This window comes from Arachis ipaensis, chromosome B6, assembly GCF_059453495.1.
Source record: "Arachis ipaensis isolate K30076 ecotype BB chromosome B6, ASM5945349v1, whole genome shotgun sequence".
Classification (NCBI taxonomy): Eukaryota; Viridiplantae; Streptophyta; class Magnoliopsida; order Fabales; family Fabaceae; genus Arachis; species Arachis ipaensis.
The window spans coordinates 135567861-135639949 of record NC_142441.1 but is presented as its reverse complement, the minus strand read 5'-3'; the positions used below and the strand labels follow the sequence as shown (position 1 = coordinate 135639949).

The 72089-nt window shown below is 34.8% G+C and overlaps 4 protein-coding genes across 4 annotated transcripts; 1 reads left to right on the top strand and 3 right to left on the bottom strand.

Annotated features, from left to right (window-relative positions):
• Positions 1-21533: 21533 nt before the first annotated feature.
• LOC148562847 (uncharacterized) lies at positions 21534-22246 on the bottom strand. The gene is made up of 2 exons (XM_088491024.1): positions 22239-22246; positions 21534-22149 (listed from the first exon to the last, which is right to left on the bottom strand). Exons 1-2 carry the CDS (start codon positions 22244-22246, stop codon positions 21534-21536), a joined length of 624 nt encoding a protein of 207 aa, XP_088347150.1.
• Positions 22247-24073: 1827 nt separating this feature from the next.
• Positions 24074-45563, bottom strand: EMB2411 (DNA replication helicase). Its single transcript, XM_088492047.1, has 34 exons — positions 44861-45563; positions 44290-44457; positions 43993-44217; positions 43744-43812; positions 42945-43154; positions 42789-42848; positions 42648-42709; positions 41257-41389; positions 40442-40552; positions 40201-40297; positions 39955-40037; positions 39192-39257; positions 38662-38817; positions 38477-38532; positions 38320-38377; positions 38128-38238; positions 37985-38041; positions 37384-37518; positions 37024-37260; positions 35692-35766; positions 35376-35491; positions 35205-35277; positions 34900-35004; positions 34627-34794; positions 34036-34105; positions 33804-33955; positions 28702-28779; positions 28528-28620; positions 28294-28431; positions 27768-27807; positions 27615-27688; positions 27307-27444; positions 27051-27170; positions 24074-24470 (listed from the first exon to the last, which is right to left on the bottom strand). The coding sequence occupies exons 1-34, from the start codon at positions 45317-45319 to the stop codon at positions 24312-24314; spliced, it is 4152 nt and encodes a 1383-aa protein (XP_088348173.1). The 5' UTR covers positions 45320-45563; the 3' UTR covers positions 24074-24311.
• A 14891-nt stretch (positions 45564-60454) lies between these two features.
• LOC107605022 (P-loop containing nucleoside triphosphate hydrolases superfamily protein) lies at positions 60455-65997 on the top strand. Its single transcript, XM_016306756.3, has 13 exons — positions 60455-60914; positions 61006-61144; positions 61230-61613; positions 61978-62216; positions 62539-62666; positions 62769-62887; positions 62970-63062; positions 63341-63442; positions 63781-63883; positions 64940-65023; positions 65111-65206; positions 65375-65502; positions 65593-65997. The coding sequence occupies exons 1-13, from the start codon at positions 60580-60582 to the stop codon at positions 65692-65694; spliced, it is 2052 nt and encodes a 683-aa protein (XP_016162242.1). The 5' UTR covers positions 60455-60579; the 3' UTR covers positions 65695-65997.
• Positions 65998-66326: 329 nt separating this feature from the next.
• Positions 66327-67865, bottom strand: LOC107605023 (cytochrome P450 94B3-like). The gene has a single exon (XM_016306757.3). The coding sequence runs from the start codon at positions 67833-67835 to the stop codon at positions 66393-66395; it is 1443 nt and encodes a 480-aa protein (XP_016162243.1). The 5' UTR covers positions 67836-67865; the 3' UTR covers positions 66327-66392.
• Positions 67866-72089: the final 4224 nt, after the last annotated feature.

Here is a 72089-nt window from a genome sequence, read left to right as displayed (position 1 = left end):
GCTATTGCTTTGGCGGCCTCTGCAAAGTTGGCTGAGGATACGGCGTTGAAGCATAAGGAGAGCTATGTCACCACTTATAGGGAGATGATGGGTCTCAGGGAGAGCTTGGAGTTTGTCCGAGCTGATTATGCCGAACTCCAAGGTCATCTTGTAGGTAGTGTCAATGCTGCTTATGAGAATTTGAAGGAGCAGGTTCGAGTTCTTGTGCCCGAGCTTGACCTTACTCTCTTCATCTTGGACAACATTGTGAAGGATGGTAAAATTGTCCCTGATGACCCTGATGATGATGACAATGTCGAGCCTCCTCCTGTGCCTGCTGCCAAAGTCTCTGTTGCGTCGACTTCTCCAACTTCTGCAGCTGAGGTCGGTCATCCCGAGTCAGATCCTGATGTTCAGGTCCTGAACCGGGACGATGGGACAGTAGATGCGGTGCCTCTTCAGCCTCGTCCTCCTTCACCCCGTGATGCTGCCACTGAGAAATCTTTGGTCCTCTATGATTATTTTGGTGTTTTGTGTATAGCCCGACTTGTGGGCTTTGAACTCTTTTTATTTTGTAGTTTTGTGGTTCTGACTTCCGAATACTTTTTAGTTGCTTTTTTTAGCAACTTTAATTTGAAAAATACAAGGTTAAGCCTTTTGAGGTCGACTTCAGGTGGCCTCTTAGGTCTTGTTTATTATAGCAACTTTGCTCCTGCTTATTGGTTGCTTTGCTTAATATTTTCTCAGGCATCTTCAGGGTGTTAGAATCTTGTTTTCCGGCCTCTTTCGATTGCCTTCGTATTTTCATAATTGTAGTTTGATTCTTTTGAGCTCGTAGATTTCTGAGTCCAACTTGTGTGCCTTTTGTCGGCCGACTTCTTTATCTCGGCCTAAAGCTATTTCTAGTAATCCATATTATTTGGACCTTTGTTAGGCCTTTTCTATGGATTACTTTCTTAGCTTGTGTGATTTCGTTGGGACGACTTCACCATATCGGTTCCTTCTAAGTTATTTTTACGAATTCAATTATTTGGACCTTTGTTAGGTCTCTTCTTATGGATTGCTTTTTATAACTTTGTCTTGCGGGAGGCCGACTTCATCATGTCGGTCCCTTCTAAGTTATTTCTAGTCATCCATTTTGGGATCTTTTGTCAGATCCTTTTTATGGATTGCTTTTTATAACTTTATTGTTGTGGTCGACTGGTCCGACTTCTTCATATCGGTCCGTCTTTTTAAGTTATTTTTTAGCAATCCATTTTATTTAAGACCTCGTTGGGTCCTTTTCTATGGGTTACTTTCGATAACTTCTTGCATTTAATCTATTTTTGTCGCTTTTCATCTTTGCCGATTTTGTAGAGACTGGGTTCGATCCTCGGTTAGTGGACCTTTGATGAATTCAATTTTCATCTTTGTTGGTCTTTGTCGTGATCGGGCAGCGAATTTGATTTTCACTTTTGCCAATCTGTAGCTTTATAATCGGGCGATGAAATTTTGCGTTTCAGATTAATGCATCTTGATAAAGGATTTGTAGAAAATCTGAAAAAAATTTATTCAAGATAGAAAATATGCAAATATATACATGTGGGAGTTTTACCCCCTCTAAGTTAGGTATTTCATAGATCTTGGTTTGGTGCCTCATTAAAAAAACTTTTTAAGGAAAAAGAGTGCACCTCATTCTAAGATCTTTGTTACCTCGTAACTGTAGTACTTCCTTAAGTTGCAGGCATGTCATGACCTTAGGAGCTCTCGCCATTCGAGTTCGGATAGCTTGTAGTAGCCTTTTCCGAGTACTTCTATGACTCAGTAGGGTCCCTTCTAGTTTGCTGCCAGCTTTCCTTCTCCAAGTCGAGTTGTTCTGATGTCATTTCGGATTAGGACGAGGTCGTTCTCGGCAAAACCTCGCGGCACTACCTTTTGATTGTATCTTGAAGCCATTCGACATTTTAATGCCTCTTCCCTGATCCGAGCTCTTTCTTGGATTTTTGGAAGTAGGTCGAGTTCTTTCCTTTGAAGTTGGGAGTTGGCCTCTTCACTGTAGTGGATCACTCTGGGCGATCCGTCTTCGACCTCCACTGGGAGCATTGCCTCCATTCCATAAGCTAATCGGAAAGGTGATTCCCTTGTGGTGGAGTGTGGAGTTGTCCGATATGCCCATAGGACTTATGGGAGCTCTTCAGCCCAGGCTCCCTTTGCATCCTGTAATCTTCGTTTTAACTAATATGACTTTGTTAGCAGCTTCTGCTTGTCCGTTGGCCTGGGGTGTTCTATGGATGTGAATTGGTGTTTTATGTTCAGATCAACCACCAATTTTCTGAAGTCTGCATCTGTAAATTGAGTGCCATTGTCTGTGGTGATGGAGTATGGAACCCCAAACCTTGTGACAATGTTTCTATATAGGAATTTTCGACTTTTTTGAGTAGTGGCATTAGCTAGGGGTTCTGCCTCAATCCATTTTGTGAAATAGTCTACCCCCACGATGAGGAATTTGACTTGTCCAGATCCTTGAGGGAAAAGACCGAGAAGGTCGAGTCCCCATTTTGTGAATGGCCAAGGTGAGGTTACGCTGATAAGCTCCTCTGGTGGGGTGATGTGAAAGTTTGCATGTTTCTGACATGGTGGACATGTCTTTACAAATTCTGTTGCTTCTTTTTGTAGAGTCGGCCAATAGAATCCGGCCCGGAGTACTTTTTGGTAAGAGCCTGTGCTCCGAGATGGTTGCCACAGATGCCACAGTGTACTTCTTCTAAAATTTCCTTTGTGTTGGAAGTTGGCACACATTTTAACAGTGGTGTTGAAATCCCTCTCTTGTATAGAGTATTATTTATGATGGTGTAGTATTGCGCCTCCCGTTTTAACCTTTTCGCCTCCTTCTTATCCATAGGAAGTGTTTCTGTTTTGAGGTAGTTAATTATGGGAGTCATCCATCCTTGATCCAGACCTGTTATGGCTAGAACCTTTTCTTCTTCCGAGATTGACGGGTTCTGCAACATTTCCTGGATGAGGCTTCTATTGTTGCCCCCTGGTTTGGTGCTGGCCAGTTTTGAGAGTGCATCAACTCGAGCATTCTGTTTCCGAGGTATGTGGCGGACCTCGTATTCCCCAGGTTATCCGAGTTGTTTCCTGGTTTTGTCCGAGTACTTTTTCATGGTGAGATCCTTGGCTTGGTAGTTCCTTGTTATTTGTGAGGTGACTACTTGTGAGTCGCTGAAGATGATAAGCTTTTGAGTTCCCACCTCTTTAGCCAGCTTTAAACCAGCTAGTAGTGCCTTATATTCGGCCTGGTTGTTTGAAGCAGGGAACCCGAGTTTGAGGGAAAGTTCGATTTGGGTTCCCTGATCGCTTTCTATTATCACGCCTGCGCCACTTTCGATTTTGTTTGAGGAACCATCTACGTAGAGATTTCATTTTGTAGGGATTTCTGGGGTGTCCGTAAACTTTGCAATGAAGTCGGCCAGATACTATGATTTGATGGCTGTCCGAGCTTCATACTGAAGGTCGAATTTGGACAACTCGACTACCCATTGCAAGATTCTTCCTGCTAAGTCTGTTTTCTATAAAATACCTTTTATGGGCTGGTTGGTCCGAACCCTGATGATGTGGGCTTGGAAATATGGGCGAAGTCGTCGAGATGTTAGTATGAGAGTATAGGCGAATTTTTCTATTTTTTTATAGTTCCGTTCGGACCCTTGTAGTGCTTTGCTGATGAAGTATATAGGTTGTTGTCCACTGTCGTCTTCTCGGACCAGTGCTGAGGCTACTGCCCGATTTCCTACTGCGAGGTACAATATAAGTGGTTCTCCTTCTTGTGGCCGAGTTAGAATAGGTGGTTGTCCCAGGAATCTTTTGAAATCTTGGAAGGCCTGCTCGCACTCCATCATCCATTCAAACCTCTTTCCCTTCCTTAGAGTGGCATAGAAGGGGAGAGATCTTATCGCCGATCCAGCTAAAAATCTAGACAAGGCTGCCAATCTTCTATTGAGTTGTTGTACCTCTATGACACAAGTCGGGCTTTTCATGTTGAGTATGGCTCGGCATTTATCCGGATCTGCCTCAATTTCTCTTTGTGTGAGCATAAAACCCAAGAATTTGCCAGCTTCTACTGCGAAGGTGCATTTTGCAGGATTAAGTCGTATGCCATACCTTCTTATAGTGTTGAACACTTGAGTGAGGTCGGATAGTAACGACTCTTCAGTTTGTGTCTTTATTAACATGTCGTCCACGTAGACTTCTATGACTTTTCCAATGTGGTCTGTGAAGACCTTATTCATTAATCTTTGATAAGTAACTCCTGCGTTTTTGAGTCCGAATGGCATGACGATGTAGCAGTAGTTTGCTTTCGGGGTTAAAAATGAGGTTTTTTCTTGATCAGGAGGGTACATTGGGATTTGATTGTATCCCAAATAGGCGTCCATAAACGAGAGGTATTTGTATCCGGAGGAGGCATCCACCAGAGCGTCGATACTTAGGAGTGGATAAGGATCTTTTGGGCAGACTTTGTTGAGATCAGTGTAGTTGGTGCACATCCGCCACTTCCCATTTGATTTTTTCACCAAGACGATGTTAGCTAGCCATAGTGCGTATTTGACTTCTCTGATGAATCCTGCCTTTAGTAGAGCTTGTACTTGCTCTTCCACAGCTTGGGATCGTTCAGGTCCGAGCTTTCTACGTTTCTGCTGTACTGGTCGAGATCCTGGGTAAACTGCTAATTTGTGGCACATTAACTTAGGGTCTATACCCGGCATGTCTGCGGCCTTCCATGCAAAGAGGTCGACATTGTCCTTTAAGAACTGTATGAGGGACTCCTTTATGTCTCCTTTTAGGATTGTGCCAATATTAGTTGTTTTTTCTGAAGTATCTTCGATTTGGACTTTTTCTGTCTCGCCTTCAGGCTGTGGACGAAGTTCTTCCCGCCCTCGAACTCTCCCGAGTTCAGTGTTGTGGATCTCTGCTCCTTTGTCCCTTAGGTTTAGACTTTTGTTGTAACAGCGGCGCGCTGTCTTCTGGTCTTCTCTTATTGTAGCAATTCCTTCTGTGGTTGGGAACTTCATGCACAGATGTGGAGTCGAGACTACTGCGCCGAGTTGATTCAGCGTTGTCCGACCTATCAGGGCATTGTAGGCTGTACTTACGTCGATCACTATGTAGTCTATGTTGATTGTCTTTGACCGATTTCCTTTTCCAAAGGTGGTGTGCAGGGAGATGTATCCAAGTGGTTGAATTGGAGTGTCTTCCAGCCCGAATAGGTTGTTTGGATAAGCTCTGAGCTCTTTTTCTTCTAGGCCGAGTTTGTCGAAGGCGGTTTTGAACAGTATGTCAGCTGAGCTTCCCTGGTCCACCAACGTGCGGTGGAGATTAGTGTTGGCTAATATGATAGTGATGACCATGGGATCGTCATGTCCTGAGATGACGCCAGCTGCGTCCTCTTTGGTGAAGGTGATAGTGGGGAGTTCGGGTGCTCCTTCTCCTCCTTCGACATGATATACCTCCCTCAGATGTCTTTTGCGAGATGATTTGGAGATTTCTCCTCCCGCAAATCCTCCATGTATCATGTGGACATGTCGCTCTGGGGTACGAGGTGGTCGTTCAGGTCATCCGACCTCTTCGTCCCTTTTTCTTTTTCTTAGCTCATCTGATTTGTTGGCTAAGTACCGATTTAGTCTTCCTTCTCTTACCAATTTTTCTATGATATTCTTTAAATCGAAGCACTCGTTGGTGGGTTGTCTATAGATTCGATGGTATTCACAGTATTATGTCTGATTTCCTCCTCCTTTCTTACTTTTGAGTGGGCGAGGTGGGGGGATCTTTTCAGTGTGGCATACTTCTCGATAGACGTCCACAAGAGACAGCCGAAGAGGGGTATAATTGTGGTATTTTTCGATCTTCTCTCCGTGCTGATCTTCTTTTTTCTTGGTCTCTTTATCTTTATAGGAGAATCCAGATTTTGAGGTCTCTCCTAATCGGGAGTTTTCCTCCATGTTGATGTACTTTTCTGCTTGTTCTTGTACTTTATTTAGACATGTGGGATGTTTTTTCGATATGAAGTGACTAAAGGATCCTTCTCGTAAGCCATTGATGAGGCCCATAATGGCCGCTTCTGTTGGTAGATTTTGTATGTCCAAACATGCCTTGTTGAATCTTTCCATGTAATTGCGAAGGCTTTCCCGATCTCCTTGTTTGATTCCTAGTAGACTTGGGGCATATTTAGTTTTATCCTTCTGGATAGAGAATTTGGCTAGAAATTTTTTGGCCAAGTCATCAAAGCTTGATATGGACCTGGGGGGCAGGTTGTCGAACCACTTAATTTCCGTTTTTGTCAGAGTAGTTGGGAAGGCTTTGCACCGAGTTGAGTCTGAGGCGTCGGTGAGATACATTCTATTTCGGAAGTTGCTAAGATGATGGCCGGGGTCTGTCGTGCCATCGTATAGAGTCATGTCGAGAGGTTTGAAGTCTTTTGGGATTTTGGCCTTCATGATCTCTTTGATGAACGAGTCTTGGTCTTTGCGGGAGCTATCTTCGTGGCTGGGTCTGGCAGTTTTAGTTTTAAGATCGACTTCGATCTTTCGGAGCTTGTCCTCCAACTCGTGGCGTCGCCTAGCTTCCCTTCGTAGGTCTCTTTTGGCTTCCCGTTGATACACAACCTCTTTTTTGAGTTGTTTCATGCGATCCTGAAGTGCCTCCATGGCTCTCGTGTTCAGTGAATTCTTGTCTTTGTTAGGTTGAGAAGTGTCGTCTATTGTGACCTCTGCATTCTTATGTGGCATTCTGTTCTCCAAATCAGAGTTGTGGTCATTGTCAAGGTTGTCCATCATGATGTTGGGATAACTTCCAGGTTCCCCGGCAACGGCGCCAATGTTCCGAGGGTTACCTGAAACTGTAGGTCGATCTCGGACGAGATCTTCAGTACTGGTCAGAGCTGACGCGTCCGGCTGGTGAGCGGTGACCGGAGTTGTCGTGTCCGACTTGTTGGACTAGCTATGCTGCTGATCATCTGTCACCGGAGGGTGGGGGTACCTGCAAGGGACTCCGATGCTTAAGTTAGAAAGGGTATTAAGCAGGTTTTTTAGTAGAATCAGAGTATGAGTTATACCTGGGTGCTCCAGTGTATTTATAATGGTTGTAGAGTGATCTTTCGGAGGATAAGATAGTTATCTTATCTTATCTTATCTTATCTTTGAGTGAAGTCATCTTATCTTTAAGGGAACCGCCCTTATCTCTATAGGCTGGGACTACCTTTGGATTTGGGTCGTGTTCCTCTGTTTGGGCCCTTTTTGGGCTTTCTTGGCGATTTGGCCGAGCTCTTTAAGAAGAGGTCGGATAGCCCTGACCTGAAGAGGTCGGTTGACTTTGTCGTTTAAACATCCCGGGTCGGACAGTTCGACCCAGGGTATGAACAGTTTCCGTATGCACAAATCATCAGTATTAAGTTGGCCAGACCTAATACCATGAGAGATGCAACGGTCGACTAACAGCATTAATAAATAAACAATCATGCATTTGAAACTCAAACTCTTGTCATTAGGACAAGTCATACTACATGACAGACACTCAGAGGTTGCAGTAAAGCATAGTCAGTCCATTCTCAAGGCTCTAACGGGAATGAACTGCTTTGATACTATAATGTAACACCCTAACTTTTAGTAGCTCATGATCGTACCAAAAGTAAGGCATTACTAACCTAATTCCTTTTATTATCTATTTGCTATTGAGCCTTTATGCGTAAATCTATCAATGGTTTTACTAAAACTATAACTTTTCCAACAAGTACAAACAACACATATTCACATACTTAATATTAATAATATGTTGTAGTGTTACATACAAAAACAATTACACAACCTACCCCTCTGAATAAAACTCTAACTAACAAGGCGAGGAGAAAATAAATTCTAACAACTTAACTCGTAAACATATTCCTCTGTGCTCCCGCAGGTTCGCAATAAGCCTTCGCACATGTAGCTGAAAGGGGTGGAGATAGAGGGTAAGAACTGGGGAGTTCTTAGTAGGGTCAAGGTTAGGAGTTATGTTCATTTTATATATACTTGATCAACAATAACAATCAACAAGGTATCATCTAATTCAATAATTAAAGAACACAGAATTCAAACAGTCATTTAGCACACCCACAATCACAGAAAATACACTCACAAACAAATATGCGCAAATAAGTATGATGCATGTCTATCCCTAGTGCAGGTAATGAGCTCATCTGTCGGTTTCGACCCGCTCCCGATGTAACTTAGCAACCTTTGTCTGAGTTTGGTTTCCAGTGTCATAACCTCTGTTTAGCAACCTCTGTCTTACAGATACGACTCTCTTGAGTCGATGTATGCAATCATAACCTCTGTAAGCAACATCTGTCTTATAGGTGAGGCTTTCTCTAGCCAATGTATGTAGTGATAACTTCTATAAGCAACCTCTGTCTTACAGGTACGACCATCCCCTTGATTGGCCAATGTATCTCTGGAAAGCAAATCTCGGTGGACTCACCATCATATCTCTGCTCGTTTCAGCAGGTAAACAATCATTTTTCTTTTCGTTTTTTCTTTCTTTTCTTTTCTATTCTCTGCTCTCTTGTAGCAGAGGTTCTTTAGATTCTTTTAATCTTTTGCTCTCTGCTCTCCTGTGGCAAAGATCCCTTTAACTAATATATTCTTTTCTTTTCTTATCTTTTCTTTTTTTTTCTCATCATTCTTTTAATTCCTTACTTTTCACATCAAAAACTATCTTCACACTATTCCCTCATCTTTTCCTAAATATTTTATGAAGAGAGGATCATGAGATCCTTAACTTAGATTTGTCTTTCTAAAACTTTTAGAAAAATTTGTCTATTTTATTTTTCATAATACATACAATAATATTCTTATAAAATAATATCTTAATAAATAATAATTTTTAATAATAATTTACTCTAATATAAATGAGTAATTTTAAATAAATATTTAAAATAATATTTATAATACTCTTAAAACTTATTTTATAAAACCTTATTTTCAAATTTTATTAATTACTTTCTAAACCACGAATTCTTTAATATTTTATTTTTGACTTCAATATTTTATAAAATTATATTTAAACCTTCAGTTTGTTTCATATTTTTATAAATCACCCTAAACTTTTATAAAATACCCGTTTTACTCTTGAACTTTATTTATTACCCAAAATACCCAAAAAACTTATATAATTATAATATTAAACTCAATATTTTCATAACAAACAAACAAACAAATAACAACAAAGCCTTGTCCCACTAAGTGGGGTCGACTACATGAATCAAACCACGCTATTGTGCTCTGTCATGTATCATGTCTACAGAGAGACCGTTTACATGTAAATCTCGTTTGACCACTTCATGAATGGTCTTCTTAGGTTTTCCTCAATCTTTTCATAAAAATACAAGTATATTTCCTCAAAAATAATTCTTCTTGGCTGATTCTTCTTTTCACCAAGAACCGAAACCCTCCTTATTTTCACAGCTTTTAATTTAATTCTTCGGCCATTAAACCTCATCCATTTTATTCAAAAACTAACACAATGACAGTCCCAAATCAGCCTTATTATCACAGTTTGGGCAACACAAACATGACCAAATCACAAGCTTAATCATATATATCAACAAAATTCAATATAAAGTCAATCAAACTCCATCAATAATCAATCACAACAACCATTCACTCATCCAACACAAATTTAATTGGTGAGAATTTACCGAAATCTTATTTCCGTATGAAATCAAAATACTCGAGGCTACTGAGAAGCTCTTTGACCGAGTTGCCGAAGAAGAAAATGTCAGAAATTGTCTATGCCACCTAGAACTCCAGTTTGTCGAACTCAAAGGGTAGAGGAGCTACGTCACCGTCAACTTCTACCGATCAAAAATGGCGTTAACGTATAAAAAAGAAAGATATAAACACTTTTATCGAATTAGATTCTCAATTAGAGTTACGGATACCAAGAAATCGAAGCCAAAAATTTTAGGGGAGTTACGGTTTTCTTTCTTGCAAGCTTCGGCCTTCCCTTTCCTTGTTTCTTTTCTTATGAGTTCGGTGATAAAAGGAATAAATATGGAATAAAGATGTTTTGATGATTGAATGAAATGAATTATGTGTCTTGTTTATATATTAATATATACATGTATGCCACGTTTGGCTTTACTTTACTTCCATAAGGTTAAGTAATATAACGAGTTTCAATTTCAATTCATATATATATATATAAGCCATGTTGTGGCTTGTCTTTCTTTCTTTATTATGTATATATATAATGAATATATAATAGCATATATGTATATGAAGGTCAAGGAAAAGAAAAAAGAAAAGCTATAATAATAACAATAATAATAATAATAATAATAATAATAATAATAATAATAATAATAATTAAAATTCTTTTATCTTTTCTTTTAAATATCTTTTTATAATAAAAATTATTTTAAAAGTTTAATGAATTTTAAATTTAAAGTATCATAAAATTTAATTTAATTATTTTTAAAAAAATAATTTTTTTTAAATAAAATTCTCAATAAATATAATAAATCGTAGACCACTCATTGTTTAATTTTCAAAAAGTCAGGTTGTTATAATAATTATTTTTTGTCAGAAAATAAATTAGAGATTGATTTATCTATCAGAGTAAAACTTTAGAGATTGATTTGTATATTAATTTTTTATAGAAACTAAAATGTCTATTTTTAAAATTTTTAGAGACTAATTTCTTCATAAACCTGTATAATCAGTAATTGAAGTAATAGAAAAGAAAGTTCTTAATTACTCCTCGAGTTGAACTTGAGTCGTAAATAGTGTTTTTTTTAGAAAAATAGAATTAGACAGAAAAATGAGATTTAGTATTATATTTAATGTAGATATTAAAATTAAAATTTTAATTTTAAAATATAAAATTTTAGTCTTTTCAGTATTTATAAAAAATAGTAATAGAAAAAACTAAAAAGTTTTAGATTAGATACTAAAATTTTAATAATATTTTTTTAAAAAAATATTTTTATTTAATTTTTTAAATTTTAAATTTATTCTTTAATTTTTATATTTATCTTAAATAACATATAATATTTAGATATAACTCAATTTAGTATATTTTACACCAAATATAATATATAGATTTAATTTAATCTCAATTTTTTTTATTTTTGTCCTTTCGTCTCTATTTTTTAATCTGTCTCCTTTTCAAATGTAGTCTTAAAGTTTAAATTTATTGTTGATCGGATATTATGATCTGATAGTTGATCTGACTTTATTTAATGGATCAGATTAACTTTGATTATCGAATTTAAAAAGACTCTCTTGTTAAATTTTATATTAAATATTCATTGAATTCAATTTAATAGATTCAGGTATAAAGTAGCAGATACTAAATTTGGTCGTTGAATTTTAAAATTAATCAATTTTGTCTTGAGTTTTCATGCGTAAATCAAGTTCTTTATATATTATTATAATGATTAACTACACTATATACTATTAGTTTACTAAATAAAAATTGAACACCACCACCCCAACACAATATTTTTACCTTTTTATTTTTCTTTTTTTGAAGGATCTTTTTTAAGATGAAAATTTGATAAATTATAAGAGGTGTTGGAAGAGTAACTTGTTGCATATTTATTATGGCTAACGGTTAAAAAAATACAATAAAAAATATTTTAATATGTGTAATTTAATAGTCATTAAATAATAATTTAGTTAAATATATTAAATTATATAATAATTTTAATTATTAATTTTATATAAAAATAATTATATATATGAGTTTTCACCTAAACAAAAACATTCGAATATTTTTCGCCACCTTATATTGTTTATTATCGTAATTTTATTATAAAATGTATAAGTAACATACATGCCTCGTATTTTTAGATTTGCATCACATGAAGATTATAATATTTTTGTATAATTATATGATGTTCCTATAATCTGAGAAGACGACCAATTTGACAACAGATTGTTTATTTCAACTTATTTTGCCATTGTATTTATCATATTGAGATGTATCTTTTATTTAGCATAAGGAAAATTGATATGCGTTGTTGTTATATACAATAAATTTTGAGTAAAAAATAAATAGGTCTCTAATTTTTTTATGTGGATATTTTTTTCGTCGAACCCAACGAAAAATATCACTTGGCAGACTTCCCTCTCACGCGTACGCGTGTGTGTATTGGTCGTCATGTCTCCACATCTCCATGAATTCTCCATTTGTATGCTTTTTTTTTCCCATTTCTTTCGAACCATTCTTACCTTCAAAACATTAAATCACTTAAACAAAAAAATGTTCTATAATTTTTTTAGTACCGTTAGTACTCCTTAATTTAGTACTCATTAATTTAGGATCATTTTAGACTATAAATTTTTATTATTTATGACTATTTTGTTACTTATCATTGTATATAATAAAAACGAAAATAAAGTACAGTGAGAAGTATAATAAAAACAACAAAAAAACGAAAAAATTTTCATACAAACATAATATATAATAATTACAACCAACAACATATATCATATAAAAAAAATTAATAACTAAATAAAATTTATATAAATAAAATAAATAAAAAAATAAAAAAAATTATATACAACATAAATATAGTATAATAAAGGATAAAAAAATTTATATAAACAAAAAATAATAAAAATATCATAAAAATTAATAAAAATAAGAATTTATATTAACAGTTAGTTGTCATATGAATAAAAAAATGTAATAAAAATATAATATTAGAACACTAAAAAAATAATATTAAAATATTTATCATATAAATAAAAAAATACAATAAAAAACATAAAAATCAAAATATGAAAAAGAGTACTAAAAATAATAAAAAAATTAAAATATTTACCTTAGCGTGATTGAAACAAATCTAAAAAATTTTGATGAAAAAAAAAATGGAATGACAAAGATTTACTGTAAAAGTTATATGATTACTTGCATCCTTTTTATAGAAGAAAATGAAGGGTAGAGTTAGTAGAAAAGGAATGAATTTCTCATCTAATTTCTCAACTGTAATCAACCTTTCCCAACGTAAACGGCAGAAGTTAGAATTTTTTGCTTCACATGAACGTACCTTCAGAGGTGAAAGCAATGCTGGGTTCAGAGTTTCACAAAGTTGCCACACATAAAATTGGGACGTTCAAGACACTCAAACGGACTTCTCTCTTCCCAACGTAAATCCCAAACACACCCTAAATTACTAAATTTAATTTATTTTTCTCTCATTCGATGCCTTGATATGTTTGTTTAAGTGATTTAAAATTTTGAAGGTAAGAATAATTTGAAAGAAATGAAAAAAAAAAAGCATGCAAGGTGGAGAATTCATGGCGACGCATACGCGTGACTAGCACTTTCTGTTGGGTATGACAGAGGCATTTTTTGGTTTGCACTAGGGTATCCATCAGGCCGGAAGCCCAATGACTAATCCCTCGGGTACTGCAGAGGCAAAGTGGGCGACCCTCCCAAGCAAGCAAGCTCCATTCCCATCCTCCAGTAAGTATCGAACCCGGGAGAGATGGTTAAGGGACACAGACCCTCATCCATCCGTGCCAACTTGCGTTGGTGACAGAGGCATTTAGGGCGGTCAAAATGAGCTAAACCCATTGGGCCAGCCCGTTTGTCCATTTAAATGGGCGGACTTTGCCTCTAAAATTAAGCCCGTTTAAATTTCGGGCTAAACGGGTTGAGCTCAATTAACCCGAAAAAAATGACGAGTTAAATGGGCTAGCCCGCGGTCTAAACGGGTGGCCCACTTATTTTTTTTTTACATTTTTTTCCAAAAAAACAATACTTTTAGCTGATATTTTTTCTGATCCGACCCGAAAATTCGACCCACCAACTAAAAAAATTATTATTTTTAAAGATTTTTGACCTAAAAATGGTACTTTTTGTCAAAATATTTTTCAAAAAATAAAATTAAATGATAAATGGACTGGCCTGTTTAACCCATCGGACTGACCATAAATAGTCCAGGCTAGAAAATTCTGGCCCGCGAATAAAGCGGACTTAAACGGGTCAACCCATTTAACCCACGAGCTTAACGGGCCGGGCCTAAATAGATCAGACTAGTCCGTTTGACAGTTTTAGAGACATTTGGATGGAGGGACCGATCCGTCCAATTTTTAAAGACGTCAAGAATTTAAAAATATTTTTCAATAGTTAGAAATAAAAATGTCCACAAAAAAAATGTCAAACTTATTTGTCTTCACCTCATCAATTTTGGAAGATTGTTATAATGCATGTCTACTTGTACATGCTTTGATTAAAAATATAGATTTATCCGACCAAAAAAAATTATAGATTTTAAGGATAAAAGTTTTGATGGGATATGTATATAAAAATGTTAAGTCAAAATTTGATATGATATCTTGTAATGATAAATGTAATTAATAATTTTTATTATATTTTTTTTATAAGTATTGTATATATTTATAAATTGACAATTAAAGTTTAAAATTAAGCAATCCATAATTCAAATAAAGAGAATACATAATTGAGTAAATCACATGCAAGAATATGATCTTTATGCAACAGGAAAGACGCTGCACACAGTCGAATTAAACAAGAAAAAGATTTTTTTTCAATGTGCCATTGAATATACATACGGCTAACTTGATCAAATTAGGAATGACTCTAACATTGAAAAAAATAATCAAATTTTATAAAAAAATATTTTATTCAAAGAAAAAATAATTAATTTGCATATATTGCAGATCATACAAACCGTCTTTGACTTTTTATTTTTGAATATGTTTATATTTTTTTTATTTAGATTTAAGTTTATTTTAAGAGATATAAAAAGCAAAAAAAGTAATATATACAAACACAATTTAATTTTTTATTTGAGAGTTTGATTCTAAAAATATGTTGGGTTTAGAGTGCACCTGATTTTTCTTAATTAAATTTGGTTAGCACATAGATGATTTATTAAGTTTTGAATAGTTTAGGTGATTTACAATAGTGTAAGTCTCTTAGAATTGGTGTTTGTAAATCCTATTGATTATAGTAAAAATTCTATTATTGTTATGGTGGAGACTAAATATAAGACACATTGTATTTCGTGGCCGAACTAAAATATATCGAGACACCACTATGTTCTTTTTCTATTCTCTACACTTTCTTTCATTCTCTATTCTACACTATGGGACGAAACAAAATTTTAAATAATCTCCTGAATTTAATGTATTGTACAAATTGTTTTATTAGTTTTATTAAGTTTTAAAAATGATTATTGACTTCTTTGTCAACTCACTTAAAAACCTTCAAAAAATACAATAAAATATGAAAATATAATAAAAGAGAAAAAAATAAATAGGTCCTTCACTTTCTATTTCGTAGACATTTAAATATTTGAAGATTAAAAAATACATATACATCCTTGACCTCCTCAAAACCAGAACATTTAAATCCTTTCGTTACATTGACCTTTTAAGACCTAACGGAGATGTCTGACCGTTCTGCTGATGTGACCGTTACGGTATGCCACGTGATGGTGCGAAATAGTTAAGGGACAAAATAGTCCCTACGCCAAAAACGACACCTTTCGCGTCTCCCTCCCACGATCTTCTTTTTGCTTTTCTACATTTTCTTACTGAAAAGTCACAGTAATACTTTGTTCTTCCTTCAAAAAGAAAGTCCCAGTTTCTTCCTTGTTGCGTGGTGGTGAAGTCCTTGAAGGAGAAGGTGAAGGGATTGCATTGTTTGGTTGTCATCTCTCTTCGTCTACAAAGGTGAGCTTCGTTCACCTCGTTAATTCCTTTTATGTAAAAAGATTTTAATTGGCACAGAGGTTTGGGAATAGATGCATGATGCATATTGTAATGTGGGTTTATTTTGTTATTGGTTAATTAGGGTTTGATTCACAAACTGCAACTTATTACATGAATAATAGTGAAATCTGTGTTATGGTAAAGTTGTTTTGTGTAATTGTTATCTCTAATCATGAGTAAAATTGCATGCGAATAGAACTAAGTTTTACAGAGTAGTGAAATACACATTTGAATAATTCAGAATGATAAAAATGGTTGGTTTATTTTTTTTAGATGGATGATCACTATGTGGTGCCAGTTTTCTATCATAGGGGTAATTTTATTAGAAGAGGTGGAAGTGAGCTTGTTTATGTGCATGGTAAGGTAGAGAAGTTTTTGAAGATGGACATTGATTTTATTAACTTCGAAGACTTGATAACCTTATTCAAGGGCCTAGGATATCAATCATACAAGACTGTCTACTGGTATTTTATTTTCAATTTGTATGTAATTGTGATCTAAATTTTATATTGATTGTTAAAGAGGTATTCTATATTATTCTATTTGCAATTTGTATATAATTGTGATTTGAATTTTATATTGGCAGTAGCCATTCCTACTACAACAAGGCTGTTGAAGTTTATTCCCAATCCATCATCCAACAATGCAGAGTGAAGAATTGTGTCTCTCATTCTGTTTAGGTTTAATGTGTTTTCTTGTAATGGTTTAGGGCAAACTTGAGAATTGCCTTTTATGGTATTTGTTTTGTGTTGTTTTATTTTGGTCAAAGTAAACTTGTTAGATGGTACCATGTAATTTAGCAAATTACGTTATTAGCAAACTTGTTTGTTCTTTTGAAATTATAGACCTTATTCTTTAAATTTGACAATTTTAATTTCAGTTCCTGAACAATTGAGAGTCTATTTTTAACAGTAATTTCATTGCATTTTTCACAAACACTACAAAATGCAAGAACTATGAATATCTTAAATGGCATTAATCATTACAGTACATATATTAGTAAAAAAAGAACTACACTGTACTGCCATTTTTTCATTTCAAACACTACTCAATTTCTACATTTTATAACAACAACACAGAGAGCAACTATAACAACATAAATGTACCATTTAATTGGTTTTTTTTCATCTCCAAAGCAACAATCTTCTTCTCTAAACTATTGATTATGTTTTCCACCTCATGTGTCTTGTGATGCTCTTCAACAATTTTTATATCCTTTTCTCCCAAGGTCTTTGTATCAGAGCTCCCAAATCTCGCAATGTGTTCATCAAACTAGACAAAAAATTTGCAATGCGATTCTCTTACCTACACAGTGTACCTAAGTTCAAAAATCATATAGTATTTCAGGGAAAGAATTATGCACAACCAATAAATTTTTTTACTTACCTTATAGAATGGACACCCAAAGAAGATTTTGTTAGGAGATTTTTATTAGTCTTCGACATGAACATGATTGCATAAACTCCACAAAAGCACTTCGGGAAGATGTCGCCATCTTTCTCATCTCTGCCATGCAATGCAAGCGTCCTTGAACTTGTTAGTTGTTACAGACAGTTTCTATCTTCATCCTCCTCCACTTCTCCTTGAACTCGAGGATACACCATCAGCGGCCATGAACAACTTCAGCGACCCCATTTTTATTCACCCTTTTGCAGGATTAGGGCTACATCTCGAACGGCGTCGTTTTTGGTGTGAGGGACTATTTTGTTCCTTGACCATTTCACACCTCCACGTGATACACCGTAACAGTCACGTCAGCAGAACGAAGTCTACGTCAGACATTTTCGTTAGATCTCAAAAGCTCAATCTAACGGAGGGATCTAAATGTTCTAGTCTTGACAAGGTCAGGGACGTATATGTATTTTTCAATCTTTAAAGACTCAAATGTCTACGGAATAAAAGGTCAATGACGTATTTGTCCTTTTCTCAAAAATGTTTAAACATAATTGAAGGTTTCAAGAGAATTGAGAAAAGGAAGATTAAATCAAAAAATTATTTTTAATGCTTATAAATAAATTGTGCAGAATTTTTGGTTTTAAGAAATTATTTATGATTTTGTTTCTTTTGAATATACAGAATAAAAAGTGTAAAAAATAGAGAAGATGAAGGTTGATACTTCAATATATTTTAGTTTAATCATGAAGTATAATGTAATTTACGTTTAATTTCTACTACAATAATAATAAAAATTTTATTATAATTAAGATAGATTATAAATTTTAATATTAAGAGACTCATATTTTTATAATATTTTTTTTCATTCAGGAATAATGATTGATTATGAAATCATCTAATTGGTTGATTTTTGGAGGATGAAAGAAGTTTAAAAATTAAAAGTGAGAGTTTAATTTTTTTGATAACGTTAAAGCTAACAATTACTATACGAGTAGTATAGTTTAATTTCAAACGCTTTATTTAAAAGGTTTTTAATATTAGCATATTGCAAACATGTATATTTTGTTATATCATGCTGTGTATTTAACTTCGATGCGACAAGTTATTTGAATTAAGAAGAATGTTAGGAGTTATTAGAATTTATTATTTTTGTCATTAATTAGTTAATATTTAAAAATTTAGATTAAAGTATTTGTTAAATGGTGAATGTTATGGTGTCTAAAATGTGGTGTTTATTTACTAAAAAGAGTTAAAAATTAATATTTAATTTAAAAGATATAAAATAAATAATTTTTAAAAATTTAAAACTTACTACAAAAAAAAGTTAGGCAAAATTTAGGCACCAAGTCATAGGCACCATAGAATTGGCCTTGTTAAATTACTAAACTAAAGAAAATCGAGTTAATGATTAAAAGTGATGGTTAAAAATAATAAATTTTAATAATTTTTTTTTAAATTAGATGTATCTTAGCTTATACCATCTAAAAAACACATGAATATATTTTCAAGAGATTAATTAAACATAAAACTAAGATTCTAAACTAGAGTAAAGGACTTATTAACCGCGGGAAGAAGATGAAATAGAAAACTTATCGAATTAATCTTTCTTCCTGAAATAGGTATCCGCATCCTCTCTATAGAGCTGAATAATAACGGCAAGGACTCTCTGATTTGGGGCTTGAACTCCAAGAAGCAATATGATACAACGTTTGGATATGTGATTTCATATAGCTTTGCGCATGAGCCGATCAATCAACTTCCTGCAATCATGCAAAACCAAAGAAGCTGGAGAAAAATTTGGGGCTTACAGTTACCAACAAAGATAAAAACTTTTTTTTGGCGAGTTGTGCATGAAAGTTTACCTGTACTGAGCCTCATCCACCAGCATTTTCAGTCGACTCTACCTTTGTGTCCCAGATATAAATTAGCCCCAGAAACCATCATTTACTGCCTTCGATGGTGCGGTCCTGCTCAGGAGATATGGGGAACAGTTGATTTGAAACTGGTGCCACCATTACAAAGTGTTTCCTCCTTTGTGGAGTGGTGGACCCAGGTACTATTAGGTACTGGAAGTGGGAGAGAAGGTGACGACGCTCTCAACATCTTCGCTGCTCTTTTGTTGGGCATTGTGGAACACACATAATAAAAAAGTGTTTGAAAAGGGAAGACCCCTGTCCAACAAATCTTGAACTCAACAAAAAAGATTCGCAAGAAAATGAGTAGAAGACAAATTTTTTAATTTCCTAATATATTTTCCTTTCTTTAATTATTAGTTATTACTATAGCCACTTATAGCTTCAATTGAGATAACTCCACTGTTATTTCTTTAGTCCCACATTAGACTTTGTGTCACTTTTTTAAAAGGTTTAATTACTCTATTGGTCTCTATAGTTTCGCAAAATTTTTAATTAGGTCTCTATACTTTTTTTCCCTTTTAATTGGGTCCCTGCACCAATTTTTTTTTCAATTAGGTCTTTATTGATAGTAAATGTTACAAAAAACGTTAAGAATGGGTAATTTGACCATTATAACCCTCGTCTACCCCTTACAAATAACGAGAATCAGTAGGGTTCTGAGTTCTCATTCTCTTCTCTTCACCTCTTCCTCAAACTTCTCCTCCTCCGTTTGCTTCTCTTACTCTGTCAATACTTATGGATCAAAGTCAATTATCTTCAGGAGTCTCTAGTTCCAGAACCCTCGTGAAGAAGAGACATCTTTGTTTTTATGGTGAGGCAATTGTTGTGATGTCTTCTTCGGCAGTAGCAAGCCATGGAAGAAGGTATGTTGGTTGTGGGAGAATGCCGAACTGCAAGTTCTTCGAGTGGATTGATGATGAAGAAGATGAGAAGAGTGGATGGTTGTAGCAAAAGGAAAGGAGGGTTCATTGCTTTTGTGGAGACACTCTGATTCTTCGGAGTTCAAGTACGTCAAAAAATCCAAACAGAAGATTCATTTCTTGCCCTAATAGGAGATGCAAGGTTTTTGAGTGGGTTGATGGAAAAGAAAAAAGTTATTTGGGGAAGATGGAGTAAACAGTTCACAGCAAGAACTTGGAAGGGTTAGAGATTAATTGCAGAGGTTGGAGAAATAGATGCCTGTGTAGAAAGGTTATGTGATGAGCTGAGTTTAGTGCAAGAGCAATTTGCTAAAATGGAAGATAGTATGAAAAAGCAAAACAAGATGCTAATTATGCTGATTTTGATATTTGGTGTTTTGATTGTTGAAGTGTTATATGTAAAGATGTAAAAAATATGGCTGTTATGATAATGTAATAGTCTATATAAGTCAAAAGTGTATTGTTTATTTTGAGTGCAATTTAGATATATGAAATGTTGTTTAATTTCTCTAAATGAAAGTTGTTCCTTTGCTGTTTTATATGCATAGAAGTATGATACAAAGAAAAAAGTAGGTAAAACAAAAGATGCATTGAATTATAATAGATACCATTATTTTTTACATTATATAATGTAGGATACCTAGATAGCCACAAAATAAATGTGACACCCTCTCATAACAGTTTTTTACCCACATAACAAAAGTGGTTCACAGCACATAATAAAAGTGGTCCAAACCATAAAGAGAGCAGAGTCACAGGTGAACACTAAAAATCCTACATAACACAATAGATATCAAAAGGAAACCCTAAACTATCTTCAGCCTCAATCAAGTGTGAGGTCAACATGTTCAGGCGTCTGACTTGTTGCCTTCCTAACTCCAATCTTTAGTCTTCCACTTCTTCTCACACCAAAGATTTTGGTCTTGGGTAAAGGTTGAGATGCTGGTGCAATGGGCAGTGATGCTGGTGTAGGCAAGGTGGCCGGCAGTGATGGTGGTGCAGGGGTGTTTGGAGACTGTGATGGTGGTGCAGGGGTGTTTGAAGGCTGTGATGGTGGTGCAGGGATGTTTGAAGGCTGTGAGGGTGGTGCAGGGGTGTGTGGAGGCTGTGAAGGTGGTGCAGGGGTGTTTGAAGGTCCTGATGGTGGTGCAGCCATAGGTGCAGCCCTCCCTCTACCCCTTCCTCTGCCCATCCCTACTACTGCTCTTCCTCTGCCTTTCCCTCTAACCATCCTGGATCTAGTAGTAGGAGCAGCTGCAGATCCATTTTGATATTTGCTTCAACAACAGCAGCCCCTGATTTATAGTTTCAGTGCAGAAGACAATATACCCATGTAACATATTAATATGGCATCTAAACATAGCAGATTAATGTTCACAAACATAGAAAATTTATGTAGCAGATTAATATTCACAAACATTGCAGATTTATGTTCACAAACATTGCAGATTTATATTCACAAACATAGCAATTGCATATATGATCATATACATAGCAGATTTATATTCCAATCAAATTAATTGCAAAAAAATTAAGTGCAAACAAATTAATTAATCCATTTGTTATACCTTTTGTTGGTCAGTCATGAAAACCCACTTTCTTGATTTTCCAATGTCATTTAACAGCATCTCCAGGAACCACCCCCAGCTGTCCTTAGTCTCTGCCTCTACTGCAGCCACGACAATCGGAAAGTAATTGTCATTCGGATCTCTGCCAACAGCAACTAGCAGCTGCTGTCCATGGTCGCCCTTCAAGTGACAACCATCCACGTCAATAATAGGTCTACAACCCGCCAAGAAGCCTTTCTTGACTGCATCAAGGCACAAATACATTCTCATAAATCGGGGCTGGTGCGTAAGAGAAGGCCTATCAACCAATATGCTCAAACTAGATCCTGAATTTGCCCTAAGTATCTCTGCACAGTAATCCCTTAGCTTAGCATACTGTTGGATTGCCCGCCCATGTACCTCTTCTCTTGCCTTCCTCCTTGCCCAGTAAGCCTTACCAACAAAGATATTGGCCATATATTTGTCTTGGATGGTCTGAATAACTGTCGCAAGCTTCATTTCCTCGCCTCTACTGATGTTGTTGGCAATCTTCTTTGAGATCCAACTACTTGATGCAAGTCTTCCGCTATAGTTCCTTCCACAAGTATGCTTTCCATTCAAAGTCTTGATCCTGAAACAGTCAGAACCCCCAACCTTACTTGCAAAACAAACCCACTTGCACTTTCCCTTTCTTCCTTTGCAAACAACTCTACACATTACCTTATCATTTTTTCGAAATCTAATGTCCCTACCATTCAATAGGTTATGCTCCTTAACAGCATCTTTAAATTGAATTAGTGATTTAAATTCCATCCCCACCTGAAATTCATACTCTATGTTCATCTCTGCCTCATTGTATTTGGGAAACCTCCTCTTTTTTATCATATCATCAGAGTCTCCCTCATAACTGTATATCATTAGTCTCATATCCATCAGATATACCTCCAACTTGCTCATCACCCTCCCTTAAACCTTCATCACCTTCAGCTGTTTCAGCTGCTGCAGTTCCCTCGTCATTTAGTGGGCCAGTAAATCCACCAAATACATTTGATTGTGGATCATTATCCTCCACCTCAAACCCAAAGTGATCCTCATGGTCACCATCATCAACACTGTCATCAAATACCTCTTCATCAGTAGAAGGCTTTGACTCAGCATCCACTTCAACCTCTATCAACCCAGAGTCAGAGCCACTGTCTTCACCTTCCTCTGGCACATAATCAGCATCACTTGAAGTGATTTCAATCCCGTTACCTTCTCTGGCTCCATCGACAACATATACCTCGCAATGTTTGCAGGAACTTGACACCAGTGACCTAGCCATTCTCATCGCATCCCCATCGGACTTCATCTCTCTAAGACCTGACTTCAAATCCATCCTAGGTTCCTTGTACCATACCCTGGCGAAACCCTTATACCCTAGTTGCTTTAGCTTACTGACAATCTCTTGCAATGACCATTTATCAACGTCAAAATGTAAATCCTCCACAACCATTCCTCCTAAATACTCTAATCAGTGTCCACTGTCAACAAATTTGCCACCATGGTGGACTTCAATAGTGAAATCCGAATCACCCATAACTGCATACCAAAAACAAGAAAATACAATACCATAAATCTCTCTTCAACTATTTTCAGAAACAAAAGGAAGCTCTAATAAACAATGTGGCAAATTTTCTCAGGTGAAAAAAGGAAAAACCTTTCAACGACGGACAAGGTTAAGAGTTGTCTTTCTTAGAAGCAGCACCAGCGCCTACGACGACGGCAGTGACACCGGAGAAGCGAAACCCTCCAGCAATATTCCAGTGGAGTTGATCTCGGTAGTTGACAGACTGTGCAACCAATGAACGAATAAGGGGAGGAACGTGAATGAGACTTTTCTCTAAGTTTGGGAGAACGAACAGTTTTCTTCTAAGTGTGGGAGGGTTATTTTGGTATTTCAGAAAATAGGAGTGAAAGAGAATTAGAGATTTAAGAAAAAGTTAGAGAATCTTTAATTCAGGAACGAAATATTCCGTTAAATCTAACTGTTTGGTCATGGTAGGGACCTAATTAAAAAAAAATATAGGGACCTAATTGAAAATTTCGCAAAACTATAGGGACCAACAAAGTAATTAAACCTTTTAAAAATAATACAATTACCTTCACTTTGGGAAAAAAAAAAAAAACTAGATACAATAAAATTAATATATCATATATAGAATATATATTTTCTAAAAAGATTTTTTTTAACTAATTTTAAATCAATTTTTTATAAAACAAAAAACCAAATCAATTCAACAATTTACCAATTTATTCCTTATTTTACCAATTTTTGCAAATGAATTTTCAGTCTAACCATACAAGTCAGGTGATGAGTTTTGATTAATGCGATTAAATTGGCCAATTTGATTAGACTTTCAAAACCATGCGTGTAAAACAGAAAACTTCTTTGTTTCTACTTTCTATGATATCTCTCCATTGATATTGGTTTGAGCAATTTATCATTGATCAAGAACATACTTACACCAAACCAGAAATGTTATCTAGGAGCCAAATCAAATTATATTTGTGACATGTTTTTATCGAATTTATATTTATATATTATTGTCTCAATAACAGTAATTAATGAGGAAATTGTGGTCTTTACATATTAAACCTTGGAGATATTACAATAAGGAAGACTTTATAGAACTATCCTGAACCAAAATTGCATAAGCCAATTTTTTTTCTGTTCAAACAAAACAAAATGAATGCATATTTACATTCGATTCTCACAAAACTTCCCTCCAATGCGAGGGAAATGTTCTTAGTTCAACCCATTTGAGAACATTTTCGGAGCTGACCTTTTGGAACGATATCCTTCTTCGAAACACTTATAATTCCACATTGTTCCTCAACGTTCTTAATGAGAAGTTTCAGTAGCAGAACCTTTGAAAGAGTTCTACGAGACCCCACCATGATCAACTTTTTCTACAAGCACAAAACATAAATCATTGGTTATAATCATCTTAATAACGTTTAATTAATGCTTTGCGTAAACGAAGAAAACGATGGCTTCGATAATTGTTAGAGAAACACAATTGCAAATGCTCCAAAATGCAAAATGACAATAATGCCATACCCAACACCAACAGCTTTTGAGAGAATAGGAGATAAATTAGAGGTCCGAAGAGTGCAATCGAAATGTTTGTCATACCAAAACACGAATCTAGTTATCTATTTATTAAAACAGAGCTGAACCAAGTGTTCTAATACATTTTTAGTCTTTTAATTTTTTAATATTATGTTATATCAACATAAGTAGTTAATTGGCACAATTTATTTATTATTTATCTAATTAAATTACTTTTAAATTTTTTGTGTTTAATTGAATTATTTTTAATTATAGTATAAGATTTTTTTTATTTTTCCTCTCACTTACATCATTATTATAGTATAGGATTCTTTTTCATTTTTCTTCTCACTTTCATAATATTTATTTTTCTTTAAGTTATTCTATAATTTTCATATTCTCTTACTCTTTATTTTATATAGGATATTATATGCCTTCAATATTAATATTATTTCTCTTTATTAGGTATAAACATAATTCATACTCTTTTATACACACTCTTTCTTATGATTATTACATAAAATTGTAACTTAGGATTCTTGTTCATTTTTCTTCTCACTTTTATGTCATTTATTTTTCTTTAGATTACTCTATACTTTTTATATTCTCTTACTCTTTACTTTTATATAGAATACTATATAGTTTTAATGTTAATATTATTTCTCTTTAATAGGTATAAATTGAGTAATAAAATATAATTCATCCTCTTCTTTCATATTTATTCCTTCTTATGTTTTTTTTTTATATAAATCAACATTCACTTCACACCTCTTCTTTATCTTCTCTTTTCACATAATATCATGCCTCTTATTCTTTTCCCTCCATTCTTACTAATATTTTGTGCACAAGTATTTAAAAAATTCGGTTGATGATCACAACTTTTTTTTTTAGTTTGCTAAACATATGTATTAGATAATAAATTCTTAAATCACTAGACCTTTAAATTTTTTAGTTTTTTATTTATTTTTTATCTAATTGTATTCATTTGTTATATCATTCATATATTATATTTTTTTCTTTCAACAATTTATATTTTTTTAGTATGATTTAGTTGTAATATGTTGAAAATTGTACTAACTACTATCGTAAGTCATGAAAATAAAATTAGAAAATTAGATATTAATTTCAATTATATATCCTGTCCTTTTACAAGGTCTTTTTAGTTTTTTTCTATTTTTAGTCTAATTATATTCATTAATTATATCATCCAACTTCTTTTTTCTTTCAATCATTTATATTTTTTAATATTATTTAGTTGTAATATTATTGAAAATATATAGTATTATCATGAGTCATGAAAAATAAAATTAAAAAATTAAATTTTAATTTCGACTATTGAAACATTATATTCAAAATTGTATTTCATCTAACAGTTTTATATTTATACTATAATATTTAAATATAATCTAAAAAAATAAATAAATAAAAATGACTTTTTAGAAGAACAAAATAAAGATAATAATATGAAATCAAATAAATAAATTTAAATCGAATATTTTTTTAATTTTACTTAAAGTCAAATTTATATATAAATTTTTAATTATATAATTATTAAATTTTAAATTAATTTATACATTTTATTAATATATATCCATTTTATTTTTGCGCAATGTGCAGGTCAAAATCTAGTTAAGTATAGTTTCAGTATGAAATAAATTGCCAGAGCAAGAAATATTATGATAGCTTAAAGTTATGCAACGCATATGCAGGATATATACTATTAAAATGGTATTTGAAAGTTTATATTATTAACAAAAAAATAATTCTAAAAGATATTAATGACAAATAAAACTTCTAAAGATCTAAAAATATGATAAAAATAATCAGATATTAAAAATGCATTCTCAAAAAAGATTTTAAAAATAAGATTTTGATGTAAAAAAATATGATAAAAATAATCAGATATTAAAAATATATTCTCAAAAAAGATTTTAAAAATAAATTTTTGATGTAATTTTTTACAAGTATAATTAAAAAAAAATTTTCATCATTAAAATTTGATAATTTTATATATTTCTTTTTTTTTATATTTTTTGTGGACAGAAATTTAAAAAAAAATGAAAAGATGTTTGGTAATTGGATTTTGCTTCGGTTTTTTGCATGTACCTCCTAAATACTTATACTAAATATTCCCACAATAATTTAGATCAAATATATAAACGTTTGTCAAATACAAAATTTGTTTGTTACTTGCAAAAAAAGATAATTTTATTTATTTTTGTTATACTTTTAAATTTTTGGAAATTTATTTGCTGTTTATTTTTTTTAGAATTATTTTTATCAGGATATAAATTTTTAGGTGTCATTTTAGTAGTTTACCCATGCATTTATTTAAACAATAACCATAGCACGACAAGTAAAGCTTAACAAATTATGTAGTATAGTGAAAAATGTTAGGTGGAAAGATATATATAAGCATTGGAGCAGATTGAACTTACCCTAGCGCGAGTGAGAGCCACATTTATCCTGTGCCAGTCTCCGAGAAGAGAAGCAGCAAGGTTCGTTGGGTTTTCACTAGATCTTACGAAAGAGACTAATATGCAATCCTTATCTCTACCCTGGACGAACAAATGACCAATATATGGAGATACATATCAAAAAACAAAAGTGAGCTTTTAAGTAGTAAACTATTGAATCAGAAGCTTAACCCTGTAAAACCTTTGTAATGCATGACAATTCCATTTGTTCATTTACCTGATATTTGTCAATGGTATGTATCTCCATGGAAGTCTCGGAAGCTGCTTTCCGGATGAGGTTTGCCTGTGAATTATAGGGGGTAATAACACCAATCTGCTCTCCTACAATTCCATTTCTAACCAATTCCGTTGCAACCTTGCATCATAAAGTGAATGAAAAAAAAAATTTAGTGGCATGGGTAGTGAAAACAGGATTTCAGAATTCACGTTGCATATGTTGCCACTCGACTCGTGTATTGAGAATCACTGAATCACCTCGAAATGACCAAGATCTAGCACTCACTGTTCATAGGGAAAATGGCATACCTCGGCAATTATGTGAGCTTCAACTGGATTATTGACAGTCTTCTGATCTCTTACCTCCAAAGCGGGTAACATGTCTAAAGAAAAGAAATATAGATCTATCAATGCTGTGAATTTTAGAATAAAGGATGAAAAAGAAAAATGATATTTACAAACCAGTATCAATAAAAATCACTGGCCTGCTTGGATTTAAAACCTGCATAGGTATACAAATCCATAAGACCTTTATTTAATAATTTAATAGAATACAAAGTTACAAACAGATAATATTGATTCATATGGATGACCATCTATAGTGGGTATGAAAAATGTTAATATTGCTGATGTGATGATACATCATGCATGACTGGGAATCTATGAAAATGTCTTTTACACTAACAATCTATAGAAATTAAATCAAAACTAGTGCCCTACACCATCTTATCCAATCAGATTCATTCATTTAGATGACCATTTATTAAATCTGAAACCTTATTCATATACAAGATAGTAGATTTAATGAAAATGTGAAACAAGATCATCAAGATATTTTAGAGCAATTGAACCGTGTAGCATAGTTTTGGTTTGCTAGCACAGCCCACATATTTACTCTACCAACAAGATCTGAATGTCACTTAACATCAAGGTTGAGATAAATCCTAAACAATTAAGCCAATGAAAATGTGGAAATCAAAAGCCTTACATCTTCTAGCCAAGGCAAGCCACAGTTTAAATTAGAAAACTCAAGTGTTGCATTAGCTATTTCAGATGAACCACACCTCAACCTGTCACCATATATCAAGGCATTTGACAAGTCCATAATGCCTTGACGCATCCGGTACTGCATATATTCAAAAATCGCACGTGATGTAAATGGAAAATGGAAAATGAATAAAAATGAACTTTGTGATCTAATGTGATGTGTGGTTGAGCATACCTGGCTCCGTAATTCCGCAATTGCCTCTGGATGTGTTTCGGAGAGCCTACAGAACAAACTTATCCCCATGCCATTCTCTCGGGCCTCTATGCTCTGAGAATAATCAGGTATGAATTTCCTAATAGAGTTTACCCTAGTAAGAGTTATACACAAGAAACATGAGTAATCACCTACCTGGACAAGTGGAGGCAATTGATAATGATCCCCAACAAGTACAAACACTGAGGCAAATGCTAGGGGGCCCAAGGACACCTGAAACGGCAACATTTGCAATATAATTTTCCTACACAATAATTGTTCATTTTCTTAACTCGTGCCAATGCAAGGACAATAGGCAAACTTTGGGGCTGTCACCAAAACTTTGAACATGTGTTTTCACACCCAAGGTAAGAAAGTGATGCTGTTAGTTGATGTGGGACCTCTAGTAATTTTATTTCTCGCAAGTTGCTGGAAACTGCGAAGCTCATTCTTATTTTGAAGCATAAAATGGCAAGCAAGAAAAATGTAACGGAGTGTGAACTTTTGAGGCTTCACATTCAAAGGGTAGATGTTTGTTATGAATTTTTCTACTTAAGTTAGGAGGGACTAATGTGGACCTACGAATGGATTTGTTGGAGTCTTGGAAGAACTGAGGGTGTTCCAAGAGATGGTAACTCAACAAAACCTAATTTCACGGGGAAGCTAAGTTGTGCATGTGCGAGGCTATGCCCAATAAATTCCTTATTCCCAAACATGGGAGTGACTATATCATATACTCTATAGCTCAGTGGTAGAACCTCCACAATATGCTATTGCTACACGCCAGAAATCTCCTTTAGCATGAATAAAGCTTGTCAATTCATGGCTAATCCTCTTGTATTACACTAGAAGGCTGCCAAACAAATTTTGCATCATCTAGGAGGAACAATGAAGCATGGTGTTGACTTAGATCAAATCAAAATCAGATTCCTAATTTCTTTCATGAATCTTTTTAGTAAATGAATTAATTATCATAGGATCCAAGCAGGTTGGTCAAAATGGCGGAGTGCATCTGGTTTTATATGCGACAAAAAAGTGCCTTTAAAACTTAAAGGTAAATTCTATCGCACCGCTATAAGACCGGCTATGCTGTATGGTACGGAGTGTTGGGCGGCTAAAGGGGAGCACGAACATAAGCTGAGTGTGGCAGAGATGAAGATGTTGAGATGGATGAGTGGTCATACGCGATTGGATAAAATAAGGAATGAAGATATAAGGGAAAGAGTTGGAGTAGCACCTATTGTGGAAAAGATGGTTGAATCGCGTCTCAGGTGGTTTGGACATGTGAGAAGAAGACCGATAGAACATCCAGTCAGGAGGGTGGATGAGATGGAAGATGGACAAAGGGCGAAAGACAGAGGAAGACCTAAGAAGACCATCCATGAGGTGGTCAAACGAGATCTACATGTAAACGGTCTCTCTGTAGACATGATACATGACAGAGCACAATGGCGTCGTTTGATTCATGTAGCCAACCCCACTTAGTGGGACAAGGCTTTGTTGTTGTTGTTGTTGTATCCTTTCCATTTTTAGTTTAGCTTAATTTTAGGGATTTTATGATTAGAAATATTTCCTTATTTTAGGCTAGTATTTTTTCCATTTTCTAGTTATTTCTATTTCTGTAATTCTTCTATAAAGATGATGATTTCCTGTACATTTGAATATACATAATATTCAAACACTTCAAGTTGGTATCAGAGCAAGATCTCTGCATTGTGCCTCATATTTATAGCTATGGCTGACAGTTCCTCAGTCATCAATCATGAACAAAAGGAGAACACCACTCCTACTCCATCAAATTTAAAATCTGAGCAACGGATACTAGTTAGTGGTGACTCCCATTCAGTTCAGATCACCACATTTCGACTCAATGGGTCAACATATCTTAGGTGGTCTCAATAAGTTCAGATGTACATTCGTGGAAGAGGGAAGATTAGATATCTCACCGGTGAACGAAGTCAGCCTAACGCCACTGACCCACAATATAATGTGTGGGAAACCGAAAATTCCATGGTGATGACATTGCTAGTGAACTCAATGGAGGAAGATATCAGTAGTAACTATATGTACTATACCATTGCCAAAGAATGGTGGAATAGTGTCAAGGAGATGTATTCTGATCTTGGGAATAAATCCCAGATTTATGAACTTACTCTAAAAGCTAGAGAAATTCAACAAGGGAGTGACAATGTCACCAAATATTTCCACACATTGAAGTGGGTGTGGCAGGACCTTGACCACTTCAATAACTACAAGTGGAATTCAGCCGCTAATGCCAAACACCACCAACAAACAGTGGAAGAAGGGAGGATATTTCAATTTCTTGCAGGCCTCAATGTGGAGCTAGATGAAGTTCGTGACAGAATTATTGGAAGAGCAATCCTACCCTCAATTGGAGACGTATTTGCTGAGGTTAGAAGAGAGGAAACTCGTAGAGCTGTGATGATGGGGAAAGGCAAGACTGAACAGACTTCTTTGGAGTCTAACGCACTCTTAGTGGCACTTGCTGCACTTAAAAGTTCATCAAATCAGAAGCACCCCTCCAATATTTGGTGTGACCACTGCAATAAACCTCGTCACACCCAAGAAACCTGCTGGAAGATTCATGAAAAACCAGCACATCGGCAGCAAATCTGGTCCCAAAATACGTGCTACCCCAACTGCTCATGAAGCTGAAAAATCATCCTTGAGTAAGGAACAGGTTGAGCAGCTCATAAAGCTGTTAAATTCCAATTCTATATCTAGTACTCCTAGGAACATAGAGGAAGCACTAGATGATCCCAACTGAAAATTAGCAGTGATGGAAGAGTGGCATGCACTCAAGAAGAATGAAACTTGGGAGATTGTAGATCTGCCACAGAATACAAAATTGGTTGGCTGTAGGTGGGTTTTCACCATCAAGTGCAATGCTGATGGAAGCATAGAAGTATAAGGCTAGGTTAGTAGTTAGGGGATTTATGCAAACCTATGGAGTAGACTATCGAGAGACCGTTGCTCCAGTTGCTAAACTCAGCTCTGTGCGGATTCTCTTATCTCTTGCTGCGAATTACAATTGGCCTTTACATCAATTGGATGTAAAGAATGCTTTCCTGAATGGGGAGCTAGAGGAAGAGGTGTTCATGAAACTTCCACCTGGATTTGAGGCTGAACTAGGGAGGAATAAAGTGTGCAAACTAAAGAAATTTCTCTATGGATTGAAACAATCCCCAAGAACTTGGTTTGAACGACTTGGAATGGTGATGAAGGGACTTGGTTATACTCAAAGCCAAGCTGACCATACACTTTTCTATAAACATTCAGCAGCTAATAAAACTGTCATCTTAATTGTATATGTGAATGACATTATTCTGACAAGTGCTATCTTGGAGCTAAAAGACTTGAAGGAGAAGCTTGTCAAAACTTTTGAAATCAAAGAACTTGGCTCATTAAAATACTTTCTTGGAATTGAATTTGCAAGGTCTAAAGAAGGCTTTTTATGAACCAACGAAAGTACATTCTAGATCTTTTAAAAGAGACGGGATTACTTGGTTGTAAAGCTGCTGAAACACCTATAGAGCCTAACTTAAAATTGAAGCCAGCTGAACCAGAAAATGTAATGAACAAAGGGAGATATCAGCGGTTGGTGGGGCGGCTAATCTATTTATCTCATACATGCCCGGATATAGCCTTTGCTGTGAGCATGGTAAGCCAGTTTATGCATTCACCTAGCCGAGAACACATGGATGCTGTCTTTAGAATCCTAAGATATTTGAAGGGGTCGCCTGGGAAAGGGTTACTCTAGAAAAACTATGGACATCTTCATGTAGAAGCCTATACATATGCAGATTGGGCTGGGAATCTCATGGATAGAATGTCAACATCTGGGTATTGTACCTTTGTTGGAGGAAACCTGGTTAGTTGGAGGAGTAAAAAACAGTGTTGTAGCACGAAGTAGTGCAGAAGCTGAGTTTAGAGAAGTGGCTCATGGGATATGTGAAGTACTATGGGTAGAGAAAATCCTACAAGAACTAAAGGTTCTCATTTATCCATCAATAAGGTTGTATTGTGACAACAAATCTGCAATTTCTATTGCCCATAATCCAATTCTACATGACAGAACTAAACATGTTGAAGTTGACAAGCATTTTATAAAGGAAAAGATTGAAAGAGGACAGATTTGTATCCCATATGTTCCGACCAGACCACGGAACAATTAGCAGATGTTCTAACTAAAGGATTACCCAAGAAGACCTTTGATAGCATAATAAGCAAGCTGTCAATGAAGGATATCTTCAAGCCAGCCTGAGGGGGAGTGTTGACTTAGATCAAATCAAAATCAGATTCCTAATTTCTTTCATGAATCTTTTCTATAAATAGAATTAATTATAATATCCTTTCTATTTTTAGTTTAGCTTAATTTTAGGAATTTTATGATTAGAAATCTTTCCTTATTTTAGGCTAGTATTTTTTTCATTTTCTTATTTCTATTTCTGTAATTCCTCTATAAAGAGGATGATTTCCTGTACATTTGAATATACATAATATTCAAACACTTCAAGTCATGGTCTTCACCTAGTTTGGCCTGTTCAATCTTTGGGACTTCAAGGTTTTTGTGGTGCAGACTGGGCTGCTGATGTGGATGACCACAGCTCACAGCTCCACATCAGGAGCTTTGTCTTTCTTGGGATGCCAAACCTTCTATATTGGGGGGCGGGGGTCAAAGAAGCAGACCCTGGTGAGATTGAGAAATTAATATTGATTTAATACAGAATTGAAGCTTCGTATGGATCAGGCATGTATCCCTAAATGACTTACTAGTTTTGAGACTAAGACATAGTCCAAGCTTAAGCAGTCAGGACTAAATGCGGACTACCAGATACAGGGCCAAAGGAACAACAACTATCAAATACAAGCAGAAAGCACCTTGAAGCCTAGGACTATAAGATATCAAAAGAAGTTATTTGTTTTCAGACAACAGCTGGGACAGGCTTATGAATTTTGCTTCTCTAGTATTTTACTCATCTTCTCCTTTGAGGTTTCTCTGCTAGATATGTTACAACGTTGATATCCCTAGTTGCATGACTCAATTAGTTATGCTTTATCAGTTAGCTTTCTCAGAAAAATTCTTAAGGAAACAAAAAACAAAAAATCCTTGAAAACTACATGCAACATGTGACAACTACAAGGTTCTACAGCATCTTTTATATTTCAATCATACATTCATATAACTGCATATATGTCAATAATGAGAATCATGATGAAAGAGTTAAAAAACATACAGGTAGGGTTGTCTGTCCAGCTTCATCCATAATGCATACATCGAATCTCATGTTGGCAAGCAAGGGACTGGAAATGCCAAGACAAGTAACTGCAACAACTCTGACTTGACCTAACCTTATTTTGATATCTTCAACATTTTGTATACTTGTTGCTGAGATGGAAACTTATTTCATAAGATGTTATACAGAATGATAAATTGAAATGAGAAGCACTAGGAATATATTGGCAAACCTGAAAGGCAGTGTCCTCTGACCACCTCATGCACTGCTTCTGGTCTTCCAATCCGAACAAAATCAATGTCCTAAATCCATTTGTATAAAACGGCGCTATAAAGTTAACGCTTCGAGGAAATGTTGTATATTATAGACAATTCAATAATGGAGAGGCATGCATCAATTATTCTTAAAGATTGAGCTAGCAATACCATGAGCTCTCACCCAACTTTAGCAGAACAATGAGAGAACAGATGAAATGAAATTAAAAGGAGGATGCATGGTGGAAGCTATCATGATACAGAATGGAGAAGAAAAATGCTTCTATATTCTTTACTCTTGGAGATGTCTGTTGTGCGCTTCATAAAGCATACAAAGTAAACAACAACCACTGAGACTAAAAGCTAAAAATAAAGAAGGGAGTCATTGGCTGCATTTAGGTTATGCCATGTTCCTTTTGAAGCAGTTTAGGCTGTTAAGTATATTTTAGACCAAAATGTCAAACGACTAAATCTGTTGTTCAATTTTAACCTACTTTCATATTTTGCAAACAATTGTATCGTTTATGGCTCTTTGCATGTGCAATATTAGGTCTTCTTTTATAAAATACCTGTGCTTTTAATTTCATGAGTAAATTATCAACTGCGGAGTTTGTATAGGCTGTCAGCAAAATGGAAGAATCCCTTTCCAGCAAGGCTTTCACAGCATGAACCAAAGTAGAAGTCTTTCCTGTTCCAGGCATTCCTAATATAAGCGCATAATCTTTTGCTGCAAGTATCTGACAACAAGAAATAAAGGAGAGCCACAAGAAAGATTATTCAACTTGACATAAAATAAGCAGCTACATAGGAAAAATTGAACAAATTTGAGCTTCATTGCAAACCTTGAGAATTGCTTTACATTGATCATCATTCAAAGATTTCTTCGACCGAACATATGATATTGCTGGATCCTGACTGACTATAGATTCACAGTCAAACCTAGGAGCCTATATTCAGCATTGCCATAAGGACAGAGAAAAGAAGTAATCAGCATTGCCATCAGGACAGAGAAAAGAAGTAAGTCATTAGCATTAAAAGTAACTTTTATGGTGGGAGTGTGTGCACGCGTTGTTGTTTTGTGCGCTTGGGAGGGCCGGGGGGGGGGGGGGGGGGGGAGTGATTCATGTAGAAGCAGTAAATGATTAACCTCAAGATCAACAATCATCCTCCGCAGATGAGTACTCCGATCATTTTGTAGAAAAAGTTGTGCAAGATTAAACCTTCAGGGAAAATGCTAGAAAGCAATCATACAACTTTGAACACCAGCAAACAACATACAAATTAAAGTTCGAAAAAAAATCAGTGGTCAGACAAGCACCTCATAGATGCAAACGAAGTCACAAATTCATCCTTGTCAATTCTCCAAACCTGTTGAAGGAGATCATGTGTAGTGGAACATCTTCCAGGAATTCGTAAGCGTTTTGAAAAGGAAACCTACAAATTTTAAGAAGTAGATGTAATTAGTCATATCATTGTACAAGACAGTTTAATCAAGGATTATGCTACCTTGTCTTCAGCTAATATTTGTTGCAAAGACAGACTGATCAAGTGTAATACTAATATTTTGTCAAAAGTGGCCAACATATAATAAAAGAGGAGCAATTATTACAAGTTATTAAAATACTATCACTTACAGATACATGAATCTGGCTAATATCAGAGATCACCCCTTTTGCAATAGTTTGCCCACTAGAGTCATTACTCAATATCTAAAATGAAGAAGAGGTAAATTAGATAGAGAGAGAGAGAGAGAGAGAGAGAGAGAGAGAGAGAGAGAGAGAGAATAAGCAATAAAATTGCACAACACAACCCTTTATTTAAAGCAATATTAAAAATGTCCCTTCCTGGCTAGAAAACAATAATCCACCTTCATTATGACCTCCGTCAGTTAAAATTCCATTAAAGGAAACAGTGCTAATCTTCATGAAAATGAAATAACTCGGTGACAAAGAACATGCAATCAGAAATTCAAGCAACATGTGGAGTTATTGATTCTGAATTTAAATTATTCAATTTGGCAAAATTTTACAACACACAAGCAACAAAGATGTCAGCATAACACATCTTTAGCAACATAAACTTATACATATCAAGCTGTAGGCAGCGTTTCTGAAAATTCAGAACTGAAGAAAATTTCAAAGAGCTTGATTTTTATTTTTTCATATGTATATTGATGCAAGAGAAGGGCCGTAGCAGAAAGCTCTACTGTCACCAAGAAGTCAAGAACTATTATATATATGTTCTTCACTATCGCAGTCCCTCCCAATTCATTAACAGAAAACAAACAGGAAAAAAAAAGTGTGTAAAAAAACCTGAATCTGAAGAAGAATGGTGAAAGGGGACAGAGAGGGAAAGAGAGAAGAGAATGATGGAGGGAGAGGTTGTTACTTATTCATTGATCATTGTGAATTGCACACTCTTATCATTGTGGCGGATAGAGGTTTTCATATTTATACAAGTGTGTAGCCTGCTTACTAATTCTATTAATTCCTACTCTAACTAACTCCTTTCTAACAGAATTCTAACTTGCCTAAACTACCTTCTATCATTAACTTTCATGTGATGCACATATACTAATGGAGAGAGAGAGAGAGAGAGAGAGAGAGAGAGAGAGAGGTTTCTATGAAAATGTGATTATGATTAAATGACTCATAACAGAATCACTTTCAGCTTATGTAAAATCTGAGAGTCGCTTGTGAGGGTAATTCAGGAAATATACTTGGAAGTTAGTTATAGGTCTGTCTGTGTCATATCTCGCAGAGGCAGTTACACTAAGCCTAGATCTACTCTTGTAACTTAGATCTACTGAGCTGTTCTTAACTTGCTCTATTAACCATGCTTCTATAGCAATTTTGAATGTGGTCACCCCACCTTGCATTCGACAACTATGTTGATTTTGTCAAATACAAGGTTATCATATAACTAAATTCACTTGTTTTAAACAATAAAAAGGAGATTATCCGTACCACATAGTCTCCACTTCCAAGTGTAAGATCTAAATTTGTTGAATAGGTACTACAATGATCACCGTCAGAAACTCCAGAGGGACAATTATCTTGTCTTACAAAACGATAAACAAAGCGATTATCTTTGACAGATTTCTGATGAGGAATTCCATATGAAGCATCGAGAACAATAGAAGAAAGGCTACCACAGTTTGGAGCTTTTAAACTATGTGATCGCCACATCTCTTTCCTTAAAAGCTGAAGCAATGAATGAAGAGAGAAATAGAGGAATTCAGTGAGATAAGACACTTTAAACCATGTCAAATTTGATCAAGTCTAAATCTCAGATTGTAAAGCCTATAAAACAGATTTAGATTGTACCTCAGTCTCCTTAGCTTCCAAGTCAATCAGCCGATCCCAATGGCAGAGGAACTTGGAATGGGAAGATGTAAGGTGGTCAGTAAGAGAATCAAATACATCTTCCAATCCACTGCTTTTTGTGCTTCCACCATGTAACTAAAGCAGTAAAGTACCACAAATAAAACAATTAAAAAAAATGAATAAACGTATTACCAATAAATTCTTACACATTGTGCAATAACTGTGACATGTTCCATTTGTAGTTCTCTTACATTATCTAACATGGTGTCCAAAAACACGTGAACAATGCACGTCTGTGCTAAATGATATTACTAGATTAGACAAGGGTATTAAGTTTGGTAATCATGATTTGGAATTGAGGAGCTATAGACATTACTTAATGGATAAAATGTCACTATCTTTAGAATTACAAATGCAATTCCCAAATGAACATTTATATATATAAATTTAAGAATGAATCTTTTTTTAGTCGTCTATGTTTTGAACATGTTAAGTCGATCATGAAAATTAAAAAGAATCAGGAGATACAGCCGTAATAGAATCCGCATCAAAAGTACTTATTATTAACCAAATGGCTATTCTCCATGGGTAAAAGAAGTACCTTGTGATAAATGCTACAAACATTAAGATGGCGACAACCTTTGCAAATGCCAGGACTCTACAATTCAAGCATAAAGTGTGAAATCAGAATCCTGAGTTGTTTAGCACGCTATGACGTTATATAACAAAATGGAAAAGCCGTACCTTTAACATTGGTGGAAGTTGTTGCGAGGTTAATGCCTTAAGAATATCACTTGCTAGCTCGTTCCGTCGCATTATTAGGCCAACTAAGTCAGATCTTTGAGCCACAATACCCTTTGTACATAACAGTTAAAACAATGTTAGCTTTCTTAACAGACGCAGATAATGTAGTATGTAAATCCAATATAGTCTTACCTGTGTCTGATCTGATTGAAGATAATATAGAAGACCAGAATCAATGGTGTTTTGATACCTAATAACATGATCAGAACGACGTAAATAAAACAAAAAGTAAAACGTCTTCCCGAAAACTTCTTCATCATATATGCTGTTAGTGATGAATCATTTGCACCTTTCAGACATCAGAAGAGTGTATAAGATTACTTGAGCATTGTGTTCTGCTGATGACTGCAGGTACAATATGCAGGAGTTGTAAATAAAAAATATCATTAATCTACTGTAATGTTACTAGTGTCTTAAGCATGTCTATTGATGTTTTTTGTTTTGTGGTTGATTATAAATTAATAACAGTCGTGCCTGGCCAGCTGGTGATTTCCCGGTTTTGAACTCTACTGGCATAATCTTCTCCTCAAGTTCATCTTTTACTGATTGTACTGTGACTCTGACTGAAGCATCAATCATCCCTTTCAAACCATATTTAGGAGCCCATGCCATCTCTTCAATATCAATTACCTACATTATACTTATATGTTACAAATAATATTCAGAATCCAGAAATGAGCAATATCAATTAATAGGCAGTTATGAGCATATCATTGATATGCAATACATTACACTGTTGATGTTCATGCTTAGATTAAGAGAATGCTCAGTCAAATAACATCATCTTTCACACATTTTATTTCAACAAGATAAAAGTGTATCAAATAGACAAGATAAAATAGTACAATAAGGCAATCTCCACAATAAACAAACTGAACAAGCAGATGCATATTTATGGTAAAATAAGAACTTCAAGAGACTTAGCAAGGTCCTTCCACTACAGCATGCATATCTATGCCTGCATAATAATACACAATAAACAAATCGGTTAGATTAGAGCTTGCCTCAGATATGGCAACTTTGTTAGGCCTATTGTGAAATCCAAAACAAACATTAGGATCTTCATTTTCCTGCCAAAACTCCATGTCATCAGTCACAACATTTAACCAAAAAACAAAGAGAGTAAAAGAAATTAAACACTTTACTAAGAAAATAAATAAATAGATAATTAATATATAAAAAGAATTATTGCAGAAAAAGAAGAGTTACACATGGTTAGAACTTTGAAAATTTGTAGGTAAAGCTGTGTTCTCCTGCTGGAGAATTCTGATATATATACTACATAGGGAGAGTAAACACAGTAATTTCAGATGCTAACCTACAGCCGGGATAAGCTAATGTAGGATATAATTACATAATTACATCTGCACAATCACACAGAATTTGATTATATAATGAAATATGCACAACCCCTTAGAATTTGCAGATTTGAATGAGCAAATATTCTGCTAATATACTTGCAGATATTCTTTCAATACTCTGCCATAATATCCAACCAATTACATTCACAGCTACAAATTTTACGACAAGTAATTAATTGTTATCCATCTAATAATACAAAATGAAATGGGATCTTCAATATGAACTTTACTTCCAAATACATCTTAGGGAATCCACTTTCAAAATATCCTAAAACTTCTTTTCTAGCTTCTACCTCCTTTGACCACCATAGCATAACCACTCTCTTACATTGATCATAGGCATACTAAGTCAGAAACATTTGGCAGCAGAAAGTTTCAAAAGAAAGCACTCACTCTTTTGACATACCTCCTTATTTGTGAACCGTAAAATCCAACTCAATATTCTCGGGACAGCATCAATCAAGGTTTTCCGAACATCACTTTCATTTACTGCAATGTTCACATGCAGAGAAATTAATACTCCCCACGAAGTATTCGAGTGGCAAAATCTCAACAATTACATCAAATAAAATTTCCTCCTGATAAATTCCACACTTGAGGTGCATAATGTAATACATGATACATATATAGACACAATACTACAAATCCACACCTCCACAAGCATACAGACTCTCAATGTTCCTAAGTAATACCACTTCTGTGTAACCTTCCAAGAAGTCAATGGATGGATTGTCTTCTGTGAGCCCAGCCTACACCAATGAACCAAAAAGCATTACCCAAAGAAGAAATTTAAATGTGAAGAAGAAAAAAAAAAAGAACCAGAATCTTTATAACTTAATCATTAGGATGAGAAAATAGATGGATAAAAATGATACAACATGAATTTTAGAGACCTGAAAAATTTGGTGAAGCAAGGTTCCAGTCAATGCTGCAGTAGAGTACTCGTTGCATTTTAGCCTCTCATCTAAGACAGTTCTCCTAAGGCAACCAAAACTGCCAGCAACCTGGAAGTTAGCAATAAACACAAATATGAGCAAGCACACAAATATTTCTCTGAATATAGGGGCATTCACCTCAGATAATTAAAGCTGAAAGGGCTTTAAATACACCATAGGATAAAATAAATAAATAAATACACCAAACAAATTGAACATGAAAATAAATTGATAGAATTTTGTAAGATTAAATGAAGTGCAATGGAGATATCTGCTTCAACAAACAACTTCAAAGAATTTGTATAGAAAAATTATTATTATTATTATTATTATTATTATTATTATTAGATTAGGAAAGAGAGACTATAACGTGAACAACAAGACAACCGGACATCCTTTACTCTCTTTAAAATTGGAGATGAACCCAGAATCACCAGGTTAAGTTAACAACAAACCCTGCTCCTAAGTTTGGAAAAGTATAAACAAACGAACCTTGTAGACTATTACATTTCTTACTAAGAACTAAATTAACCAATGACTAGCAAACTAAACAAAGTCATGAAGTTTACGATAACCACATCACCGACTAGTGATTATCAATTTATCATATAAATCCACCATAATTCACTGTAGACCCAGAATATAAGGATCAATAATTTCTTATATGAAGGAAAATCTTGTAACATGAGAGCTGCTTAACATGAGAGCTGCTAAATTTTGACTAAACAATAATATGATATAGTAAATTTAGGAGAAAATCAAAAGATAACTACCCTTGTTCCAGACAGCAGAATGTCTGGGTGCACAATCAAGAAATTATTTTCATGGCCTATATCACAACTTCCTCCTTCATCAAATTGACCGATTATGTTTACAGTATCTCCAGGTGCAATTACACTGAAAAACCTGAGATCATGGAGAAAGAAAATTAGAAATATAATAGTTTGATGAAGAATGACTGGCAGGAAGAACAAATGTAAAACGAAGAACTAAAACTTGTGACTATTCTCATCGAAGAACTCAGCTATGTGTTTAACTATAACCGGAGTAAATAACTGAAAAAATAGATAAACAAAAGATATATAGAGAAAACCTAGTTATTGAGGAATGGAGTTCCATAGTGCCTAGCAGCAATTTAACTTAATGGCACTGTAAATTGCACGAATATGAGCATGAGTTGTACGGTACAGGGGCAGGTAGGGTGTATAGTTTAACAATAGTTCCAAAAAATAGGGTAGGGATTGCGGAGGATACATTATATAGGAATAACACCATAAACAAAGAAATAAAACCATGAGATGAATACAATTTTCAGTGAGACAAGGCCCAATTTGGTCTCTGAGATTTTGCCTGTAATCAATTTAGTCCCTGAGTTTTATAACAGTGAATCAAGTTGATCCTTCTATCACCAATCTAGACACCAGAAGGCTTATGTGTGCAATTGTTGCCACGGTGGCAGTTTAACAGCTAAATCACATGACGATGAAGGTGTCGAACTGAATTTAGTTTCTTAAGGGACTTAACTTGGCCATTCAATGAGCTAACTTTATAGAGGTAGATGGCTCAATTTAGTCCATTGAAAAGCCAAATTGAGTCTCACTCCTTTGGTGCTAAATACCCTGTTAATTAGATTGGCGATGAGCCGATGAAATAGCTAACTTGATTCATAGTTATGAAACTCAGGGACCAAACTAAGCACATCTAAATTTAAAACACAAGTACCAAATTAATTATCAGGTGAAAAAACAAGGACCAAATAGATACTTATCCAATTTTCAATATATATTAACTCCAAAATTTTTCAACAGAACTCCATCAAGTATATCAAGTAAAATAACTAAAAAGGCATAAGATTTGACAAGGTTAAGTAGTAATTTATTTTCTTTTAGTAGTAAATCAAACAATTGGAGTCACATAAATTTCTAGCACCATGCATGAATTAAGCATCTATATGTATAACACTTATACTCAATAACTCCAACAAATAACTAAACTATAATTACCCGACAGCTTCTCTTTCAACAGTACAATAATATTCCAAATACTAAAAGGTTGAAATGCCAAAAATATGAGACATAGTCAATGATATAAGTTCAAGTACACTAAAGCACATTAGCTTAACACAATGATATAAGTTCAAGTACACTAAAGCACATTAGCTTACCACTCATCCCTCAAGTTTACAGCCCGCTCCTCTCCAGTTTGCTCATTTAGTAAGCGAAGCACCTGGAAAGCAGTGGATCAACTAAAACATTAGTCTGATGCTTAGAATCCATAAGTAGTTGCCAAATAAGCCTTACTACACCTTGTATGGGGATCGAGCATCAGCAGCAGATGAATCAGCAGACCTAGAATTTTCAGACACCTAAAATAGAAAGTAAATATAAGGAAGCCCATGATAATTCATGATGTTTCAACCAGAAAATTAGTTAAAAAACAGAATACAATGCCATGAGCATACCTGCAAAACCAGATAGCTAGAACTAGAGACAGCAACCATATCCTCTTTAGAACTATGTGATCTTGTTCTTTCTTCAGCATGGTTGGCTCTAACAGGGAGCTCATCAGCAATGCCGTCACAACATTTTAAAGAATCAGTTCCCTTGTTACAAACAGTAGCGTCATCAACAGCAATGGCATCTTCAACTTGATCTAACAGTTCAAGCAAAGTCTAGAGAAAAAAATTTCATATCAATATACGTGTCTTCCTCTGATAATCCTCTTATCATGGTAACTCACAAGCAACTTTATCAAATAAGAAAAATGGTTTCGCTATGGTTATGAGTTAAACTGCCTTTTATTCATTGATTATATACATAGTAATTTTTCTGTGGAACTGGAGAGTAGAGACACAGAAAAATTGATTAACACATGACAAGTTAAAACCTACGCACATAAACACAAAGAAAACAAAGTAATTGATTCCAGATGTTTATGACAGTCATGCTCCATTGTTTCAGATTCAAATTTTTACCCTCCAGATATGGTTTGGATGTGTCACATTTGAGATGGCATCCTTTAACTTAAGTTTCACTTATGTTAAATAATTTATAAATTCAAAGTTTATTCAGTTTCTGGTCCTTCCCCATCCAACTGTTTCTAATATCTATTTTATACACACATACACACACAATTTTCATAATTTGCAAAGGTCCTTGTTCTTTAAAGGTGTAGTAAATTGCAAGTTAGTTATGGAACAATCAATAGTTAAGCTAGATCTGAAAGAATATCTATCACAAAGATCAAACAGAGGACCATACCTTTTTGTGCTGTCTGAGATAAAGTTGATCAGATGGTCCAGTGCATTGAATGTCATTAATAGGATGCACCTACAGAAGCAATATGAAAGAAAGGTAGTCAAACTTATCATTTAGATATGAGTAAAAATCAACTCAACCAATAAAAATAAACATTGAAGAGGACCTTTTTTTTCCTACAAGACAAATAGTGGAAACCTCATGGAAGATTTATCAGGTCCTAAGAACCAATAGACAAAGAAAGTAAATCACCTTATCGGGACAATGAGACAAAGAGGGTGGAGTCCTGAAGGGACTCTGTCTGCTAGATACTCCAGTGTAGCTCAGAGTAGTTGGATTGGTGTCAAAATCCACACTTTGTTCTGGGTTTATCCTTTTCAAGCCTAATTTACTCATTGAAGGTAGAGCTTTTGCAGAAGCCTTGGGAGTTGGTGAAGTAAGCAATTCGTCAACCTTGTCATCTTTATCCCGAAAAGTCTGCAAACTTCATTGTTATGATACAACCTCACTTGGTATTTAATTAAAAGAAAATGCTTCTCATAAACATGCCTTATCTTCTGAGCAGCTACGAAATGGCAATAAGTTGAGTCTTGAAGAGTCGGCCAACGCTTTAATAACATTCGGCACATGTTTAGAAACAGCTTGGAGTCTTTCGTTCACTGGAGATATCTTCCATGTGACCTCATCAACCCCATAATCTTGAGTCTGCTTTATAAACTATCCTCACAACATATTGCGGAAATTTCAACATTAAGACACGAAGAACAAACATAACATGATGCATAAAGAACCATAATCAACTACTGCACTTGAACACAACAGCCAGTTGCAAAATACAAAGATACTAATATTTGGAATTGCCGGCAACCAAAACACACACTAAACTTGGTCAAGAGAACGCACTTAATGATTTTACGAAAGCACAGGCCGGGGAAAAATAAACCAATGTAACTTGTGCTAGAAAACTCCTAAAACGCTCAAGTTTGAGCATTGACTAGCGAATACTCATCCGAATTGATAGTGATATACAGCTCATGACTTTTGATCTTTGGCATCAAAAATGAACCAATTTAAACGTTGAAAGAGTAATTTAATGAAACCAAAGAGTAAATGCAATTACCATTCCAGGTGAGAATTTGAAGCGCTTAAGCGGCATAGCTTTAGAAATATCTGGGGACACCTCAGACACAATATCTTCCATCACATTATCAACCGGCACCACCGAATTCTCAGTAGGAGTATTCTGGGACGGTCCATTGTTACTTCTATTATCATTATTACTAATATAATTGGTATTACCCTTGTCGTCGCTAGGTTTTTGCGGCGACGGTTGGGGAGTCACCTGCACAACGGTGCTGAAAATCGGGTCTCTGGTTCGGGCAGGGAGAGGATCAGAAACTGGTTTAGCGGCGGAATCGGAAGCATTGTTAGTTTGGAGCTTTTGGGAGGCGAGGAGAGCGTTGTTCTGTGTGTGGCGATCGAAGAAGTGCTGGATGCCGAACTTGGAAGGTTGAGGGTTATGCTTCTTGGACGCAGAAGAAGAAGAAGAAGTGTTGTTCTTCTTCTTCTTTGGAGGCATTTTCCGAAATCCTTTTGTTAATAGCTTCTGGCTGCGTCGATATTAAGGGTACTTCCTTTGTTCCAGTTGCGGGTTCTGCAGAATTAAGCAACGGAAGACATTGCTCCCAACAGAAGCAATTGGGTTCTGATATAAGGAGTGTGTGGGTTGTGATTGAATGATACAAGGAAATGGAGGAGATTTTTCGGTTGGTAGGGTGTGGAAAAAAATCTGAGTCTTGAGTTAAGCGACTAGGCGGGAGTATACCATCTGGGTACCACAGGGCGGGAATGGTTTTTGTGGTGTTTTTTATTTATTTAATTATTTATTGATTCTAAATTAATAGACCTTTTTTAGGAGTTAAGTGCAGCTAAATTGATCCAATAATTTATTGGTCTAAAACCAAAATCAACAAAAATCGTCTATACTATTATTTGCAAAAAGTCATGCACTTCGATCTATCAGATTTTATCAAAATCGTTTTTAGATTCTTTGTTCTTCTTCGTCATCTCAATAATTTTTCAATTTTTTAAAAATCTCTTTCAAATAAAATGCAGAATCTCCGAATCTGGTTTTCATCTCTTTCAATCTTGTGTTGCTTCATTATTTTTTCTCTAAGATATATATTTTATTGAATAATAAAATGAGTGGTCCTAACAAGCATAAGGGTAATAATAGATCGGTTCCGTTAACAACTAACTAAGAGAATAGTCAACTAGAGTTAACTAGTTGAAAAATATGAGATCTTTTACAAAAAAGAAAAAATAACTTTCCACTATCCTAATTTTTTGAATTTTCAAACTAAAAATACAAAAGATTAGTTTGAGTTTGCTCAGATTGTAGTTAGTTCTCTAGACTTTTTCATAATAAAAAAATTTTACCCACAGAAAAAAAGGAAAGCTTGCCAACAATGACTACAAGCGGAATAAAAAATGAAAAAATTATGAGATTGACCATTTACAGTAATAGAGTACCAAACTGTAATCATACCCTCCTTGATCCAAGCCATCCATCTATTGCAAAATTCCATTTTTCTCATCATTGCTCAAACAAAAAATCATTCAACTATATCGTAAGTCTTACAAATCTATCTTCAAAGCTAAATCATAGCTATCATAATTTTTGTTCTTTAGAAAATGCATGAATTCATGAGCAATTAGTATATTATCTCTTCAATAGTTTTCTTCATATGAAGAGATCCTCCTGCAAAATTATCCAAAGAAATTCTGGCGACCTGAGTAATCACATTATAAAAGATCTACAATTGTACCAAGTCCGAAAACATGTCGAAAAGACATTTTCTGAGCATAACCTTGTACATCTCCCAAGCTTCATAGAGAGATTCACCCTTTTGTTGTCTAAAGGTATGAACATCAGTTTTTAACTTGATCAACCTCTGAGGTGGAAAGAATTTGGTCAAGAACCTGCTGACCATATTATCCTATATATTTAGGCTCTCCTTGGGTTGTGTATCAAGCCATTACTTGGCTCAGTCTCGTACAGCAAACAGAAAGAGCAGCAACCGATAAACATCAGGATGAGCTCCATTAGTCTTCATTGTATCACAAATCTGCAAAAAATTAGAGATGAACAAGTTTGGGTCTTCCTGCAATAGTCCATAAAACTGACAGTTTTGTGGCACCAAAGTAATGAGTTGAGGCTTCAACTCAAAATTGTTGGCATTTACAGGGGGCACAACAATGCTACTACCATAGAAAGTGGAATTTGGAGTAGTGTAAGAACCAAGAGTCCTTCTTGGTTGCTCAGGAGCACTAGAAGCATTAGGAATAACAACATTGTTGTTGTTGTTATTTGGCTACATAGTGATTTCTTCAACTTTCTCTTCAAAATTGTCCTTGAGACTTTCAGCACCTCTATAAGCTCTAGCCTGTTGTTGGTGTCTTCTAACGATCCTTTCAATCTTAGGATCAAGATCAAGAAAATGTTATTTGTCCTTGTTTCTACTCATAAACAAATTGAAAATAGGAAAAAGTGGAAATCTCTACGTCAGAATGAAAAAAATTTCCAGTGAGGCAAACTAAGTAAATAAAATAAAATAAAATAAAATAAGATAAATAAAAGAGGAAAATTTTTTGAAAATAAAGAAAGCAATTTTTTAAAAAATTTAAAGAATAAAAATAAGTAAATTAAAGCAAGAAAACATCTATTCTAGATAATTAAATAACGGGTAGTTGTCAATCACAGTTAATCCCAGGCAACGGTGCAAACTTGATGCGGAATTTCGAATACCATAAACTAACCGGCAAATGTACTGGGTTGTACCAAATAATAACTCAGGTGAGTAAGTGTCGATCCCATGAGGATTAATGGACTAAGTAACAATAATTGAGTGATTAGGCTAGTTAGACAAGTTAAATTGAGTGGTTTCAAGTTCAAATAGTATAAAATAGTAAACTGGAGAATGCAAGAAAGCAAACAGAAGGGTTCGGAGATATTTAAATTTTCGGATTAACAATTCTTATCAACTACTTTAATCAAGTAAAGATTCAATTCATGGCAAACCTTAAGTGATTAAACCCTAATTCCTTAGTATTTTAATCTCCTCAAATTCAATCAACTGCTAATTTCTTGGTCACTTAATTTAAATTAGAAGATTAAGTTCAATTCTAGTTTATGAGCCACACAAACTCTAAGTACCTAAAGATAAAATGATTATATGTCATGTATCACGTTAAATCCAGATAATAAGAGAATTATCAGGAATTGATTTCAAGCTATTATTCAGGTGATTTAACTTTTCCAATATTCAACAAGAATTCAATTAGAAAAAGAGTTATCTTCAATTATACTCTAATTCCTAGGATGAAGAACGAAACCATTCCTTGAATTCAAATCAGTGCACTGATTAAGAGTAGAATGACAATAGTATTAATCCATTAAATTAAACAGAGCTCCTAACCTTAACAGTGGAGATTTAGTTTCTTATGACTCAGAGAAAAACCTAGAATAAAAAGTGCAAAAATGCAGAATGAGGGAAAAGAAGAGAAGAGAGCCCGTAGGACTCAATCTTTTCTCCTTTTATATCTAATCCTAACGGATTTGAAATTAAAATTCTAAAAACCTAATAATATATTTTTCCAATTCAAAAAATAATTAAAAACCTAAGTGACCCTTCCGTGGAGAGTAGCTGCGTATGTGGTCCCCACCTAAAAACACGGACCTGGCACTAAACGCCGAGCAATGGCGTTTAGCGCCACTAAAACAAAATGTTTCTCTTCTTTTATGGGCACCTGGTGCTAAATGCCAGGTAGTGGCGTTTAGCGCCACCTTCGCAAAATCTTAGCACACTTTAGCGCCAGCTTCATAGAAAGCTTGCACGAAGTACAAGACGTTTGGCGCTAAATGTCGAATAGTGGCGTTTAGCGCCAGCTTGACAGCATCAAAAAGAAACAAACACTAAGGTAGCGTTTGTTTTGAGGTACTGAGACAGAGATTGAGAGACTGAGACTCAGTATCATGTTTGTTGGTTCAGAGACTGGTACTAAAATTTCTGTCTCTGTCCCTAAAATTTCAGTATTTCAGTACCTCCAAAAAGTAGGGACACAGGAGACTAAAATTTTTAGAGATAGAGACTGAAACTTTAATAACATTTTATATTTAAATATCCTCATTTCAATTAATTAATTCTAATTTTACCCTTTGTGCAAATTAAATTAGAGTTTTATTTTTATTTTAGTTTCTGTCTCCCACTTTGCACCAAACAGAATACTGAGATTTATTTCAATCTCTATCTCTTAGTCTCTGTCTCTCAGTTTCAGTCTTTCCGTCTCTGTCTCTCCACCAAACGCTACCTAAAGTTGCTTACAACAATGCAAGCATAAATAAAATGTTACTTAGGGAAGTTCTGACCTAACTACAAAAGGACATTTAAAAAATTCTTTACAAAGTTATATTATGTCAACGATCTTTCCATCTGCCACTTTCTTAAAGACCCCGACATTGGAGATGTCCAGGTCGGGAGTTATAAGTTTGATTTGGTCCAGCATATTCTTCTCGATATCAAAAGTGCCATCCACAGCAGCTTGTGTAACACCCTTACTATCAGAATGTCACGCTTCCAGCTACACCACTCTGATAGCGAGGATATTACGACGACTTCCATATACTTAATAATAAAATAGGAGCCTTTTTAACTCGAAACTGTGTCGTTGTTTTCTTTGAAAAAAATAGAAATACTTTTTCGTGAAAATGTACATACATACATACGAACCAATCACAACACTTCATATATATATAATAATGAGAATTCTTTATACATATAACTTACAAACATAACAATCACGACTCCTATCCTTTTTTATAAAAATATAATATCAATGGCGAAGGGAAACTATAACTAATATATACAAACAGAAACAGCATAGCTAAAGATTTAGCGAAAACTTCATAAGCTTCCTCATCCGTCTTGAAAGGAAAAGTCTGTAGAGGAGTGAGAATCTAATCACACGGTCTCACCAGAGAAGTTCAAAATTATTATAAGAGCGAGGATACGTATAAAGAAGAGTATGCATTTCAACCACAGCGATTATCCTTCATCTTATGAATCTATTCAAACATCAGCATATAAATAATCCGAAAATTCAACTTCATATATTTATTTATAAAAAGTTCCAATCTCGATAAATCACATAATATTTCAATATATACCAAAGGATCAATCAATCCAAACTTACCAATAATGGCCTCCGGCCCAAGCATAGCCAATCACGGCCTTCGACCCGACATATAATCAAATCTTGGCCTCCGGTCTAACATATAATCAAATCTTGACCTCTGGCCCAACATATAATCAAACACAATCAATCAAAAATCAACCACCATAATCCAAATCAACCAGTCACAATCACAAATAATGAAGTTCAAACACAATCAAGAGTAATTACAGCAAGTATAGCAATTAGCAGTTAATCAGAAATATTCACATAGACAAACCAAATACAATATGCACACCCAAACAATGTCACATAGATGCATATAATGCATGCCTATCCTACTGACCATGAGCTCACACGTCGGTTAAATTGCCAAAACCCGACACATCACAGGGAGAGTGCCATGTGCACCTCGCATGGTTGAGTGCCCTGTACACCTCGCATGGTTGAGTGCCCTGTATATCTCGCAGGGTTGAGTGTCCTATGCACCTCGCAGGGTCGAGTGCCCTGTATATCTCATGAGCGGGACATCACCACCGTCCTCACTGTGGGAAACCAACATCCCCACAAAAATCAGTTATAATCATCATCTCCATCAAATTCGTTATTAATATAATCATAATCTCATATTTCATTCTTAGAATTCCCGACTTGAAATTCATATTCTTTGAATAACTTCCTCGACTCTTATATTTGATTCCATTAAAACCTCCAACTCACTCTTATTCTCAAAACCTTTAGGTAATTAATTAATTAACTTTTAAAACTTTACTTTAGCTAACCCATTTTCAAGAAATCTTTCATTATTCATTCTTTCTCTTCGTTGCTAACCAAAAATAAGTTAATTCAATAAAACTTCTCAAAATTTAACTCTTTAATCCAAATTTTCCAGATAAAACTTCAAAATAAGTTTTAAAACTTCCAAAGTCTCGTAAACATAACCTTAAACAATGAAATGCATTAATATAATCAAAACATTCAAATTTTCATCATCAAAATAAGGAACTAAGTTCTGATAACTTATTAGATTTATAGAGGAGCTTTACTTGGTCTCCTAATTTTCAACTAAAAACAATATCAACCAATATCCAAATTGCTTTTCAAATTTTTGAATAACCAAAGCGTGATAATTCATATTAAATCCAAACGTCAATATAGATCCGTTATTATCATGCACATAGCCATTATTGGTATAACTCAATTTTTACTCAAATTCTTATAAAATTTTTAGCAATATCTCCTTTAAAACTCGAACTTTACCACCTTTACGGGTTCCCTTATTTTCATAATTTCTCAATTTATCTTGACCCAAAGTAATCCAAAATGAACCAAATCAATTAGAATTTCCAGCATTAAATAATATCCAATCAACTTACAAAAATACACTTCATCAAACAAAGTTTAATCCAATGCCCAAATCAAAAAAATTAATGTAACAAAAAAAGTACAGCAACCCATCACTTTCGATAATTCAAGCAAAACCATTTCAACAACCACTAACTCAATCAAGAAACCACTTTAACCATCAAACCCCAACATCAACAATTACTTTTCATATTTCAATTTCATGCAAATATCGCGTTATTAAGCAACCACAAACTAAACATTCTCAATCAATTAATAAATCAATCAAGCAAACAATTACATCCATCCCACACAACTCAGTTCAATCCATAAAACTTACCAAATCATAAAATTATATTTTTCATGCAATTCTTGAAAATAAAAACGTTTTAAGTAAAGCCCCTACCTCGAATAGTCGAAACCCGAAGGCTATAAAACGCGTCAAAATTCCTTTTCTCCCAGCCCACAATAGCGCCAATTGCATCCACAGTTCCATTCCACTTCTGCAACAACAACGACAACTTTAATCGCAACATGCAATAACCAGAACTCGACCCTACGTTATCAAAATCTCAGAATCTTTAACATATATAATAGAATACTGATTTCAAAGGTTTCGAAATGAAAACGCTTATCGTAACCAAGGAGGAACTACTAAATCGAACAACAGTAGCTCCAACGGTGGTTCCGATGGCCACAGCCACGGCGACGAGCTCCAAGCAGTTTTGGCAGACCCCAACAGTGGCTGCCTTGACCACCGTGACCCAGATAATAGTGGCTGCAGCCTCTGGCAACTCCGCGGCAGCGTTTGCTCGACGGCGGTGTGTAACACCCTACCACATAGAGCTTTACGCTTAAGTCGTAAAACAGAGGTGGTGTGGTATTACGACCTCTAAAATAAAATATACATACATAATATAATTGAACGAATATAATATTCATGGAGTTTTGAAGTTTGGTTAAGAAAAAACGTGAAAAAAAAAGCGCAATGCTTAGGTTAATGATTACTTGCGTATGAAAAAGGTAAAGATAGATATATATATGATAAGAATAGAGTGTCAAGGATACAAATATTCAAACTCCAAGCTCAACCTGCGAAACTAAGACTGGCCAGAGAATATTTACATAAGTATATATAAGTCCCAAGTTTTCAAAATACTCAAAATAACCCTAAACCATATACTCTCTCAATCTTAAAAAACTTTTTTTTTTAAATCATAATACGACTCTTCAAAAAGAGTAAAAATCTTCTTATTCGGGATACCTCGAAAGGAGATAAACTTGCGAGCCTGGAAACTAAAAGGCACTGTCAAAGTGAAAAAATAGAAAAAAAATCCTATAAGTAGCTATCAGTCTTAAGAATGAACACAACAATTCGAAACCCCGGATAGTAGCCCAGGAGTTGGGGTTCAACTATAAAGGCGCACAACCAGTATATCCTAAAATATCTTGTTGAAAATCAGAAAATGGGAGACAAATTTCTATACAAGTAATTAATGCTTCGTACATCCACAACCAATTAGGTCGGAAACTTGCATGATGGTTAAAGTGGCAAATTCGATCATTTTGATGAGGAATAGAAAGCATATATAGATTCTCCATGTTGGAATCGAAGATGACCCCGGATACACACATGGCCTCAAGCTCATCCTCCATAATGGTAAAAGGAGTAGATTTTACTTCTGCAGAAACCCATGAGTATGGGTCAAAGCATTGTTGGCCTACGCGTTGAGGAGTTCGGGAAGTCGCTCTAGAAGACGACGTCCCAACCCGTTCACGAGAGGTGACCATCTTCTTCCTCGACATCTCGGGAATACCTACAGGGCCACCACTATTATGTCACGAAGGGGAAATTTCTTCTCCATTTTACAGAAAGAGGATTTTCTATCCTAAATCATAAAAAATCCCACAAATAAGAACCTTCTACACTATCCAAAACCTCAAAAGGAAAAAATCAAAACCTAACAATGGTACTCATATTACAACAACTACCACAACAGTTCAAAACTATCTAAAAACAGGCAACGAGTAGCAAAAAGACACCAAACACTAGAAGAAATATCACATTCTAAAAGTGATTACATGCATCTCACTAAAATTACAACATATTAGAATAAGAATAAGGGTGAGAAAGAACCAAAAACTCTTACCTGAATGCAATAGTTGCTGCAACAAGGAAGAAATAAAGAACGAAGACTATAAGTAGCCAAAAAGCCTTTAGCAGAGCAAGAGAAGAAGAGGAAAAAATCTCTCTATTATCCTTTCTTTAGAAGGCAAAGGGGAGGTTTTCAGGAAGCAAATGCGAAAGAAGGGTGAGGGTAAATGAAGTAGAGAGAGATGAGCTTAGATAGATTAATGCTTCATTAAATCAATTGATTGATGGAAAGAGAAAAAAAAAAGAGTAGGAGACGGTTCAAAAACCAAGGGAAAGATAAATCGCTTAAAGGAACTAAACGGTCTTTTCAAAAGGATTTTTGGCACCCAAAAAAGAAAAACCTTCCAAAAATACTAGAGCGGGACTGATCTATTTAGCTTGAGCACACTTGAAAAGTCGGGAAGACAAGAAGCCCAAGCTAGGGGCATTGTTATGGACAATAACTGATAACAAGGAAACGACTATGCCAAAATCATGTGTTACCGACGTTACGCAAGAAACACGGATAACGCAGGATACCACTATAACTTCAGGTCAGAAAAATGGCTGAAAGTCAATATAAACGTATATCCAACATTAAATGCTCAAGGGACAACCAAGAAGCACATAAAACAGGGGGCTCCAACGCAGGTAAGACCATGATCATTTTACACTAAGAGAAAACTTCTAACTTAAGTTTCGGAGTGTCATCGCAGGTTGCCCCCCGGCCTGGACTGTGAACAATCATCCTCGAGATCTCGAGTCGTAAGTCTGTATCACGAGTCAGGTACAAACAATATCAAATTTGACTTACGAGTGAGCACTCCCCGGCCCCGCTATTTAATTGTCAATGTTAACGCTTGCTACAACTTACGAACCTAACAGGAATGTACACAACAGCCACGACACCCAACCCTTCCCTTCCTTTCTGGTTTTGGTATGACAAAACTTCCTTCGTTCCTTTCCTTCTTTCTTTGAGGTCCGAAACCATGGAAGCATGTATAGAATTTTTTGGTTTGGTACCTTAGCTAATATTGTTTGGTTAAACAAATTTTGGTCTCATCTTCAAAGGTAAAATTTATCTTCGGCCCAAGTGATACGATCCCACTCCATTTGGGTTTATGGTCCAATGTAAAGATCTAGGTTCGTATTTTTGTATTTTTTTTTATATCGAGCATTTTTGTTAACCCTAATATATTAGGAGTGTTCAAAATCTAGCCTGGCCTCAAAGCATATTTTGACATTTTTGTCGGGTCAGGTTTGAGTTTGTTAATCTACTCGGTATAATTTTTTGTATGAGTTTGAGTCATATTTTGAATAAACCTAACTTAGTTCGAAGTCGTGTTTTATCATATAAAATATTATGTTTGAATTAAAATCTAAATAATTAATTTAATATATCATTTTTACTTTTATAGTACTATAAAATTTGAGAGATATTTGTATAATTTTAGAATATATTTAATGGTAAAAATTTACGTACAATTTATTTTACTGTGAAATTAATAATTAAAAATTATTTGATAATAATTTAATCAAATTCATCAAATCATATAACAATTTTCAACTATTAAATTGATAAACTCTTCACCACATATATATATATATATATATATATATATTATTTTAGATATATGGTTTTTGATATTGATAGGTCCGTTATAAATCAGTTACATAATATAACTTAGCTACATACATGATAATTCGGCCATTAAATATAAAAAATATATTAAAATATTATGATATACTTTTATCTGTTACTAATACAAACTGGTAATGAAAAAACAACTACTGACGCTTATTCCTATTATAAAAGGAGAATAAGCGGAAAGGAAGGGGTAAGAGATGGATTTGAGAATTACTTTTTAGACAGAGCTTATTATTCACACACTGACTTAAGCATCAGAGTACCTTTTGCACGTGCTCACCTCCTTGTTTTCTTAGTTCCGAGGTATAACTCATCCTGACGAAAAGTTCGAAGACAACCACCGGGGGACGAGCAATCCCAAATTCAAGTCATACAAGAACAATTGGTGCCCACCGTGGGACCAAAGATATAAAATTTTTCTTTGGGCTCCAGGATTTTTAGGTGTGTCTATGGTTGACCAACTTACTCTAACGCCATCCAAGCTTCTTCGGATGGTAATGGAGTTACAATAGGCTAATCAACGTATGGCGGAAGAAATCAAAGAATGGCAAATCAGATAGTTGAGCTTACCAATGCATGGATAACTCATAATGATGTTCATCACAAACAACCAGATGATGAGGAAGCAAACTCCGATCCAACTCATGTTTCTGAAACTCAAGAACTAGGAGAGGATTAACCATTCAATGAAGAAACAGAATCAGACAACATAGTCCATTTACCGAAGATGTCATGAATTTTCAATTGTCTAGAAACTTTGCATTACCAATGACTTTAACTTCTTATGATAGCTTGGGTGATCCAAAAAAACACGTGAAAAAATTTCGTTCCATGGTGTTAGTAAACGATGATTCTGACCATATTTTATGTCATTATTTTCCTACTTTTTTAGACGGTCCTGCACTTTATTGGTTTTCTTCTCTGCCTATAGAATCTATTTCGTGTCTTCAGGAGCTAGCCAAGCTGTTGAAGATCAGTTTGCTGCATTTTCTATTTATTTGCATGATTCAAATTATTTAAGCACGATCAAGTAGGGACAACATGAAGGTCTTCGGGACTATGTTACTCGATTCACTAAGGTGGCCATGACCCATGAGCATTCCGAATATCCATTTAGAAGTACATTTACATGCTATTAAAAGTGGACTTCGCTCAAAAAAGTTTCAAGAAACTATAGCTGTTGCTAAACCATGAACCTTAGCTGAGTTTCGGGAGAAAGTTAAAGGTCAAATGGAGATTGAAGAGCTTCGATAAGCTCGAAGGTCCGAGAAAAGCAACAATAATAAAGACGACGATAAAGCTCAGGAAAGCAATAACCTTTTCGGTTAACACCATGTTATGATTCTTATACACAATTCAATACTAGAAGGGAAGAATAATCAAGGAGATCCTGAACGCAAAACTTATAAAAATATCCTTGGAAGGCTAGAAATGATCAAGATTTGAAGAATGTGGATAAGTCGAAGTACTATGCCTTTCATAAAAAATATGGTCACACTACTGACGAGTATGTTGTAGCCAAAGACCTGCTAGAACGATTAGCTCGGCAGGGGAATTTGGATAAATATATCGGTGGCCACATTCAAAAGCGCACTAGGAATTCTACTAACCACTCTTCTACCAGACAGTTTTTTGTGAAAAATACAAAATTGCTCATACTCAAGCTGATCAACCCCAAGGTGTTATTAACTGCATATCTCGGGGGTTTGCTGGTGGAGGATTTACCAGCTCTACCTGCAAACGTATGTACTGAGCTAGACTTTCGGTAGAAGATGCTGTTAGTAATCCCCAACCTCCCTCCACCTTTCCAAAAATGGTATTCAAGCCATCCGATTTCAACACAACTCTCATAAACATAGATGATCCAGTTGAAATCTATCCGATTAGGGGATTTAATTGTTCAAAAAGTACTTTTGGATCCTGGAAGCAATGCAAAGGTCCTTTTTTATTCTACATTTCAGAAGATGAAATTAAGCAATCACATACTACAATAATCCACTGGAGACTTAGTAGGTTTTTTAGGTGAATGTGTACCTGTTTTAGGATCTGTGTAGTTACAAACTACACTGGGTGAGCATCCCCTAACTAAAACTTTAGACATTCAATATCTTGTTGTTAATTGTTTTAGTCCTTATAACTTAATACTTGGGTGACCTTTTTTGAATAAATTTGGTACCATAGTATCCATAATTCATCTATGTGTCAAGTTTCATGTGCAGGACAATTTTATTGCTACCATCCATAATGATCACCGTGAAGCTCGACACTGTTATAATGCTAGTCTAAGAACGTCGGCTAGAACTATAGGTGCCCATATCAATGTTGTTCACAACCCGGTCGATCTTTCGGCATTATCCGAGTTAGATCTGAGGGATGAACTCCAAGATCGACCTACACCAATGGAGGAATTACAAAAGATTTTTTTCACTAACGATCCAAACATGTTTACCTATGTAGGTGCAGCTTTGCAAGGGGTGAGAAAGATAGGCTCCGAGAATTTCTTCAACAAAATGCATATTCATTTGCTTGAATACTTGGAGATATGCCTAGCATAGACCTTTCTGTCATTTCTCAGAAACTGGCACTAAGTTCCTCTGCCCGACTGACGGAGGAAAAATGTCGGTAAAGATTTCACAAAAATATCACGTTGCAAGTATAGTTCTAAACCAACAATTTAACCTCAGTCAATGTTTAAATTGTTTGTCACAAACACAAACCCAATAAAATTAACCGAAGTATTTAAACTTCGGGTCGTCTCTCAAGGAATTGCAGGGAAGTGTACTTATAATTGGTTATGGAAAAGTATTTTTGGGGTTTTTGTGATAAGAGACAAGTAATGTAAATAACAAGGAAATAAAATAACAACTAAGAAAAGTCCTAGCAAGGATTGAGAATTGGAATTCCTATCCTCATTATCATCATCAATTGTGATGGTAATTGCCTTTTACTTTCACTTAGTTAACCTCTAACAATGAAGGAAAGTCAAGTGAGCAAAATCAACTTAAGTTCACAAGTCCTAATCAAAGACTAGATTTAGTGAAGCCTAAGGCAACCAGCAAGTCTCAATTACCATTCAACAAAAGACTTTTGATAACTCAAGAGTCTCTAATTAATCAATCCAAGTCAATAACATAAAAATCTAATTTAAAGTCCAACCAAACATTTTATCAAACACTTGGAAGGCACAAAATAAAAGCATAGAAAAGTAATAAGAGAATATTAAATCTAAACAACCAATTGCAAACATTAATGACTAACAATTAAAGAGAGTAACAATAAACATGAAAAACATAAATTGCATTAATATGGATCAAAGGAAACAAAAGAGTTCATAAACTAAATTGGCAACATGAAGGAATCAATGATAGAAGTAGACAAACCAAAGTACTAGAACAAACAAAAGTATAAGAAAACTAAATAAAAGCAAGGTAGAAATCTGAATTTGAGAAAAGCTAAACCTAAAAACCCTAAAACCTAGAGAGAGGAGAGAACCTCTCTCTCTAGAAAACTACATATAAACCTAATAATTGTGAATGAAAGTATGAATGATTGATTCCCCCTTCCAGCTCCACTCTGCAGCCTCTAATCAGTATTTTCGGGCCTGAAAGTGGGTCCAAAGTAGCCCATAAATTGCCTCCAGCGTTTTCTGTAAATTGCAGCACGTGACACTCTGTCACGCGTAGGCGTCAGCCACGCGTGCGCGTCGCTACCAGATTCTGAAATACTTCATTTCTTATGTTCCTTCCACTTTTGTATGCTTCTGTTTCATCCTCTAAGTCATTCATGCCCTATAAAACCTAAAAACACTTAACACACATATCACGGCATCGAATGGTAATAAGAGAGAATTAAAAATAGCAAATTTAAGGCCAAAGAAGCATGTTTTCAATCATAGCACAAAATTAGGAAGGAAAATATAATACATGCAAATTATATGAATAAGTGTATGTATAATTGATAAAATCCACTCAATTCAATACAAAATAAACCGCAAAATAGTGGTTTATCACTGACCTATAGCACAGAAAAAGCAGAACCTTGACATGGATAAGCGTCAAGCATCCTTAGAGTTGACTAAGAAACTCATTGATGCTGGCTTCCTCCAAGAAATCAAGTTTACAAGTTGGTTAGAAAATGTTATTATGGTAAAGAAACATAATGGTAAATGTCGCATGTATGTTGATTTTACTGATTTGAACAAAGCTTGTCCAAATGATGCATATTCTTTACCACCTATTGACACTTTGGTTGATAATGCTTCTAAGTTTGGTACTTTAAGTTTTATGGACGCATATTCTGGTTATACTCAGATTTTAATGCTTTCTTCCGACCAAGATAAAACTGCTTTTATAACCAAATATGGTAACTTTTGTTATAAAGTCATGCCTTTTGGTCTTAAGAATGCAGGTGCTACCTATCAAAGACTTATGAATAAAGTATTTGCCAAGCAAATTGGTCGAAACATGGAGGTATATGTTGATGACATGGTGACCAAGACTAAGATCGGTCAATCACACGTTGCCGATCTTGCTGAAATCTTCGCTGAAATAAGAAAATACAACATACAACTAAACCCAGAAAAATGTGCCTTTGGTGATCAAGGAGGTAAATTTATTAGTTTCTTACTTACACGCTGAGGTATAGAAGCCAACCCGGACAAATATTGAGCTGTCTTGGAATTGAAGAGTCCTCAAACTGTCAAAGAAGTTCAACAGTTTACAGGGAGACTTGCAACTTTATCTAGATTTTTACCTTGTTTAACTTTTAAATCTTTCTACTTTTTTCAATCATTGAAAAATAAAAAAAATTTAATTGAGATGATGCATGTGAAAATACTTTTACAAACCTTAAAGTTATTCTTTTGAAACCTCCTATTTTACAAAAGTCTGAACATGATGAAAAGCACTTTATCTTTATCTATCTGTTATTGATTGGGCTATTGGCTCTATTCTTGTTATAGAAAGGAATAAAATTCAACAACCTGTGTACTTCATTAGCAAATCACTACAACATGCCGAGCTTTGTTACCCGAAGATAGAGAAGCTCGCTCTGGCTTTGGTGTTTTCAGCTAGACGTCTCCTTATACCCGAATCGTACCCTACCCTACCCGTAGCGAATTGGGTAGCCTACCATATTCGAACGGGTTGGGTACCCGCGGGTAGAATATGAATTGTCAGCCCGAGAGACGGGCTATCCAAAGTCAAGTCGGACAAAAACAAATATATTAAAAACATAAAAAAATAAAATAAAAATAATCTACAGATATTTTTATATAAAATAATTGAATAAATTTAATTTTTTTTGGTGACTTGAATAAATTTAATTAAATTATCGATTTGATTTCCCAACTATCAATTTCAGGTCAAAATCATTTCTTCCCCCCCCCCCCCCAAAAATAATCATATGTTGCACAATAGGAGTGAGGCGCGGTTAATACATTTGAGTTTGAGAGAAGAAGAAAGCAAAACAGACAAAAAGAAAAATGGCGGGAGAGAACACTATGAAGCAAAGGCCTCTTCCTGTTCCGTCTTCTTCTCCGTCAATGAGAGCGAAAATGGAGGAAACAACAAAGGAAAAATGCTGGAGAATGGAAGTCGACGAGAATCTGAAGCGCCTCCAGTCCCTTCAGTTCGGCGCTGACCACGCCCTCACCACCCAGGACTTTTCCTCCGCCTATGTCCTCGGCCTCCGCCTCCTCGGCTTCCTCGACTCCCACTCCCATTCCGACGTCGACGAAGCCTTCATCCACCCTATTCGCCGCCAAACCCTCTCCACTCTTGCCTCCGCTCGCCGTTCCCTCACTCCTGATTCCGATCGGTATTGCCTCCAACTCTTCAATTTCTAAAGTAGTTCTCTCTCCCTGTGTATGTATTTTTTTTTTAATTTAATGCTTTTTTTGTTTCCTCAGTCTAGCTTTTGAACAAGCAAAGAAGTCTCAGGGACGCGTTTTTGCCACATCAGGTGAAATTGACATTGACAAGATCCGCAAGTCGAAGTACTTTCGAGCTCTTCTCGCGCAATCTAATGAAATTGACGAGAATCAGTTGGTGATGGACCTGATAACGAAGTACTTGAACTGTTATTTTCATCTGACTGTGCTTTTTGTGAACAAATGGTGTTTTCTGTTTGCAGGGTGAACAAATTGGGAAGCAAGACGGATCGTGCGAGAAGCCGTCAAAGGAAATGGTGCAAGCGAAGCTGACGTCAGCGTATGGGAAGAGTGCATTGAGGAATGATAATGCTACGAAGAACTTCTTCAATTTGAAGGATAATGGTTCTGAGGAATGCGTTGTTGTTGAGAGGCCTCAATTTCAGAACAGCCATACAAAGGGTTCTACTATTTCTTCTTTCTTGCAGGTTGAAGAGGAAGAAAGAATGAACTCGTTTGGGAAGAAACGTGTGCATATGGAAATTAATAATAGTCCCAAAGTTGGTTATTCGAGGTCACCTTCAAGCAAAGAGGATGTTAACCCTGAAGTTTCTGGCAACGGATTTGTTACTGCTAGAGCCAAATTGGTAATGTTATTAAGCCTTATTGCTTGCGGTGCTTTGTCCTTCTGCTGTCAAGTTTTGAATCCGGGGCATGAACGATAATTGTTTTAATTCATATGATTGATCATATGAATTCTCATTGCATTCTCTCTGATTTGGTGCTAAATTCCGTTTCCTTCAACTCTTAGTAATGATTTATTTATGATCACTGCTTTTGCAAATGATTCTACAGAAGCAGGTAATATTAATTTCTGGATGAAACATAAGGAACTACTCTTTGATTCACGATTCTCTTTTCAATTTTCATTAATCTGTAACGTATCTGAGTTTATGTGATATGCATTACATTTGCGTCTAGAAATCCTGATAAGACACATAATTTGGACAGGAAATGGAAGCAAGGCAAAAGAGAGGGGCAGTTGGTTCACCCAATGCACCTGTATCCCCACAAGGCGATAATAATCCTTCCAATAGGTTATATAGTGGGAGATCCTATGGCATTTCACGACGTGGCTTCCGTGGTAATTTTGTCCCACCCATTAAATCCAATGGGAGTAATGTTGGAAATGTGACTTCACGAATTGCTGGAAAGGGAGATGATTCTTTAGATGATTCTACCAAAAGATGGTTAGTGGTACAACCATCATATGAATCGTACTAGGTTACTAGCTTTTTGTTCACCAGTTATCGCATCCTCCTAAATTCATTAACTTTAGGCACTCCAAAGTGTAAAGAGAACTGTTCCTTGATAAGTTCTTCGTAGATTGCATCTTAATATTTAATTTTGGTGCGATCAACCCTTAACTTGGCACGCTATTTTGTAGGCCTCGATATTGACATTCTAAACATGTAGTGTTTATCCTTTATCACCATTCCCTTTTTTTTAATCTAAAGTTGTAGGCAAGATATATGCATTAAATTTTTAATGTGTTTCATAATTTGCTTCTAGTTTGGAAATGCTGTGTGGGCCTGATGGTGAGCTTCCTGAGAAATTGAGGAATTTGGAACCTCGCCTCATCGAGCATGTTAGTAATGAGATTATGGATAGAGATCCTAATGTCCGTTGGGATGACATTGGTAATATAATTAGCTATTGATCTTTCCTCTCTTTGTTCACAAACTTGCAATTTGCATCCCTGTGAAACTAAATATACTCTTTATACATTGATGATAATGCAGCTGGGTTGGAGCATGCCAAGAAATGTGTAACTGAAATGGTTATATGGCCTCTGCTACGTCCAGACATATTTAAGGGATGCCGGTCACCTGGTAGAGGTTTGCTCTTATTTGGTCCTCCGGTAAATGCAACGTTCTCTTCCTAATGATGTGATTAAAATTACTCTGGTTACTGTTTAATTTATGTACTACTTTGCATACAAGGGAACTGGTAAAACGATGATAGGCAAAGCAATAGCAGGGGAGGCAAAGGCAACCTTCTTTTACATATCTGCAAGTTCATTGACAAGCAAGTGGGTAAGTTAGAAATTCTTCTGAGTTTTAGCTGTTTATATGCTTTAGAAGGTTAGCTAATATTTTTCTCGTAAAACTTAAATATCTTATGCTTTTTTTTCCCTTATTTTGGAACACAATCTTAACTACTTTCCTGCAGTCATAGTTAGATTGTTGAACTTGAACCCCAGAATGTTTTACAATGTCTTTCTTCTTATTTCACTCATTAACTGTATTTTTAACAGTCTTCATATCCTAACGAGCCTATTTCGAATACATGTTATATCTACTGATGATCATAGATTGGTGAAGGCGAAAAGCTAGTAAGAGCCCTTTTTGGAGTTGCCAGTTGTCGTCAGCCAGCAGTAATTTTTGTTGATGAGATAGATTCACTCCTCTCTCAGGTAACCTATAAGATTTTTCCACTAAATCCAAACATTTTGATGCTATATGGAAGTTTATGACCAAAGTCATTTTAGTATTTTTAAAAATTTGAACTGTAGCATTCTAATATGTATGGATGTTCATGACAGGAATCCTATGGATCGCAGTGAAAAATAAAATAAACTAGGAAAGTTGTACTTTATTTCTGCACAACGCCTGAAACTTTTACAATTTGCTTATAATATTTTTAGTTGTACTATATGCTGCATTATTTTTCCCCGTATTCTTTTATTGTGTATGCCTTGTCACACTATATGCTGCATTGTTTATTTATTTTATTGTATATGTATTGTCACAGCGCAAGTCAGATGGTGAGCATGAATCAAGTAGAAGGCTTAAGACACAATTTCTCATAGAAATGGAAGGCTTTGATAGTGGCAGCGAACAGATTCTACTTATAGGTAATTATTAAGAGTGGGCTCAGATTCCTTTTTGTCATTTTCCTTTGGTAGTATTCCCATTTTAGCTCAATATGTATAATCTATGCATGGCATGGGTATGGCTCAAATATAGTTCTGTGGGGATAGAACCGAAGAACAAGCTAATTTAATATTTGCAAGTTGAAATGTGCACCAGCATCATAACTCATAAGCATTATTACCCAGATAAAGGGTTATGAAGCACCATACATATGGCTAATGTGGTCATTGTCATAATTCCTAATCTATGAATAATTTTGTTTGTGTATTCAAAATAAGTAACACCTGGCTAGTTTTGCATGCTTCCTGTTTAGTGGTTCCTCTGCTTAATCTGCAAGGTGATTTTCTTTATTAGGACTAATTACAATCATTTTATTTCAGATTTGGGGGGAAATTTCAACTCAACTCCTCTCTACTTTTCTATAACAAATATTTATCTTCCCCCTGAGAATTAGTTGATAATACACTTGGTATCTTTGTATTTTGTGAAATATAACACTAAACAGTTCTGTGAACATATGGAAACTAACTTTCTTTAAAGAGAAGTTTGAGGAAGGCAGTATCACTTGGACAAATAAAAGAGCAACTATCAATTTTGCCAAATTTTAGGGGAGATCAAAGTAGTTTACTCCTTCTACTATTATTAGGGATGGTACCTATAGGATATACCTGAATAAACTAGTTTCTTCCTAGAATGGAAGATCACGTCTATCATTACACAAATATCTAGGGAATTATATGAGGGTTGGTTTTTGAATTTATGGAATGCAATGGAAGATCATGTTCACAAGAAAAAATAAAAGGAAGTTGGACCTAACACTTCATTTTAGTACTATCTTGTTACGCCTTTTTCAGATATCAGTCATAATCCCGAGTTTGTTTATTTACTGCTGTAATTGTAATGCAAGTAAATTGAGCTTTTAAGGACAAGAATAATTTGGACATGTTCAACTTTATGGCAGTAAGCTTCTAAATATAGCTTGTGTTGTCATGTTATATTATTTATTTTTTGGTACTGTTATAATATTAATTATATAGGGGCAACAAATCGTCCCCAAGAGCTTGATGAAGCAGCAAGAAGGAGACTTACCAAAAGACTATATATCCCCCTACCCTCCTCAGGTACTATCTATTTATATTATCATTTTCTAAATTATTCAAACTCTTTAGCACCATTTGACTGACAAAGCTTTTGTCTTGTTCATAAAGAAGCTAGAGCTTGGATTATACGTAACCTACTAGAGAAAGATGGATTGTTCAGTCTATCAAGGGAGGAAATAGATATCATATGTAACATAACCGAAGGTATCAACATTTTTCCAAGTTGGCTACAGTATCTTCTGCATAATGTTTTTATTGTCAATTGAAAATTCCTATTTGAATTTGTAGGGGGAAAAAAATTCTGTCCTTAATTTCTGTTGGGTGTTGACTAACCAAATGGTTATGTTTCTGCTTAATAATGTCGTTTACTAGGTTATTCAGGATCTGACATGAAAAACTTAGTGAAGGATGCATCTATGGGTCCCCTAAGAGAGGCCCTAAAACAGGGTATAGAAATTTCAAAGTTGAAGAAGGAGGATATGAGGCCAGTAACCCTTCAGGTATGCACAATTAGCACAAATAACCAAGAAAACTTTTTTTTCTTCTTCCAAAATTTAAATCTCATCTTGATTAATTTGAATTTCATCTAGGACTTCGAGAATGCCCTAAAAGAAGTGAGGCCTTCTGTTTCCACTAACGAACTTGGCACCTACGATGAATGGAACAACCAGTTTGGAAGCCTATCACGGTAGACTGTAGAGGTTCATCTTATCATTCTATGGAGACGGCTTTGAAAAAATCAATTCGACAATGGATAGCAAAATTAATTTCAATTGCAATCCCTGCATACTCCGGGTATTGTATAGTTAATAATTAATAATAGGTAAATACTTTAAGGAACACATTGATGGGGAAAAAGAATTAAAAATGAACTACGCAGGTCCCAAACGTTAGTTATATTTAAATCACTTTCGTACGTAGATCAACCATGGGTTATGAAATAAATAATCAATTGCGCCAGGCATAAAGCATTATTCCGTCCAGATCTTTAAAAATTAAGTCGTAGATGTACAAAGCACGTTTTACAGGAACTAATTTCTCTATTTGAATTATTTGTGCAAAACACAACTGTAAGAATTGTTTGCTCCTAATCGTTTTCGTAATACAAGAAATAAATATGTACATGCATGTTGCAAATATCCATCTATTCAATAGAATCAATACGATGTAATATGGTACACCAACCATTTCCCTTTCATTCTCGGTGGTCTCGAAACGCCAACATAAAAGGAAAAGAAGAATGGTGAGCCTCCAAATTGTCCCCTTAAAATATTTAATCTAGTACACTTTAATATTAAAAAATTGGGCTAATCTGCCACCTTAAAAGAATTGAGCTAATCACTACCTTAAGAAAGAAAAAAAAGAACATAAAAAATTGTGCTCTTCTAACTCATTTTCTTTTCTCCCTATTTGAAATGAATATCTTTAAGCCGCCGGCCATGTGTGCAGTGAGAAGTGGCACAAACGTAGGCTTATTTGTGCTAACGAGTCTGATCTTAAACCTCTTGAGAATTGAAACCACAAGATACTTCATTTGAACAAAAGCCATTTCCTTGCCCAAACACACCCTTGGACCAGCCTGAAAAATTGGAAACTTGTACGGAGAAACCTCACTCCACTTTCCACCAGTAAACCATCTCTCCGGCCTGAATTCAAACCTATCCAACCCCCATAATGCTTCCAGTCTCCCCATTCCATATGGAAAATAAGTGACCCTATCTCCTGCTTTGACCACAGTGCCATCTGGCAACATATCATCACATGAGGCATGCTTAGAGTCCCATGCCACTGGTGGGAAAAGCCTCATTGACTCGCATAGGCACGCTTTCAAGTAATTCAACCTCTTAAGTGACTCATAATTTAATGGTTCATTTGCCTCTGCCTCTTTCAAAATCTTTTCCTCCACGTCGGGATAATGTGACAATATCCAAAAGAACCATGTCAATGCCGCTGAAGTTGTGTCCTTCCCAGCCATCACAAAACTTATCACCATGTCCCTAACAACATCATCTTCATAACCAGCACATATAAGCCTTGATAAGAAATCCTCATTATTTTTCATCGTCTTCTTCTTCTTCTCATGTATCAGTTTCATCACGTGCGTGTGAACCTCAAGAATCGATTCTTTAAGCCTCCGCTCAGATCCAACTCCAAGCAATCTCTTCACCTTCCATATCACAAACAACGGTGCCGCCCCTCGCCTCGCCGATATCGCCGCCGCCACATCAAACGCTCTCCAGAGCGACGAAACGGGGACACAAGGGTCCAAAGAACACGCATTACCACTCCCCATGGCGAACTTACAGATCACGTTGAACGAGAATCTCGCGAGAATCTCTTGCAAGTCAAGAACGCTTCCACCGTACGAAACTCCCTCTAGCGCAGGGACGAGCCTCCCGTACACCTCTTCCGCCAGAGTGTACATTAAGAACTTCCTTAGCGACCTTGCTGAGAACTCATGGCTTGCGACCTTACGTTGACTAAACCAACGGTCACCGTCAACGTTGAAAATCCCATTTCCGAGAAAATCACCCAGTACGTGAGTGAAAGGCTTGCCTTTGGGGAAGTTGAAGAAGTTGGTCTTGAGTATGTACTCAACGTTGGAAGGGTTGGCTGTTACAATGGTCCTACGTGAGCCTAAGCGGTGAACCACGATGGTGTTGGTTGGTGACTCAGCAACAAGCTCCGTGAACCATTCGAGTAAGCGGTTACGGTTCCTATAGAAGGAAATGAGGTGTGAGAGCTTCTTTGTTCGCCAGAACTGAAAGAAGAAGTGGGTGAGGAGGAGGAGGAAGAAGAAGAACAAGAGGAAGAAGGGAATGAGAACTCCCATGTTATTACTATTATTATTAGTATTTGCCTTTTGCCCCCTTGGGGCTTCGGGCACTACCGTTCTAGTTAATAATAAATGGAGAGCACTGAGAAAATTGGTTGGCTATTCTGGGTTGACTCTGCCATGATCCTTAAATTTATATATAATATAAGCATGATCGCTATACTATTATAGGAATTCAATTTGTCGGGTTGCGTGTTAATGTCTGAACATTTGATGGTGATGGAATATTTAGAGTAGGATTTGATTTGGGGCGATCTTTTAAATATTTTTTTTGAGTTTTTTTTTATAAATATAAAATTTTAATCCAAAAATTTATGTATTTCTTTTACAAAAATTTTTATTTTCTTTGGGTAATTATATTTTTTGTTTTTAATATTTGTGATCTTTTTAAAAATTATCCTTAATATTTAATTTCATTTAATTTTGTTTTTAATATTTTTAATTTTTTTAATTTTATCTCTAATGTTTTTTATTTGAGAAAGTATAGGGAGCCAATAGCATAAGCTTACAATGTGTACAATAAAGGTTTAAAAAGTATTAGAGATATGATCATTAGTGTTATATTGTTCTATTAGATTATACTTTTAGGATGAGTGGTTTCATGACATGATCTTTTTTAGTATGGGTGATGTTCATTTTATTAATAGACAAAAAATTTAGCCCATTATACGCTTAGGCCATTGACTCTCTAGCAGTACTCTATTTATTTGTATCAAAATCATTCTTAAATATTTTTAATTTTATTTTTAACATTTTATATAGAATTAATATTTAAGAATAATTTTAATATAAATTAAAAACGTTGAAGACCAAATTGAATGTAATTAAATATTATGAATATTTAAAAAATATCGTAAATATTAAAAACAAAACGTGTTAACATAAGAATGGTTGGATTTTAGTACAAAAATATTTTATTTTATTTAAATTTTTGGTTAGACTGTTGGTGGCGAGTGGCCGTTGGCTAGTAGCAGCCGTGTCAATTGGCTATCGACGAGTATTCACGGACGACTACGAGTAGTAAAATTGTGGTGTTGTGAGATTAGAAGAAAACTGTATGAGCGTAAAAACTAAACGAAATTTGAAAAAGGGTAAATATATTTTTTGTTTTTTAAGTTTGAGAAAAATTTTAAAAATATCTCTAAATTTTATTTTGTTTTAATTTTGTCTAGAAGTTTTTGATTTGTGTCAAATATATTCTTGAGGGCTAATTTTTCAAAAAATTTAAGACCAATTCAACAACAATTTCATAAGAACAACCCTCAATACAAACAAATCAAACATCGTTTTCATACATTATTGTTAGATTGGTCTTAAATTTTTTAAAAATTTAGTCGTCGGGAATATATTTGATGCAAATTGAAAACTTTTAAAACAAAATTGAAACAAAATAAAACTTAAGAATATTTTAAAAACTTTTGCAAAACTTCAAAAACAAAAAGTATACTTTACCCTTTAAAAAAATTAATAAGAAGTGTGAATCTAATTCAACGTGAATACTCGTTTAATAAAAATATAATATTTCTTTGTAGTGGATATAAAATTTCTTTTGTACGTGTCATTGTTATCATCATAGTTTTAACAATCGAATGGATTATTAAATCGTTTTAACTACTAATTTATTAATTTATTAATTCAATGATCCAATTATGATTTAATTGAAAAAATTATTTTATAATAAAATAATAAATAAATACAAATAAACTGATATCATCTAATAATATATACAAACTCAACAATTATATTGAATAAGAAGAAGTATGAGGTATAGTAGTATAAATAATTCAACAATCAATGAAACAAGTAAATTCAAAACAATTAAAAAAAGAAGAGTAAATTAGTGAGAAGGTGAGCTACGGAGAATTTATCAGAATAATTCAAGAGAAAAGAATATCAGAGGAAGAGTAATTTCACGGGAAGAGTGAGAGCTTACAACATCCATACCAATTCTTAGATATCTTCCTTGTTTATATACTTATTGTTATTTAAGGAAAGTTTGTTGTTTCTGTTTTAAATTTGTTATTTTAGCTAGAGTTTGTTATACTAGTTATTATTTTCTCTAGTCTTTTATTATAAACACATCAAAATATAGTTATAAACACACCAAAATATAGTTATAGTCTAACATAAATTTTAAAATATCATCCAAATTAATACTATTAGATTTATATATAAAAATGATCAACATAAATTTTAAAATATCATCCAAATTAATACTATTAGATTTATATATAAAAATGATCAGCAAGAACAATTTCAATAGCAAGATTCACAATAACAATAATTTAATAAATTAACAAGAGCAAGATTCTAATAAAAAATCTAACAATCTAATAATAAAAAACGAAAACAATCTCAATCTCAATATCTCAAAAATGACAATAACAATTTAAAAAATTAACAAATTAACAATTAAAAAAAACACAACAACCAATAATCTCAAGAACAATAATATGTATATAACAATCATTTATCAAATAAATAATAACAAAATCTAAATAGAAAAATTCAACAAATTAAATCACAACCACCTAATAATTTAACAAATTAACACAACAGCCGAATAATTTAGCAAATTATTAACTTAACAAGTTTAAGAACAAAAAATCACAATAAAAACAAAAATATTAAAGACAACAAAACAACAACATAACAGAAGTAAAAGGGTGAAGCATACGAATTCATTTCTAAATTGAAACAATTATATGATGAAGGTATAGACATAGGATTCCTGAAGAAGAGGTGGCTGGACCGTCGCGAAATTGGAGAAGGGGTGGCTGGACCGTCGCATAACTGGAGCCGCGAAAGGTGGAACGCGGCGAAACTAGAATAGAGGAGGGTGGAGCGCAGCAAAACTGGAGCAAAGGAGGGTGGAGCGTGGTGGAACTGGAGCAGAGGAGGGTTAGAGCGCGGTGGAACAGAACCGACGCGGTGAAACAGAGGTTGCCCAACAGAGAAACGACACGAGATGAGTTGCAGTGGGACGGCGGCTTCGAGCATATGCGATGCGACGCAACGACAGAGATGAGCGGAGACAATGCTAAAGCAGTGGAGAGACGGATGGATCAGATTCGACGGCAGCGGTAGGATGACGACGGTGACAACTTGAAGAAGAGAGTAGCGATGGAGGCTAGGATTTTTCTTTTGAGAGAGGGAAGATAAATGAGAGACAGAGAGGGTGATGGTGAGGGTTTTTTTTTTTCAATTTTCTTTTTTCTTCAATTTAAAATTCAAATCGATGGGCAGAAATGTGAAAATTGGTCTAATTCAGTTCGGTCCAATCGATCGGTTTCTAACCGGTCCGACAGTCTAATTTCAGTTTTTGAAATAGGCGGTTATGCCATTTGTCCGAATTGTTTTTTTTGTCGGTTCACGGTTCAACCAGTCCGATCGATCGGTTCGAGCCATTTTCAGAACCATGGTTATCATTATAATTTCATGGCATTAATCAATTTGGATGGTTAGAGTGATCAACTTATTTGTTTACTTAACTAAGTGTCAGAGATTTGAATCTCGCCTTGTGCATACAATAATTTATTGGTCAACAACTGACTCTTATATGGAGCTCAGATTCACAACGAATTAGTCATTGATCTGTCAAGATTACCATGTTCAACCAAAAAATTTCACAATATTGCAAAAGTATAAAATTTGAAAATAAATCGAAAAAAAAAGAATTATTACTTAGAATTTGATTCTCATTTATTTTTTACTTACATATTTTCATTTATTTTAGATATGATATTTTAAGTATGATTTCACCTTATTATCATGTTACTACATTAGAATAAAATATATATTATGTACATATAAAGTATAAATTAATATGTCAACTAATTCACTTTTTTATAGAGTACTTTTGTCTTTTATTTATGTTATTAATGCTTTAGATAGTAATTAATATTAATGAGTTCAACTAAAATGATAATTTTTCTAATTTTGTAGTTAATAGTAACCAATTTAAGTTGATTGAGTGGTTAATTTACCATTTCGCTTAAACAATTGTCGAGAATTTAAAATTTTTTTTTATATATAGCAACTCATTGAACATGAAAAAAATAAAATAAAAATGAAAGAGCAATATAAATATCATATTTTTTATTTGTTTGAGATTAGTAGCCTGGAAAATCTATAGGCCGAGATAAATTTCTCACCTATCAGTTGCTACTACTTTTCCCTAAACAGCAATTGACATTAGTATCTCACTAACTATCAAGTATAGTTGTAAGAACCGAATCGATAATTAAACCG

Excerpts from the sequence above, each read along its gene's own strand:
- LOC107605022 (XM_016306756.3), top strand. The coding sequence starts at position 60,580 with ATGGCGGGAGAGAACACTATGAAGCAAAGGCCTCTTCCTGTTCCGTCT. Across the intron at positions 62,667-62,768 it reads TGTCCGTTGGGATGACATTG|CTGGGTTGGAGCATGCCAAG; the intron begins GTAATATAATTA and ends ATGATAATGCAG. Across the intron at positions 65,503-65,592 it reads TGAGGCCAGTAACCCTTCAG|GACTTCGAGAATGCCCTAAA; the intron begins GTATGCACAATT and ends AATTTCATCTAG.
- EMB2411 (XM_088492047.1), bottom strand. The coding sequence starts at position 45,319 with ATGCCTCCAAAGAAGAAGAAGAACAACACTTCTTCTTCTTCTTCTGCG. Across the intron at positions 44,458-44,860 it reads TCAAATTCTCACCTGGAATG|TTTATAAAGCAGACTCAAGA; the intron begins GTAATTGCATTT and ends TTGTGAGGATAG. Across the intron at positions 28,621-28,701 it reads AATTGCCTCCACTTGTCCAG|AGCATAGAGGCCCGAGAGAA; the intron begins GTAGGTGATTAC and ends GATTATTCTCAG.
- LOC107605023 (XM_016306757.3), bottom strand. The coding sequence starts at position 67,835 with ATGGGAGTTCTCATTCCCTTCTTCCTCTTGTTCTTCTTCTTCCTCCTC.